This window comes from Hyperoodon ampullatus, assembly GCF_949752795.1.
Source record: "Hyperoodon ampullatus genome assembly, chromosome: 2".
In the NCBI taxonomy this organism is placed as follows: Eukaryota; Metazoa; Chordata; class Mammalia; order Artiodactyla; family Ziphiidae; genus Hyperoodon; species Hyperoodon ampullatus.
Genome location: NC_136915.1, coordinates 84,697,275 through 84,769,363, shown reverse-complemented (window position 1 = coordinate 84,769,363; position 72,089 = coordinate 84,697,275). Strand labels below are relative to the sequence as shown.

The following is a 72,089-nucleotide window of genomic DNA, read 5'->3' as shown; positions in this document are numbered from 1 at the left end:
GGCAGGTAACTACTCTCAAGCCCTTAGCCTGAGACTGGGGGAGAAGTGGTTCTCCAAGAAAAACTGAGTTCCCTTCATCTAAGAAAAGGGATGAGTACTGAGCAGCAAAAAAGTCACATTTCCACACTTTCTGACTTGAAATGTGTGACTGGGTGTAAGTCAAAGCCAGAATTTCAATGAAGAACCGGTTACCTAAAGTCTTCATGCAGCTGCAGTGTTCCTAGAAAGTGAAGGGGTTTCCCTGACCTGCTCTAGAATGTTTCTTAAGAAATAAAGTATGCTCAAGCACTTAGCACTGCAAAATAATCACGTGACTAACAAACAAATGGACTGGAAACTGGGGGAAGGGTAAGCAGGAACCTAAGAGAGAAGGCTCATATCCTTTCAACAAATAGACAGCATTACTTAGAATAAAGGAGGAAATGAGGCAAGAATTGAAATAATGAAGTGGTTGTTTTTTTTGGCAAAAAAAATGGTGCAACGTCTGTGTTAATATTTAGCCTAAAGAAAACCCCAGTAATTTCCGTTATTGTGATGTTATTAGATGACAGCGACATTTTTTATTTCTTCCTTATCATTTTCTAAGTTATGAGTTAATCTAATCTGTCTCTCAGGTCCTTCTCCATCAGGTAAAGTCCCTCTCATTCTTCAGTGGTCCCTCTTCGAAGGTTCCATTCGTGTACCTTCTTTCCAAATTCACGTAGGGGGAGATCCTTTTTCTCTCTTTCTTGTCAGCTTTTCTGCTTTTGTACATACCACTAAGATAGCACTTGTCATGTTGCACTGTGGTTTTTCATTTGTTCAAAAAGTTCTTTCAGGCAAGACAGACTTGGGGTACATCATTTGACTCCTCTGAAAGTCAAAGGGGAATAACAGTTCCTTCCACAGAGAGGTGCTGTGAGAATTCAATTAAAGAAGCTGATGCATGAAAAGCATGTAGCATGATATCTGGCACATGGTGAGAGCTCAGTAAATATTAGTGCCTTTTAGTATTTATTCTCATTGAAATAATAGTAATTATTATTGATATGTATTTTACCAGATGGTGAGTTCCTAGAGGACAACAGCTGTTCTGAGGTCATAGTAGATACTCTATATATGTGGAAAGAAAAAAAGACAGGGAAAGGAGGGGAGGATAGGGGAAGAGAGGGAGAGATGGAGGGGAAAGAGGGAGGAAATAATAATGGGAACAACTAAGAAGGGAGCACTGCCAGGTTTGTCCAGAAGTAATAGCCAGTGTAGCTAGAACTAGCCTATCCAGCAAAGAAGGATCTTGAGAACGTTTGTTTTATAGATGAGGAAATGTAGGGGCCAAGAAAAGTTAAGGAGCAGGTCTAAGACCACGAAGTGGGGCTGGAATACAGGCTGTCTCCCGGGGTTACTCATATGAGGAACGATGGTGAAAATCTTTATCTCTGATCAATAGCAGTTGCTTTACCAGTTGACATAGAAATAGGTTTCCATTGATGAAAGCAGTGGCTTTTTAATTGGCATAATGGATGCTACCAGTGGGGTTTCAATAGTGAGACTGCTAGTTGTAAAGATATGTGGGTTGTCGAAAAGATTTTAGAATAGCCCTTGCTTGAAAAGAGTATAAAAAACCAGACGGTTCGGTAGCTCTTGGTGAGCTTCCTGTGTCCAAATTTGAATTTAGAAGATTCTGGTTGCTTGATAATTATTGTAAGATTAATTGAATTCTGCTCCTAGAATATTGTCACATTTTCTGACATGATGATGTGATGTCAGGAGCTATAGCAGCTTTGCCTTAACTATGAAGGATGAAAGCCAACATGTTGAATGTTATTAGTTATGTAATGCTCCCTAACAAATTACCCTGAAATTTAGTGGCTTAAAACAACAACAATCATTTATTACTTTCCAGTGGATTCTGTCAGCCAGGAATTTGGGAGAGGTCCTGGCTTTGGTGTTTCTCATGAGGATGCAATTAATGTTGGCTAGAGCTGTAATTATCCAAAGACTTGCCTGGGGCTGGAGGACCCACTTCCAAGATGCCTCACTCATATGGCTGGGATAGTGCTGTCTGCTGGTGGGGAGGCTTAGTTCCTCCCCATGTCAGCTTCTCCGTGTGGCCTAGCTTCCTCACAACATGATTCCCAGACAAGCATCCTGAAAGAGAGAGCGCCAAGGGGAAGTTGGATCCTTTCTGCGACCTAGCCCCATATAGCATCACTTCTGCCTTACTCTGTGGATTGGGATGGTCACAATCCCCTGCCTAGATCTGGAGAAATATATAGGTGTGGTCATCTTTGTGAAATACAATCTGCTGCACTGTCCTAGTTTACTTTGGCTGCCATAACAAATACCATAGGCTGGGTGACTTAAACGACAAATATTTATTTCTTCCAGTTCTGGAGGCTGGAAGTCCAAGATCAGGGTGCTACCATGGTCACGTCCTTAATGAGGGCCCTATTCCTGGTTATGCCCTCAAATGGTCTTTCCTTGGTAGGTGCACAAAGAGAGAAAGATCCCATGTCTCCCCCTCTTTTTATAAGGGCATTAATCCCATCACGAGAGCCCCACATTGGGGGTTATGGTTTCAACTTATGAATTTTAGGGGAACACAAACAGTCAGTCCATAACATACATTAAAGATAATGTAAAGAGGAAAGATAGAAAAAACCTAGGTCCTTGATACCATAATTGTGCTGCTGAAATAATAAACCTTAGAAACATTTCTGAATGTCTTGTTTCATAAGATAGTACATTTTCTTTATTGATTTATTCTATTATTGTAGCTGAAACTATATTACTTGGTATAAAAGCCAGAGCAAAAGAATTGGGTTCAGATTCTCCCAAAGCTGCTTAGATGATATGACTTCAACCAAAGCATTTAATCCAATTCATTTATTCAACAGATGTTTATCAATTGCCTTCAATGTGCCAACCAGGTACCAGGTACTGTTTAAGACACTAGGGATGCAATACAGTAAGTAAATAGAAATCCCTGTCACCGTGGAGCTAACAGTCTCCTCTGTGTTCTGTGGGTCTCTGTGTGTGAGGATGGTGGTGGAATGTGGTGGCAAGTGACAAACCAGATGAATAATTAAACTGATGTGAGTGGCGAGGAGTACGATGGAGAAAAATAAAGCAGGGAAGGAGGAGAGAGTGGCGGGGGAAGTCCTCCCCCAAAAAGTGACATTTGAGTAAAGACTTGAAGGAGGTGAGGAAGTGAAGCATGTGCAAAGGCCCATGTGGGAACAGACGTGTGCTTGTGAGGAGCATGAAGGAGCCAGTGGGACCCAGGGACTGAGGACCGTAGCAAATGAGGACGGAAAGGTTATGGAGGGGGCAGCAGATTGTATAGTGATATGGGAAGCTATCTGAGCTTTTGATTAGAGAGTTAATATGATCTGACACACTTTAACAGGATCACTTTAGCTGCTGTGTCAAGGATTAGATTGAAGAGGGGCAAACGTGGAAGCAGGGTGACTAGTTGGGAAGCTATTGAAGTAACTCATATGAGGAACGATGGTGAAAATTTGAGAGCAATGGAGGTGGTAAGAAGAGGTCAGATTCTGGACATGTTTTGTTAGAATTTTTTTGACAGATTGGAAGTGGGCTACAAGAGACAGAGAGGGGGCAAGGGTGACTCCAAGGTTTCAGGACTGGACAGCACGAAGAACAGTGTTTTAGGTTTCTATTGCTGCATAACAAGCCAATCTTAGTGGAATAAACAATAGCGACATTAATTTTGCCCCCAAATCTGCAATTTGAGCTGGGCTCTGAGGCAACAGTTTGTCTCTGCTCACTTGAGTCAGCTGAGGCAGCTTGAAGTTGGGGGCTGAAATCATCTGAAAGTTTGCTTGCTCACATGTGCAGTGATTGATGCTGATTGTGAGTCGAGGTTGGGTCACCCCTGTGTGGCCTTTCCATGTGGCTGCTTGGCTTCCTCACAACATAGTGGCTGGGTTGCAAAGGTCCAAGGGAGAGTGGCCCCCAAAAGAGAGCAAGCCAGGTACAAGCTGTATCAACTTTTATGACCTCGCCATGGAAGTCTGTGTCACTTCTGCCACATTTATTGCATCAAGGAGGTTACAAAGTCCTGCCAAGAGTCAGACAGAGGGAAATAGACTCCCACTCTTGACGGGGGAGTAGCAAGAGCACGCAGGAGTAGATATATTGACGCAGGATTTGGTTTTGGGAAATAAATTTCGCCACGGATGGAGTGGCCATTTATTTGACATAAAGAAAACTATAGAAGGAGCAGGTTGGGGTGCTTTGAGATCAGGAGCTGATATCAGGAGTCTGAGATAATTTTGTTTGACATGCCCCTTGGACTTTCAAATGGAGAAGTCAGGCAGGTAGGTGGATATGTGAATTTAGAGGTCAGGGGTTGTCACCAATGTATAGTTAATATTTAAAATCAGAAAGCCAGAGAATATGACCAAAGAAGTGAGTGTAGACAGAAAAGAATGTGATCCGAGAATCGAGTTCTAGGACACCCGACATTTAGCAGTGAAGGAAAAGGGGGGCAAATGAGACTGATGGGGATAGACCAGGGGTGTAGTGTGGCGTCCTGGAAGCCAGGTGAGAAAAGCTCTGAAGGAGGGGGCAATGAACCAGATTTTTCAGTTTTGAAGATTGTGATTTCGTGATGGGAAACGCCCGAAAAGGTGTTTGTATTCCTAACTCAGGCTGTTAGGCTGCATCAATCCAAATTCTTCTCTCTTCTGCTGGATCAGAAGCTTCTGGAGGGCAGAGATGTTAGCTTTGGTCATCTCTGGACCCTCTAAGGTCCTATCATGATGTTTTCCGCACAATAGATACCTAATAAGTGAGGGTGAAGAGACATTAGCAACAAAGGGATACTATATAAGTTAAATTCCCTTAAAAGGGCACTTATAAGCTTGAGGAATTAGTCGATTCTCATTATTCGTGGCAGTTATGTTCTATAAAGTTATTGTGAACATCGAATTAGTGAATACTGAACCATCACTCCTGGTAGAAATACAGGGTTAGATACCTGCGAGCCTCTGATCACAAGTTTCGTCATCCAAGCAATATATAACCATCTATTATGTGTTTCTGTTTAAAGACACCTTATTTATGATATACTGCAATTCATTAATATTAAGCTCATGGTCAACAACAGCACTATACCTCATGCCTGAACGAAGCTTATCTAACACATATTTTCTCCATCACAGCCTGTCTTCTGATTAGGAACACTAGACGGCACTTCAGCACGTGCTTGGGAGTTACCTTAAACAATGGAATCACCAAAAAAAGGCACGAAAACGTGAAAAACGTGACACTAAATAGACTGTGAAAAGAAGGCTTGTTTACAGTAAGAGAGTGTAGAGCAGCCCCCTGTTCTGTACCCCTCTCCTTGCTCAGACCTTAGCTAGAGATACATGCATTGGGTGACTCAGCTTTTCTTCTCCTCTGCGTGTCTGCTAATGACCGCGGAAGGACAGAGCGTATTCATTTTGCGATTACAAATAAATTTTAGCGAGTACGCAAATCTGAGAATACGGAATCTGAATGATGAGCATAACTGTATCTAACTTGCCTTAAACTGAATGTAAAGGCCAGAGAAGAAGGGTTTTATAGCTTTTTCTCTGTACATCCATTTGGAAGGGGCCATAACGTCAGTATTTTTTTTAAATTTCAAGATGTCATCAATACTTTGGGGCTTAACACCTTGCACAAATAACTGAAATTATAGCTTACTCTGATCTCATTAGTTTGAAATCAGATTTTATTACTTTGAAAACGCCTTACCATTTCTGAGCCTATCCTCTTCGGTTAGCATGTTCTTCCTATAGTCCCATAAGTCAGATGGTCTGAGCAGGTTTTTCTATTTGGACACCAAGGTCATTGAAAAGAACGTAAGTTGGGGTACCCCTTTAACACTCTTGGGGAAGATAGACTTCTGCAGTGTGTTTCAGGGTCTAATTTTGCTCTGAGCCATAGCTGAGTCCACCTAGAATCCCGCCACAGTACAAAGGTGTTTGTATAGGCTCTCAACATTGTGTCAGTGGCAATTTACAGAAATTTCCTGGAAGATTTAAAAGCCCATAAGTGGGCCAGGTAGGTGGAAGTTGGGAAAAGCACAAACTAAATAATAGTATTTATGGAGGTTGAGCCAAAGCATCACTAGATCACTGAGGAGAGGTGACCACATCCTTCCTGAAGATGCTATGAAAGAAAACTTCCCATGAAGGAAAACAGACCACATTTGGGTGTAAGGGAGAAAAACATCTTGATCTTTTGGTTTTAATAAGCAATTTCCTAAATAGCTAAATTAAGTTAAATTTAAGAAGAAAATGAAAAATAAAATGAACAGAAACGTGAACCCTAATGTCCTTTAAAAATACCTTTATAATTTTCCAAGGAACAGTTTTGTGTTCCGTTAAGGAAAAGCAAATTTGTCATCTTTTCTGGCAGCCTCAAACTATTTGGTTTCTAATTCCTAAAGGAGTCATTTAGCTCACTGAAGAGTAAACCCAGCTCCCCCAACAAACGCCCACTGCCTGCTTGGAGCTTGGGAATCCCTCTGGGGAGGCTCAAGGGCACCCCCAAGGGCATGGCTCTGTGTCCAGTCCCTGCTGGACACTGCTGCATAGCAAGTCCAAGACAAGCCAAGGGGCTCCAGGAGAGAGGGCGGCACCAATCTTGCCATTAGGGTGGTCAGCTTTCCTCTGCTTCTTCTCTTTCCCTAAAAGATTAAGTCTTCCTGCCAAGATAATGTCCTGACTTGTGCAGATGCAATAAACAGGGCAGAAAGCTACTCCACTTTGTTTTGCCTGGAAGTTAACCTTGGACTCTCAAAGGAGCACTTAGAATTCTGTGGAAGCAACACCCTCCAAATATAGCAACCCCACCATTCTGGAGGCCAGATTGCTGTTGAACTCAGCTTTTCCAGCCACAAAATATTGGGAAAGGGTCTTTGAGGAAAAGGTGGTCACAAAGCCTATCCACTTTTCTCAGGCTGGTGGACCAGGCAGATTAAGGAGGAGGCCCCAGGAGCAGTATGGACATTGCCTAGGATACTGGTTTTGAAGGGGTACTAAAACCCAAGTGGAATAAACTAGAAATGTGATGTCAGTTAACTCGGGCTTTCCCTTACAGCTTTTCAGTGGAAGTGCGAGGTTCCTTGTTGCAAGGAAGGGTCCTCTCAATGAAGCATTCAGTTTTGTGATGCCTCCATGCAGGCAGCGGGGCACAACTGCAGGCCGGCCTCAGCCTCCGCCTGCTTGTGTCCACAGGTCAAGACTGGAGTCACATTTCCGTCAGCTGACCTGTGAAGCTAAATAATGCATGGCTCCTAAGATGCTGTTTCCTGGAAATGAGGGTTTTAAAAAATCTTTTATTGCCTAAACGATAAGCTCTTTAACATACCTCATAAACAGTCTAGCTTAGAAAATTGCCCACAATAAGTGTAAGTAGCCATTCTCTTGTTTTGAATGTGAAGAAAGAAGTATATGATTTTTATTCATAGAATTTTCTAACCTTCACTGTGTTGAACAAAATCTGCTTTCAAGGAGAGTGACATTATTACTGTCTTGGGAGCCCCTGTGTCTGTCTGGCCCCACTGGTTTGACTTGCTTGGTTAATGGTTCTTTCCCTGTCCTCAGCGGCTAGGGATGGACCACTGGCAGCAGAACATCCGGTCTCCAAGAGCCAAGTGTTATGGTGAGTGTTTTCTTGCTCTCAAGTGAGGGTGACCAACTATTGTGGTTTTTCCCGGATGGAGGGTTTTCAGTGCTAAAACCAGGATAGCCCCAGACAAGTCAGTCACGTTATTTCTGGCCAACTTATGTCGAGGGAAGCAGCAGAGTAAGGGTTTGCCACATGCAGGCTCTGGAGCCGACCACCTGGATTAGGGCCTGTCTCCATCATTTCACTTGCCATGTAACCGTGGGTAAGTGACTTAACCTCCCTGCTCTTCAGTTTTTCACACCTAAAAATAACATCTACCTCTTAGGGCTGTTGTGAAGCCAAAGTAAGATAATGTATGTAGAGTGCCTCTCAGTGTGCTGTGCACGTAGGAAGTGCTCATAATGGTAGCTGCTGCTGATGTTGTATGTATTATTATCTGATGGTATAATGGCAGTAGTTGGTTGGGCAATCCTGTGGGAAAAATAGCAACTGATAGATCTGATGTCAACCCAGAAGTGATCAAATAACATTCATGAAAGCTTAAGAAGGGGGGAAAGTGGGATTATGTTCTTCCTTTTGGAAACTGTTTATCAAAATGAATTTTATTTATTTTTTTAATTTTTTATTTTTTTTTAATTTAATTTTTATTGGGATATAGTTAATTTACAATGTTGTATTAGTTTCAGTTGTATAGCAAAGTGTAATGGCCTATATGGGGAAAGAATCTAAAGAAGTGTGGATATATGTATATGTATAACAGATTCACCTTGTTGGGCTCATGGATTCTTATTTTATTCAGTGGGATATAATCCATTATTATTATTATTATTATTATTTTTATTAGTTTCTGCTTTATAACAAAGTGAATCAGTCATACATATACATCTGTTCCCACATCCCTTCCCTCATGCATCTCCCTCCCTCCCACCCTCCCCATCCCACCCCTCCAGGCGGTCACAAAGCACCGAGCTGATCTCCCTGTGCTCTGCGGCTGCTTCCCACTATCTATCTACCTTACGTTTGGTAGTGTATATATGTACATGCCTCTCTTTCGCTTTGTCACAGCTTACCCTTCCCCCTCCCCATATCCTCAAGTCCATTCTCAAGTAGGTCTGTGTCTTTATTCCCGTTTTACCCCTAGGTTCTTCATGACATTTTTTTTTTTAATTCCATATATATGTGTTAGCATATGGTATTTGTCTTTCTCTTTCTGACTTACTTCACTCTGTATGACAGACTCTAGGTCTATCCACCTCATTACAAATAGCTCAGTTTCGTTTCTTTTTATGGCTGAGTAATATTCCATTGTATATATGTGCCACATCTTCTTTATCCATTCATCCGATGATGGACACTTAGGTTGTTTCCAGCTCCGGGCTATTGTGAATAGAGCTGCAATGAACATTTTGGTACATGTCTCTTTTTGAATTGGTTTTCTCAGGGTATATGCCTAGTAGTGGGATTGCTGGGTCATATGGTAGTTCTATTTTTAGTTTTTTAAGGAACCTCCATACTGTTCTCCATAGTGGCTGTACCAATTCACATTCCCACCAGCAGTGCAAGAGTGTTCCCTTTTCTCCACACCCTCTCCAGCATTTATTGTTTCTAGATTTCTTGATGATGGCCATTCTGACTGGTGTGAGATGATATCTCATTGTAGTTTTGATTTGCATTTCTCTAATGATTAATGATGTTGAGCATTCTTTCATGTGTTTGTTGGCAGTCTGTATATCTTCTTTGGAGAAATGCCTATTTAAGTCTTCTGCCCATTTTTGGATTGGGTTGTTTGTTTTTTTGCTATTGAGCTGCATGAGCTGTTTATAAATTTTGGAGATTAATCCTTTGTCAGTTGCTTCATTTGCAAATATTTTCTCCCATTCTGAGGGTTGTCTTTTGGTCTTGTTTATGGTTTCCTTTGCTGTGCAAAAGCTTTGAAGTTTCATTAGGTCCCATTTGTTTATCTTTGTTTTTATTTCCATTTCTCTAGGAGGTGGGTCCAAAAGGATCTTGCTGTGATTTATGTCATAGAGTGTTCTACCTATGTTTTCCTCTAAGAGTTTGATAGTTTCTGGCCTTACATTTAGGTCTTTAATCCATTTTGAGCTTATTTTTGTGTATGGTGTTAGGGAATGATCTAATCTCATACTTTTACATGTCCCTGTCCAGTTTTCCCAGCACCACTTATTGAAGAGGCTGTCCTTTCTCCACTGTACATTCCTGCCTCCTTTATCAAAGATAAGTTGGCCATATGTGCGTGGGTTTATCTCTGGGCTTTCTATCCTGATCCACTGATCTATCTTTCTGTTTTTATGCCAGTACCACACTGTCTTAATTACTGTAGCTTTGTAGTATAGTCTGAAGTCAGGCAGCCTGATTCCTCCAGCTCCGTTTTTCGTTCTCAAGATTGCTTTGGCTATTCGGGGTCTTTTGTTTTTCCAAACAAATTTTGAAATTTTTTGTTCTAGTTCTGTGAAAAATGCCAGTGGTAGTTTGATAGGGATTGCATTGAATCTGTAGATTGCTTTGGGTAGTAGAGTCATTTTCACAATGTTGATTCTTCCAATCCAGGAGCATGGTATATCTCTCCATCTATTTGTATCATCTTTAATTTCTTTCATCAGTGTCTTATAATTTTCTGCATACAGGTCTTTTGTCTCCTTAGGTAGGTTTATTCCTAGATATTTTATTCTTTTTGTTGCAATGGTAAATGGGAGTGTTTTCTTGATTTCATTTTCAGATTTTTCATCATTAGTGTACAGGAATGCCAGAGATTTCTGTAAGCCTGCTACTTTACCAAATTCATTGATTAGCTCTAGTAGTTTTTCGGTAGCATCTTTAGGATTCTCTATGTATAGTATCATGTCATCTGCAAACAGCGAAAGCTTTACTTCTTCTCTTCCAATTTGGATTCCTTTTATTTCCTTTTCTTCTCTGATTGCTGTGGCTTAAACTTCCAAAACTATGTTGAATAAGAGTGGTGAGAGTGGGCAGCCTTGTCTTGTTCCTGATCTTAGTGGAAATGGTTTCAGTTTTTCACCATTGAGGACAATGTTGGCTGTGGGTTTGTCATATATGGCCTTTATTATGTTGAGGAAAGTTCCCTCTATGCCTACTTTCTGCAGGGTTTTTATCATAAATGGGTGTTGAATTTTGTCAAAAGCTTTCTCTGCATCTATTGAGATGATCATATGGTTTTTCTCCTTCAACTTGTTAATATGGTGTATCACATTGATTGATTTGCGAATATTGAAGAATCCTTGCATTCCTGGAATAAACCCCACTTGATCATGGTGTATGATCCTTTTAATGTGCTGTTGGATTCTGTTTGCTAGTATTTTGTTGAGGATTTTTGCATCTATGTTCATCAATGATATTGGCCTGTAGTTTTCTTTCTTTGTGACATCCTTGCCTGGTTTTGGTATCAAGGTGATGGTGGCCTCGTAGAATGAGTTTGGGAGTGTTCCTTCCTCTGATATTGTTTGGAAGAGTTTGAGAAGGATGGGTGTTAGCTCTTCTCTAAATGCTTGATAGAATTCGCCTGTGAAGCCATCTGGTCCTGGGCTTTTGTTTGATGGAAGATTTTTAATCACAGTTTCAATTTCAGTGCTTGTGATTGGTCTATTCATATTTTCTGTTTCTTCCTGAGTCAGTCTTGGCAGGTTGTGCACAAAATGAATTTTAATTTGAAAAGTTTGGGTGTCTATAGGGACAAATTTCCATGATCTGGAAAATCCAGGCAGATGGATTTTTTGGATAAGGGAGGCACAACTCTGTGTGCAGGCTCAAAGCTCTGCAGGCCTCTTCAGTGCCCTCAGTGAGGAAGGGAGGGAGCCTGTTGTTCATCAGCCCCTCTGGGGCACAGTATCAGGCTGCAGACCCTTGGCATGTGTTATGGAAAACCTGAGCTGTGACTCCAGACACATGTGTTTTAGATCAGTATTAATAGAGTCTGCTTGAAACTCTTATTTCCTGTCAGTAAATTTTTGCTGAGTCATTTGAGCTCAAGCATCTTCTGAGACAGTGGTCACATGACCAGACGAAACTTGTGGGCCCACTGCTTGCCTGCAGGCACAGATTTTTGCAAACTTGATCGACTTACATTCCTTCACAGATCACATACTGCATGCCCTGCATTGACTTAGGGGCCTGGAGCTTACTGGAAGGGGTAGGGTCCAGCTTTGTCCACAAAGAGATTGCTTTCTAGCAGGGAGGACAGGTCCATATTCAAGAACTACTAGTTGAATCTTAAAGAGTTTTCTAAACTATAAACAGAAGTATAAACCGTGTGACCGTTAAGCACAGAGCAATACCTTCTCACTGGGGAGAATCGCAAAGGAAGGCACATTGAGTTAGGCTTTGGAAGAAAAATAGAATAAGTAGGACTTTGAAAAGCTGAGAAAGGGAAAGAAAGTTTGGGCAGGGGGCGTGAGGAAGCTGTAAAATGTATACAGGTTCAGGGCATCATGTCAGGCAATCGGCATGCTTTATTGGACCATAGGAAGCCCAAAGGCAGTTTCATGGGAGATCAGTTGGGACAGCTAGTGGAAGATGTGGACTGGATGTGAGACTACAGAGTTTATGCTTTCTTTCATATGCAAGGAGGAAGGGAAGGCAGTCAAGAAAAAGAGCTGTATGATCATGGCTAGGTCTTAGAAAAAGGAATTGGTCAAGGAGGGAGTCTGTCAGCAGTTCTATGCAGGATGCAGGAAGACAGGAGAGAGCAGAGGTATTAGCTACAAAATGCAGGTCAGAGTTGTTGAGGCCCTGAACTTTGGAAGTGCCAGAGAGAATGGAAGGGAGGGAAGAAAAGAGACTAAGGAAGCACTTGGGAGGTGGAAAGAGAAGATCTGTCTACATTTATCTACATCCAACTCCAGTGTGGGAATTGGGCAGGGTGGGAACAACTGGGAATGGAAGAGGGAATAGGATAACAATCTGGATGACAGGTGGTGAAGATGAGGGAAATGGGGTTGTTTAGCTCAGAAAGAAGGTTGACCAGCACCTTAATGAGAGTGTGAAAGAGACCAATGACAACTGTTCCATGATCTCTTCAGAAAATGGGTCAAGTTAAGGTCTGAAGGATATGGAGGAGAGGTAAGAAAGAATTTTCAAGTGGGGACCCAACAGCAGGAGACGTTTCACAATCTTGCATCACTGCCTGGAGATGGGGAGATGCGCCTCCTTTCATCCCCCTTACTAAAAACCCAGCTCAGTCCCTCCTTGGTCAGTTGTTTCCTCCTAATCCAGAAAAGTCAGCATCACTGTTGCACAAAGCAATGGACATGGATTCACCACTGGAAATAGCTGTGCTAAATTCCTTTGTTAATTTAAAATAAGCATACTGAATGTAGCAGGAATAGTGGATTTGGGTTGTAGAACTATCAAGGACAAACCTCTAGAGGTGGCTGGTAACAGAATGCCACTTGAAACAGCTTTGCCAGAAAAAAGGGTGTATTGGTAGGTTATGGGGGCATCTCGGGTCACCCAAGACAGAAAGTGACTGAAACTTACTGAGTCCTGAGAGCCCTGCTTTGTTCCCTGCTTCTGCCTCTCTCTCAGTCAGCTGCCTTTTCTCTCTGCAGGCTGACCTTGACTGTTTCAGCCACCCCACAGCACCCGAATGGTCCGTGCTCAGTGCAGGGGGCCAGAGACAGCCAGATCTTATCTTTCTATCCCAGTTCCAACTGCCTGTGGTCTCTGTCCCAGCCTGATGAGCAAGGTCCTACAGCACAAGCATAGCTGCTGAAAAGTGTGCATTGCTGTGGACAGGGTGGCAGTTCTCAGGGAAGGGGTCATGGGCTAGACAGTCACCTCCTAACATCTCTTTAAAAATCATGACAGGATAAAACCTCAAATCTTCTCTGTGTATGTGGCAGAATATTTGAAATGTAGAGACCAGGAATATATTAACCAACATAAAGAACATCTAACATAAAATTATTTAGAAAAGTCACCATTCAGAGTTATATAATCATATGATGCAAATAAGTTATCTATTAAGGTGGCAAAGAAAACATTGACCAGCCAGCCTTTGGCATTCTTGAAACTCACAAGGGGTCAAGCAGTCATCACTGTTCTGTGAACACGCAGGAACCACCACTTCCGAACCTTCTTCAAGCTTCAAGTTTATGGCAGCTTTGTTTTGATTATGTCACTTCCCTTCTCAGAAATCATACGTATTTGTGTTGCAAGTCACCATCAGATTTTTAGCAAGAATTCCAAGGCCCGTACCATCACATCTCATTACGCTCTAGTCCCTCCTATTTGCTTCGATTCTGTTTGCTTACCTCCTATTGTATCCAATCTCAGTGGTTTCAAATCCATGTCGTATATTAGATTCCTGTGTCTCACCCCTGAAGATTCTGATTCTGGGTCTTGGGAGTGTGTATATTTTTAAAAATATATATAATTAGCATACAATAAACTCTATATATTTACAGTATACAATTTGACAAGTTTTCACATATGTAAATGCCTGTGAAACTACCACCAAAATCAAGACAATGAACGTATCCATCGTGCCCCAAACTTTCTTCATGCCCCTTTGTCACCTCTCCCTCCTGCCCTGCCCTTGCTGCTGCTCTGTCCCCAGGAAACGACCAATCTGCTCTCCGTTACTATAGATTAGTTGTATTTCCAAGAATTTAATACAAATTCCAGCTCTTTCTCGTCTAGCTTCCTTTACTTTCTTTTTATAATGATTTTGAGATTCATCATGCTGTTGCATTTATCAATAGTTCATTCCTTTTTATTGCTGAGTAGTATTTAGTTGTGTGGATATATCACAATATATTTATGCATTCACCTGCTGATGGACTTGGATTGTTCCCAGGTTTTGGCTATTACAAATAAAACTGCTGTGTATGTTTGTGCACAAGTCTCTTATGAGCATATACTTTCATTTATCTTGGGTAAACATCTCGGAAGAGAATGACTGGAGAATATGGTAGTTATACATTTAACTTTATAAGAAACTTCCAAACTATTTTCCGAAATGGTTGTACCATTTTACATTTCGCCAGCAGTATATGAGAGTTCTAGCTCTTCTACATTCTTGCCAACATTTGATCAGTCCTTTTAACCATAAACATGCTAGTAGGTTTATAGTGGTATCTCATTGTGGTTTTACTTTGCATTTCCCTAATGACTAATTATGTTGAATGTCTTTTCATATGTTTGTCACCTGTGTTGTTGTTGTTGTTGTTGTTTTGGTAAAGTTCCTGTTAAAATCTTTTGTTTTAAAAATTGTGTTGTCTTCCTTTAATTGAGTTTTGAGAATTCCTTATATAGTGTAGATACAAGTCCTTTATCAGATATGTGATTGGCAAATATTTTCTGCCAGCCTGTGGCTTATCTTTTTATTTTCTTAACAGTGTCTTTTGAAGAGCTCCTAATTTTGTCTTTTAAGAGTTCTAAGTTTTAAGTTTCGATTATTTGTTTTTTCTTTCATGGATCATGCTTTTGATGTTATAAGAAACTTCTGCCCAACCAAAGATCACAAAGGTTTTCTCCCCTAATTTTTTTTCTAGAAGTTTTACAGTTTCAGGTTTTATATTTAGGCTTCTGATCCACTTTAAGTTAATTTTGGTTAGTTGTAAAAGTTATGTATTGAAGTTCAGGTTTTGTGTGTGTATGTATAACCAATTTGTTCTGCCACCATTTGTAGAAAAGACTCTCTTTTCTCCATGAATTGTCTTTATGCTACACTTTTGTTGAAAATCAACTGACCATTACATGTGAGTCCATTTCTGAACTTTCTGTACTGCTGCATTGATCGAGTTGTCTATCTTTACACCAATACCACACTGTCTTGGATACTGCAGCTTTGTAATGTCTTAAAGTCAGGTAGTGTAAGTTCTCCAACTTTGATTTTCTTCTTCAGAGTTGAGCTGTTTTAGTTTATTTAGGTCTGTCATGGGCTGAGTGTTTAGAGGATTATGTCCCCAACAAAATTCATATGTTGAAATCCTAACCCCAAGTATCTCAGATATGAGTATATTTGGAAGTAGGGCCTTTAAAGAAGTGATTAAGGTAAAATGAGGTCATATGGGTTGGCCCTAATCCACTATGACTGATGTCCTTATAAGAGAAGAACACAGGTATAAATAGAGGGAAGACCCTGTGAACACATAGGGAGAACATGGCCATCTTCTACAAGCCAAGGAGAGAGACCCTAGAAGAAACAACCCTGCCTCCAGAACTGTGAAAAAATAACTTTCTCTTATTTAGGCCACCTAGTCTGTGGTATTTATTATGACAGCCCTAGCAAACTAATATAAGGGCTTTCACATTTCCACATGGATTTTTAAATCAGTCTGTGATTTTCTAAAAAGTACCTGCTGAGATTTGGATTAGGATTGCATTGAATCTATAGATAAATTTGAGAAAGTTTAATGAATTAACCACATTGAGTCTTCCAATCTATGAACACAGTTTATCTCTGTCTTTATTTAGATCTTCTTTAATTTTTATAAGCAGTGTTTTATAGCTTTCTTTGTGTGCCTTACCCAGCTTTTGTCAGATCTATCTCAAAGTGTTTAACATTTTTAATGTTATTATAAATAATATTGATTTTAACTTTAATACCTAATTCTTCATTGTGCATAAACAGATTTTTAAATGTTTTGTTTCTTTTTTTTTTTTTTTTTTTTTTTTAGAGTAGACAGTTTAAATTTATTTTATTTATTTATTTGGCTGCGTTGGGTCTTCGCTTCTGTGCGAGGACTTTCTCTAGTTGCGGTGAGCGGGGGCCACTCTTCATCGCACTGCGCAGGCCCCTCACTGTCGCGGCCTCTCCTGTTGCGGAGCACGGGCTCCAGATGCGCAGGCTCAGTAGTTGTGGCTCACGGGCCCAGTCGCTCTGCGGCATGTGGGATCTTCCCAGACCAGGGCTCGAACCCGTGTCCCCTGCATCGGCAGGCAGACTCTCAACCACTGCACCACCAGGGAAGCCCCAAATGTTTTGTTTCTTAATCAAACTTTTCATTTTGAGATAGTTGTAGGTTCACCTGCAGTTGTAAGAAATAATACAGAGAAACCCAGTGTATCCTTTATCCAGTTTCTCCCAATGGTAACATCTGTAGTACAATATCACAGTCAGGATATTGACCTCAATACAGTCAAGATATAAAACCATTCCGTCACCATTCCATCACCGTAAGGATCTCTCTGTTGCCCTTTTATAGCCACACCTACCTCCTGCCTCACAACTCATCTCTGATCCCTGGCAACCACTAATTTGTTCTTCATTTCTATAGTTTTCTCATTTCAAGAATGTCATATGTATGGAATCACAAGTATATAATCTTTGAGACTGGCTTTTTTACACAGCATAATTTCTTGGAGATTTATAGAAGCTGAATATATCAGTAGTTCATTCTGTTTTATTACTAAGTAGTATTCTACCCTATGGATACACCATAGTTTGTTTAACCATTCACTCTGTTGTTTCTTTTTATCCTTTTTGTTTCAGTTTTATTGAGGTAAAGTTGACAAATAAAATTGTAAGCTATTTAAAGTGTACATTGTAATGATTTGCTATATGTATACATTGTGAAAGGATTCCTGCATTAAGCTAATTAACACATCCATCACCTTACATATTTATCTTTTTATAATTTATCTTTTTGTTGTTGTTGGCGTTGGTGAGAACATTTAAGTTCTAAGCAAATTTCAATTATACAATACAGTGTTATCAACTATAGTCACCATGTTACACATTAGATCCTCAGACATTGTTTATCTTATTACTGAGAAGTTATTGAGTTGATCATAATTTTTCTTTTGGAGTCTGTTAATATGAAGAATTACACTAATTAGTATTCAAATAGTAAACCATCCTGCATTCCTGAAGTAAACTCCATTTGGTCATAGTAGATTTTTTTCCAATATATTTTAGGTTTTGACTTGTTAAATACTTGGTACTAATTTTTGCATCTATGACTATGAGGGTTATTGATCTGTAGTTTTCTTTTAAAATCTGTTTAGTTTTTATATCAAAGTAGTGGTGGCCTAATAGAATGAGTCGGGAAGATTTCCCTTTTTTTTTAGTTTAGTTTTGTTTTTTATGGCAAGGTTTTTGAGTATAAATTTTATTTCTTTAATAGATATAGCAGTTATCTATATTTTCTTGAGTGAGATTTAGTAGTGTGTGTCTTTCAAAGTATTTGTCTATTTCATATAAGTTGTGGAATTTATTGGCATAATGTTCATGTGCCCTTATTTTTTTAAATATCTATAGAGTCTGTAGTTATACTGCTCTCTCATTTGTGACATTGACAATTTGTGTCTTCTTTTATCCTTATCAGTCTGGCTAGAGTTTTTTCAATTTTATTGATCTTCTCAGTGAACCAGCTTTGGGTTTCAGTGGTTTTTTTCCCATTGTTTTTCTTTTTGTTCCATTAATTTAAAAATATTATTAACTAAAGTCTATACTTTATTGAAATTTCTTTATTTTTTACCAGTCTGATCTGCATGATAGCAGACCCAGGTGTTCAGACAGTCAAACATCTGCCACTTGGAACAGGTAGCAACATATTCTGTGTGACTGCAGAGGATCACCTCACACCCATTAGCTAAAGTTAGGGAGGCGCTTAGACTCAGTGTTAGCAAAACTGCCACTCCAGCCTGAACTGTCCAAAGATAAAGTGGCCTTCCTTGAAAGATGAGTGTCCTACCATGGGGGCTAGTCAAGCTCTGGCTTAAGGCGCACTTGATGGGAATGTTTTGGAGGAAATTCAGATGCCGACTGGTGGGAGTGGGATGTTCCATTCCAGCTGGAGAGCATGTGATTTCTTGAACTCCGCTGCCCCTGATTCCCAGTGCACTGGCATTTCCTGTCTGCAGCTGGGAGGCTGGCTGAGCTGCCCGGCCACCTGCTACCCAGGGCTCCTCGTAGGAGGTATGGCAAAGGGTCTGGCAGCTGATTGCTACCCAGACAGGCAGCAGGCCCTGGGGCCTGCTGTAGGATCTTAAACCCTGGACATAAGCCGCTGCTCCAAGTCAAGTACTGACACCACTCCTCCCTAAATCCCCACCCTGCGGGCTTCTTCTTTCTATGACCCTGGAGTCACTGTGGCTGGAGTCTTGCAAGGCTGGAACAGGACCGCAGGACAGGCTGTTTGTTTTGTAAGTGGTTCTTAGTCTGTCCAAGTTTGTACTTCTTTAAAAGACCTTTCAGTCATGTTTTTCCTCCCCTTTTCATTGACTTGAAAATAGCAAATTATATTTTGCTGAGAGTGGGGAAAAAAAAAATCCCTCACCTGGAGGACTTCTTTTCAACTCACCTCTTTGTAAACACTGCTCTGAGTGGGTTTCTAGGCTGGCCCAGCGCTGGATCTACCAATGAGAGCACTCACAGCACTTCAGAAAGAAGATTTGGAACTTGTGGCCTTGATTTGAAATCTACCCTATCTCTGCTTCTGTTGTTTTTCAGACCATAGGTGAGAGATGCTTGTGGTGTGGGGTGTGTGTGTGTGTACAGTCGAGGGCAAGGGCACATCTATTATTTTGCCCAGTGGTGAAATGGAATGTCAACTGTAATGATAAAAAGGGGCTTGTAGACTAGCAGACTCCTGCTTTGCCATGTTGAATGAACTCAAATCCAAATACCTTAATGTGCTATGAATTATACCCATGGTGATCTAGCTCCCAACTTTCTCCCTGCTGCCTCTCCTGCTCACACTCCTGTCCCTTCCTCAATAATCTGCCAAGTTGCTTGAAATTCTTACCTTTAATAATGCTACTTACATGTCTCCGGAAATTCTGGTTAAGAGGAGCGAGTACCATGGGATGGATATCTCACTAACCTATTAGTACCCGTCTGAGCAGGAATGGCTTGATCACATAAGTTAGCTGAGAACCTAGACTCTAGGGTGGAGATAGAATGGGATCTAAGACAAGCAAATTTTGATGGAGAAGGAAGGAGAAGCAAAGGACCTGATGGGGCAGAGTCTAGGGAAGGAGACAGGGCAGAGAGGGGCCCTATAGGGCAGATGTAAGAATCAAATGGGAGTGTGAACATGATGACTAATGTGTGCATTTTCTGCCTTACCATATACAAGAGTATTAATGGGACGAGGACTTGGACTAGCTTCCCAATCTCCTGAGAGCAACATCGCGAAGATTTCTCCCACCTGGGGCTGCTGCTTAGGGCTGCTTCCTACTGATAAAGCAGGAAAACCACAGAAGTAAAACCTGCTGGCCCCAGGTGCAGCCAGTGCTTATTTCCAGGCCTCCCTCAGAGGCTTGGGAGTGGCAGGAAGTGCGCTGGGCTTGGAGTCCAAAGACTTGGCTGCAGGCCCAGCAATACCATGTACCCACTGAGAGATCTTGGGCCACCCTCAGTTTCCTCATTTGTCAGACTGTTACCAAATTAAGTCTTATGGACCCTACTCAGGCCCTAGCCTGGCCAAGGATCTCTGCCTCGGTGGGGGAGTCTTCTTTTTCCTTTTGGGTTCGAGCAGCCGAATAACGACCTAAGCTGAGATCAACACAGCACAAACTTCATTCAGTGGCCAAAGAACGGAGAAGCGGGACCTAAGTACACAGATCAACTTCTCACCCGTGTGGTGAGAGGGATTTAATTTTACAGAGAGGAGGAGTGAGGCTAATGATGGGGAGGCATATGCATTAGTATACCGGGGAAGGGACAGGTCTTTTTCCCAGGAAGCAGGGTACCACCCCTTTTTATTCTTTTCTTAATGTCTGGTCTTGGCCACCGGTAGGTGTGTCATTTAATATGCCAACGTAGTAAATCAGTGTGCAATAAGACTCAAGGTCTGTTGGAGGTCAGATTTGTCGCCATCTTGGTCCCAGCTGGTGCCATCTGTTTTCTTTTTGTTTGTTTGTTTTGTAGCTTCCTTTTTTTTAAATCTCTGGACCCTTTAACTTAAAGACTTATGTTAACTCCTGCTGAAGGTGGGGCTTGGTGGGTTTTGAGCAAAACCTGGAGCAGCTCTGGCAAATAAATGACATCAGGCTTCTGAATCCACCCCCTGGGTGACCTCACATACTCCTGTTACCGCAGCTACTGCTAATATGCCAATATCTCCCAAATCCAGATCTCCAAGCCAGACCCCTCCTCTGAATTCATGAGGCCTGAATCCAAACTTCCCTGAACGTCTCTATTTGGGATTCACAGGCCCCTGGAGTTTAGCATCAATCTATCTGCTCACCTTTCGTTCCACACCTGCTCCCCGCCCCAGTCACACTTAGGTGAAGGGCAGTGTTTCCCACCGATAGGCCCCCAGAGAAGGCTGGATGTTTGCCTTAGCTTCTCCCAGACCTTCCACATTCATCCAGTCACAAGTCCTGTGTAGTCCTCTTAAATCTTTCTTTTTTTTTAACATCTTTATTGGAGTATAATTGCTTTACAATGTTTTGTTAGTTTCTGCTGTATAACAAAGTGAATCAGCTGTATGTATATATCCCCATATCCCCTCCCTCTTGCGTCTCCCTCCCACCCTCCCTATCCCATACCCTTAAATATCTCTTGAATCCATCCCTCCTCCCCAGCCCCACTGCCACTGCTCCGAATTGAAATCTCAGCGTCTATCTCTCCCAGACCATGTCAGTATCCTCCTGCCTCACCCTCAGTCTGGCCACTGCCCAATTACTTTTTCTAAACTGCAAATCTCACCATGTGCCTCTTTTACTTCACACCCTTAGTGATTACCTGTTTATTCCCCTTAGGGTAAAAATCCAAACTCCTTAACATGTCCTGAAATATAGTCCCCTGTGATCTGGCCCCTGAGTTCCTCTCTTGATTCCTTCCCTGCCCACCTTTGCCACCCCATTTTACATTCTATCTCAAACTACATTCAACTACTCAGAGTGCCACAAGTGGGCCAGACTTGCTCTTCTATAACTTGAATGTCCTGCTCCCTTGCCTGGCATTCCTTTGGCCCCCTTCTTTTCCTGCCCAACCCCTATCTGCTCCCCCCCAGTCAGGAGTGAGATCCATATTCTCCCTCAGGAAGCCTCCCTGGTCTACCTGAGTTAGAATGCACTGTCTTGAGGCACCTCCTCCCAGACAGCTAGCATACTGAGTGGTGCTGCCTATTTCCCCCAGGGGTCTGTGAGCTCCCCTTGTGTGGGCAGTATGCCTCAGCCACCCCAGTCTCCCCAGTGCCTGGCATGGTGCTGAAACCTCCGTCAGTGCTTGTTGAATGAATGAGTGACTGAGTCTCCATCACCTCACAGAGTATCTGTGAGAATTAAATGATGACACGTGAAAAGACTTTGCAAACTGTAAATGTGTTTGTTAGGGATATTCTGGAGAGTCAAAAGATTTAGGGAGGAAATGAACAAGCTATATAGGTCCCCTGGACAGTGAACAAAGAAAGATGTTGAGCTGCGATGTCCTAGGGAGTCAGGAGAATGCGAGGACAGCCCTGAATACAACACATGACTTGGGACTACTCGAGAAGGGAAATGACATCTCGAGGAATCACTCTAGGTCACGTATGCTCAGGGGGATCATTCTTGTACAGCTCTGGTCTGTTCATGTAGCACAGTCATTCCGTTACATGCTCGGGTGGTGAGCAAATATATTTATAGCTTGAAACCAGAGCTTCCTTGTGTTTATATGATGGAACACGCAGACTTTTAGAACAACAAACTCACAGTCCTTATTAAAGATGTAGATTAGATTTTGATGACATTTTGGCAGAGGTCCTGGGAATGTCCATATTCTCCTTGTCAGTGATGCCTTTCTTGGTGTGTGTGTGTGTGTGTGTGATAGAGGGGTGGGGGGGATGATAGCAAATGGGAAAGAAAGTACTGCTATTTTTTGTGGGCGCTGCACAAGTCTCACTCTACTCTCTCCCACCCGCACTCCCCTCCCCTCAGAGCAGAGGTCTAAAGCTAGACTGAAGTGGGGTCTCCTATTTCCCCCTAATAGTGAATACAGGTCTCAGGCTCTCACACTCCATGGGCTACAGAGAGAGTGTCAGAGGGACAGAAATAGAGAGGAGGGGCCAGGAGAACCCGGTGTGCAGGCAGGGTGGGGATGGAGGTGTCTGGTCGTGGACATGTGGGTGTTTGTTGATTAATGGATGAACGAGGCCCTGTCACCTCATAGGGACATTGTAAAAACTACACCCTTGATGACCTGGGTAGTGCCAGCATATTGGCAATGGCATTTGCCTTGAGGAAGACTAAGAAGGATGTGGGTAAAAGGAGGGACTCCACATATCTGAGAAGGCAGGCAGCTAGATCATTAGTTAATTAATTAACCATAGGTGTTTATTCAATACGGTTGTGGATTAAATTGTGGTCCTTGCGCAAATTTGTATGTTAAATAACCCCCAATGTGACTGTATTTGGAGATAGGAGCGTATAAGGAAATAATTAAGGTTAAAAGAGGTCATAAAAGTGGGACCATAATCAGATAGGACTGGTATTATTTTTTTAAAAATAAATTTATTTATTTGTTTATTTATTTTTGGTTGTGTTGGGTCTTCGTTGCTGCGTGCGGGCTTTCTCTGGTTGTGGTCAGCGGTGGGGGGGCTACTCTTCATTGCAGTGCGCGGGCTTCTCATTGCGGTGGCTTCTCTTGTTGCGGAGCACGGGCTGTAGAGCACAGGCTCAGTAGTTGTGGTGCACGGGCTTTGTTGCTCCGCGGCATGTGGGATCTTCCCGGACCAGGTCTCGAACCTGTGTCTCCTGCATTGGCAGGCGGATTCTTAGCCACTGCGCCACCAGGGAAGCCCAGGACTGGTATTCTTATAAGAAAAGGAAGAGACACGAGAGATTTCTTTTTCTCCACATATACACACAGAGAAAAGGTCATATGAAGACACACGAAGAAGTTCTGCAAGCCAGGAAGAGAGCCCTCACCAAAAACAAATCGTGCTAGCACCTTCATTTTGGATTTTGAACCTCCAGAACTGGGACAAATAAATGTCTGCTGTTAAGCCACCCAGCCTGTGTGTTCTGTTATGTCAGCCCCAGCAGACAAACAAATATCCGTTGTGTGCAGAGTCCTTTGCCTTTGGGGCTTGCAAAAGAGGATCCCTTTCAGGGACCCATGGTTTCATAGGGATTGTCCTGTTTGAGTCCCATTCTTTGAGTCTCGTTAGGTAGCATTTCTTTCTGTGACACTATGGTTTAAGATACAATTGTGGCTCTCTAGAAGTTCTGAGAGAAGGCACCCTTTATCCTTCATTAAAAGCCACTCCCTCCTGTTGCTCTTTCTCCCTCCTAGATTCAGAAGTTCGTGTACCTCTGCAGTAAATGGGAGAAGAGTCATTCTCAAACTCTTGCTGCACAGGCTTTCTGCCATAAATAGACTCACATCCCCAGTGACCCCTGCCAGGCTGGGAGTGGGGGAACATGAGCTCTGAATTCCCCAGATCTTCCCAGTTTGCTGCATGAATGTACTAAAACTCCTTGTCTTACTTAAAATAAAACTCCTAAGAGGCACATATATGACTTCAAGTTTTCTCAGCATCATTGTGACTTTTCAAGGATTAATTTTCAGGAAGGGTTTGATGCATGCCCCCAAGTGAAATATTTTGTTCAAAGAGTGCTCAAGTTATTGAAGTAAGCTGCCATGAGTATGGTTCCGAGCTGCAGGGGATGGAGAGAGTTCAGCTTATAGAAGCCAAGGTGAGAGCCCCTGGACTGCTGACAGAGTGGACACTGGTACCTGCCAGTGTGTCCACCAGCTGCCACTCACAGAACCTTCCATCTCACATTTATGTCCTGCTGGGAAGTGGAATATCGGGCAGGGCTGCCAGCCTGCCATGTTCCAGAGGATTGTTCTGGGCAAACAGAGGTGGCTCCAACCACAGGTCTCATGTGGGTCAACTCTGAGAGCAGAGAAATTGTGAGGGTCACAATTCAAGTAGGTGGCAGGATGGAATCTGACTCAAGGAGAGAATACACAGTGTGGTGCAGCCTTTCCTCTTCGCCCTGAATTTATCAATGAAGTGAGGAAGGAGGAGCAGGAGGGAAAGTTGGAGAAAGAAGACTACCAAGATTTTTAAACTGACAGTTCTATTGTTGTGGATTAATAATTCATAAAGAGTTATGAGTGGGACTTCCCTGGCAGTCCAGTGGTTAAGACTTTGCCTTCCAATGCACGGGGTGTGGGTTCAATCCCTGGATGGGGAGCTAAGATCCCATATGCCTTGAGGCCAAAAAACCAAAACATAAAATAAAAAGAAGCGGGCTTCCCTGGTGGCGCAGTGGTTGAGAGTCTGCCTGCCATTGCAGGGGACACGGGTTCGTGCCCCGGTCCGGGAGGATCCCACATGCCGCAGAGCGGCTGGGTCCGTGAGCCATGGCCACTGAACCTGCGCGTCTGGAGCCTGTGCTCTGCAACGGGCGAGGCCACGGCAGTGAGAAGCCCGCGTACTGCAAAAAAAATAAAAAATAATAAAATAAAATAAAATAAAAAGAAGCAATATTGTAACAAATTCAATGAAGACTTTAAAAATTGTCCGCATCAAAAAAATTTTTTTTTAAGAATTATGAGTTAGTACTCACAGCATTGAGAGTTCACAAGTGGCATGTCTTTGCAACCTAAAATGGTCTGTGCATGGAGCTGAAGTAAAACTTCTGCTGGACTTGAATGATGTCGAGAGCCATTCATCGTAAACACAGGCTGTCCATAGGAGAAGTTTAAATGGCCAATCAAATACGAGAGATACTTAACCTCACTAAAAGTTACAGAAGGACAGGTTAAAGATGATATATGCTTTTTTGCCTCCAAGACAAAATTTTAAATGTTTAACAGTACCGCTTTGGGTTCCCAGTTCAGAGGGTGAAGTGGGCCCACACGTTTCCTTCCCTCCTGTACAGAGGCCTATTGAAATGGCAGTAGAGATGTGTAAAAGGGAATACATCCATAGCGGTGCAGAATACAATAGGTGGGGACATCAGCAGAGTTTTTGATAATTTTCTGGGAGATAGAAAGCAAATGAGATTGAATCGTCAAATAACCCAGAAACGGGGGAAGCAGTATCTGAGGTGTGGGAGAATGCTGCAATGGAGAGAGAGCTGATTTCTGGGAAGGGGAGCCATCTTCCTGGGGGCTCTGGAAGATGTGCAAAGCTCTGAGTTGACAGAAAGGGAAAGTAGAGGTGGAGAGCAGGCTGGCAATCAGGTTGACTATTTGCACGATGATCTGTGGAGCAGCTGAGCCAGTTGCCCACCCTCACTCCCACCAGCTCCCCACCACAGATGCAGAGCAGCTGCAACATGTATTGGTTGCCTTCAGAGATGAGTCTGCTCTTCATGGAAATTCAACAGTTTGTCTGGGGAGGTCTAGGGCTCCTTGAGTGAGGGTTGGCCCTCCAGAGTGAGGTTTTCCTTGTTTTGGCCCCAAGAAGGGGGCATACAAGGTGTGGGGAGCATCTCATCAGCCTGATTTCTACCCCGTTACCTAAAGTGAGCAGTGAAAGTCCATGTGCTCCACTTATTGACATATACTCGTGAATGTGAATGGATAAGCAAGGACAGCCAGAGTTCTTGAAAATTAATCATTTCAACAGAAGGGCTGGAAGAAAAGTTGAGGAAATATTCCAGAATGTAGACCAGAAGGAGAGAGATGGAAAATATGAGGGAAAAGTTAAAAGACATGGAGGATCAATTCAGGAAGTCCAACATCTTTCTGGCAGGAATTCCAGAAAGAACAGAGAACACAAGGGAGAAAAATAACCAAAGGAAAGGAAAGAGTTTTCAAATTAGAAGGAGCCACTGGAGGTTGAGAAAAAAAAAAAAAAATTTTTTTTTAAGAACCCATATACATTGTGTTAAAACTTAGGGCATGCAATATAAAGAGAAGATTCTTAGTGATTCCAAGGAGTAAAGATGGGTAACATAAAAGAATAAGAACTAACATGGCCTTGGCCTTCTTGTCAGTAATTTTGGGTGCCAGAAGAGTAATCCAGTAGAGCAATGCCTTCATAGTGTAAAGGGAATGTGATTTTCTGTCTAGAGTTATCAACCTAACCAAACTCTTCACCAAGCATTGGGACAAACAAAGAGCTTTTTAAGAGCCACACTACTCAAATCTTCAGTTAATAATATTTATACAATTATAATAATACAAAAACTGATCATTGATTTTCAATTTTCAGAATTAATTTTGTTTATAGACAAAACAAAAACAAACGTTTATCTGCTGTCTTAGTCCATTCAGGATGCTATAACAAAATACCAGAGGCTGGGTACCTTATAAACAACAGAAATTCATTTCTCACAGTTCTGGAGGCTGGAAGTCCAAGATCACGGTGCCAGCACGGTTGGGTGCTCTTGAAGGCCCTTTTCTGGGTTGCAGACTGCTGACTTCCTCACATGGTAGAAGGGGCAAGCAAGCTCGCAGGAGCCTCTTTTATAAGGGCACTATTCTCTTCATGAGGGCTCCACCTCCTAAAGGCCCCACCTCCAAATACCATCACATTGGGAATTAGGATTTCAGCATATGAACTTGGGCAGACACAAACATTCAGACCACAGCATTGAAAGATTACTTGTGTGTACACTCCAATAAGATGAAAGAGAAATACAACAAAGAGGAAGTCATGGGATTAAAACATATTAGAAATAAATGTGTAATTAAAATCAAAAAAACATGACAGCAACTGTGGTGCATACCTGGAAGACAATGAGGCAACATTAAACCATTCAAAAATGATATGTTTTAAGAAATTGGATGATCATCATATGGTAATGAGCATATATATTTCTACTGTCAATTAGTTAAAAAAGAAAAGCAAATAGAAACCCCAGGAAAAACAAAAATCAGAGGGAAACTCTTAATCCAAATAAGAAGCAACCTAAATTAAGGCCTAGTTGTGAGAAACTAATTAGGTTAAGGAAAGAGGATTCATTTGATTGTGACTTTTGAACATTCTCTTCAGTGGTTCAGGATTATTTTCTTCCTTACTTGATTCTTCAGTAAATAATTTTTATATATTTACAGAATTATAAAAGCTGCCTATTATCTTCAATTTTTAGAATAAATTTTTAGACGAAATATGAAAGGCTTAATTTTGGTTTCAGAATAGAATATAACTATTGCAAACCCAATAAATGTAAAAAGGAACAGGACAGTGATTGCAGAAGACAGAAGGTGAAGGATGTGGGGAGAAAGGGTGGGGGAAAGAGTAGAGGGACTGTTTCTTCAGTTGCATAGTGACAAATCAAGGGGAACACTGTCTAAAATCATGAAGGTGAGAAGAGACAGTGAGAGGATAAGTTAGCACAAATCTCTGTTCAGGAGTCAGTAGATACTGTAGAGAGTTGATAAATCAAGAAACTGAGGCATAAGCATATTATTTAGTATTTTGTGGCGACCACCAGAATAACTAAAATCGGAATTGGCTAAAGTTGGTTAGCACAGGGAGTGGAACAGTGTAAGGAGGGTGAGAAGGAGATTTTTCACAGTGTTATATACTATTTAAATGTAATTTTCATCATGTGTCAGCATTACTTTAAAAGTGGAAATAATAATACTATTACCAAGTGTTGAAATTGGTGAAGAAAATAGACCCTCTTATACTCTGCAAGAGTGAAAATGAATTGGTCCAAACTTTTGAAAGGGCAATTTTGTAATATTAAAAAGAAGCAGACTGTCCCTGAAGTAATAATATTGTGTAAGTCTCCAATCCACAGGGATACTGTTGAGTGGCAGCTGGCAAACCAAGAGGAGGCAGAAGGATACACAGAGGTTCTCCTTCATTGAACACGAGTGTGAACAGGTACACACACATGCTCACGTCCTGCCACGTCTCACATATTGACTCACTAAGATGGAAACATCAGCCGCCCAGGTTCTTAGAGTTCTCCCGTCTCCAGCCTTAATTCTTTACAGTGATCCTCACATGGAAAGCTGTCTCTAGAGGTTTCTCCATCCTCACGACTCATCTTGGTTTACTGTTGTGGAAGCGACTAACTTGGGAGCTGGGACTTGTCCCTTTTGACAGAGTCTGAGGCTAACCACAGTGTTCTAAAGCCCGTGGACACTGGCCAGCCACTTGGAGGCATGCCCTTGAGTCTGCTTGGCTTCTCCTTGTGGTTGCTCAGAAGAGGCTCTGTTTGTGTTCCAAATGTGGTCAGCCTATTAGAGAGGCAGTCCCCGTGGCCTGACATGCTCACTCTCCCTGTGTCATCACTGATGTTATGGGAAAGAGAACACCATCACCTTCGGACAGCCTTGGCAATGGCCGTCTAACTTGAGTAGGGAAGCCAGGTTCTTCCCGTGATTTGGTGATGAGGCTCCTGGGAAATACCTATGGTCAAACTACATTTTTGTAGAGCATAAGATTTAACACATAATTACTCACAGAAACCCTTAATCTCTGTTTTTGATGAGGAAACTGATGCTCAGCAATGATAAGGCAGTTATCCATGATGATTCCACTAGAAAGTAGTAAAGTATGGATTAAGATCCAGATCTGATTCCTAATCTTTATTTTTTCATACTACTCTGTGAGATGTTTTTAGGACTTCTTAGTGTGATACTTGTTGGGATTAGACAAGAAGCTCTTTACTCTACTTCAGAGTTTTGTAGAAATCCCTATACTGAATAGTGATATTCAACATCTCACTTTGTTGGGCTTTGGATTGGATCCTAAGTTCGCTACTTAATGACTGTGTGCCTTTGGTCATGTTCACACGACATCTCTTTTAGTTTCTAATCTGTGAGATGGGGATAGTTGTCTCCAAGAAAACCTCACCAGGTTGTTGTGAGGTTTAAATGACATAACGTACATCAGGCACTAAGTAGGAGCTCAAAGCAGTGGTGTTGATGGTGGTTTTCAATGTGTAGAGAATTATTTTGAGACATATTGGATACAATAAACAGCCTTTCAAAATTTCCTCTTCAGATGAGTTCCTAATTAGCTACTCTCCTGTCTTCTAAGATGTCAACTCATCTTCACAAATTAACTTTAAAACAAGCTGGTTATACTACTTTGTAAAGATAATTTTGAGTTAGCAAGCTCTCTTGCCAAAAACAACTAAAAAAGTGTCGTTATGTGCCAGATACTGAGCATCCAAGGCAGGCATAATGCAATCAGATGACCGAATCTCATTCTTTTTTGTCCACAAGAACGTGGTTTCTCAAGCAGGAATGAAAACTGTGTGCATGGTACGCAGGGTCATTTTCAATTCATGACACAGCATCCTTTCTGTGTGGGAGAGAGGCGTTTGTTAAGTAAGTGCCAGCATCACAGGTGATCAGAGCATTTGTACTTGGTAAATTCATGCTTATCAGGTTCATAGGCAAACAAGTGGAGACTATTAATAACAGCTTTTGCACTTTGGAGAAAATGAATGTCAGATAAAACCATAGGCTGTGCTCTTCAAAGGAGGGTAGACAGGAGATGGGGAGGAAAGCAAGCATCTTGTCTGCAATGCGAGGACTGTGACACTGGCCCCAGCCATCAGGGGGATGGAAAAGTTACATCATTGCCTGTGAATTGGGGTAAGTCCACAAAGACACCAAATGCAGAGGAAGGGAGGGAGGTGAGGAGCAAAGGTACATGTGTAAAAAGGAAGATAGGTGTAGATCACTTAGGAGAGACTTGTTCTTGGTGGTAATATAAAGCGTCCACACCTAAATGTATACACGCTATAGACCTAGGGTCCCTGTAGTGCAGTGAGGCTCACAGAGGGGCCTTGATTATGTGTCTGCTTGGGGGAAGTCTGAGAAGTCAGGCCATCACAGGCCCTAGGGGTAAGAAGCCTACTTGCTTCTTAGAAGAAATGGTGATGGAATTGTAGGATTGGTCTTCAAAGTCTTGGTGTAAGGGATAGATATTAAGGCTGTACCAACCCCGAGTATGGAAGAAGAATAAGGGAGAAAGAGGGAATTTCTCTGGCAAGCTAGGAAATTCTCTCTGACTAATCGAATGTGTTGAAGGACATGAGTACCTTCAAATCCAAGTCAGTGAAAAATGCTTTGAGTAGGACTCAGACAGGTCTTATTTTGCAGCACTTAAGAGACCTGAGTTCATACATTTCAAATATTGAGAAAGTTAATACTTAAAGATGCAAGAGAAAAAAAGCATGAGTCAAAACTTCAGAGCAATAGAAAGGATGGGGGCAATTTTGCCCCCTCTCTCTTTCCAGGGGACATTTGACTTTTTTGGGTGTTACCTTGGTCGGGGGGAGGGTGATACTGGCATCTGGTGGGTTGAGGGGAGCTGCAGTGCTCCTAAATATCCTACAATGCACAGGACAGCTCCCAACCCCCAACAAAGAATTATTTGGCCCAAAATGTCAATAGTGCAGAGGTTGAGAAACCCTGGGTTAGATTCATCATCCTTTATACCAAATGTATCAACCATTAAACCATGTAACTCACTGAATAAAAACAAAGCAAAACAAAACAAAAAACACCACACGTGAGAACAGAGGCTTATGCTAGAGACAGAATAAGTCATGTGATGAATAAAGTCACTGTAAATGAGAAATCTTAGCTTTTCCTCATCAATCCTTTACCCTAAGCTTTTCAAATATGAAGTAAGGGGCTTCCCTGGTGGCGCAGTGGTTGAGAGTCCGCCTGCCGATGCAGGGGACACGGGTTCGTGCCCCGGTCTGGGAAGATCCCACATGCCGCAGAGCAGCTAGGCCCGTGAGCCATGGCCACTGAGCCTGTGCTCCGGAGCCTGTGCTCCGCAAGGGGAGAGGCCACAACAGTGAGAGGCCCGCCTACCGCAAAAAAAAAAAAAAAAAATATATATATATATATATATATATATATGAAGTAAGACTAATTTAATAGAACCATATTTTTAAAGTTGTACAAATTTTATAATGGCATTGTTGTAACTTTTAGACATATGTATTATTATTCTTTATAGTTTATAAATCACATGAATTGCCTTATTTAATGTTTATAATTTGGTATAATTATCCCAATTTTATAGATTTCTAGAGGTTACATTTTAGTTTTTTGGACATCCGCTATGTGTCAGGCACTGTACTAGGTATTGTGGTTGTTACCCAGACAGATAAAAGCTTAGTCTTGAGAAGTTCAGAATCTCCTAGGGAGCACAGAGACGTGATACATATAATAATAGAAGTATAAACATAGCCATGGGAGAATGGGGGAGGGAACTGAAGTCATCTGCCAGAGGTTACAAAACTAGTAATTGTCAGATCTGGGGCTTGTCTTAAGGCCTCCTGAGTCTCAAGCAAGTCCTCTGTCTTGGCATAAAAATATAACCCCCTTAGCTTTTCCAGAGATGTAAAATGAAACCTGAAGAAAATCACTCAAACAGATCCATAAATTACGGAGTTGGCAGAAGTATAGAAACTCGGTTGAAAAGTCAAGAGTACGATATTAAAAGGCAAGATAAGACCTTACAGGACAGAAAAACAGAGGCTACTGGCTTCAAACCCACCCGTGCGTGGGCTGGTCTTGAGGTTTGTAATTATTTTAGGACCCACGGCCCTGGGGAGGAGTGTGACTGAGTTGGAGGAGCAGGAAACAGAAATCACTTGCGGTTGGGCTAAAAAGTCCCCTCACACGCCACCAAGTGCCGCTTTGGGAAGCGGGGGTGAGGAGTTCTCCATCCAGGGAGAAGGCTTAGGGGGGTGGGAGGAGCGCCCTGACGACGCAGGTAAATAGCGGGGAAGGCGCAGTCAGCTGCCGGCTCGAGAGGCTTGCCTCCCACTGGTCAGCTCTTTCCCCACTCGGAGGGAAATACGAAGCCACAGTCTACCCACAGTTATTCATCCTAATGACAAGCAAGAAGCTGATTGCAATGAAGCATCATTTCACAGCTGTTTGCTTCCGTTTCTACTTCCGGGGAGACGTACTTTGTGCCACCGGGGCCTTGCTCAGCCGGCCCTGAGCCCCGCACAGTCAGGCTGCGCTGCTCCCGTGGAGGAGGGCGGCCCGGCAGCCCCAGCGGCGGAAGCCGAGGGACTAAGTCACTCCCTTTGTCCTTTCAGGCAGAGACGGCGTAATGGCACCCGTGCCAGTGACACAAAGTACTCTGTCCACTCAGGCAAAGGCTTTTTCCCCCGGGGAAGGAGCAAGAGGTAAACGTGAAATCTGATTTGCCTGTGTCGTGTGGAACCACAAAATCTTGAAGCCATGGGCTCTTCTGTCTCCCCCTCCACTTCCTTGTCCCTGAGGCTGACTTAACCGTCCTGGTTATTCTGACTGGCGCTCCACCATGAACACAGTTGATTGGATCAGAGCAAACACCTGACCTGGCTGGGCCAATCACAACCTTTCCTGGGAATTTGGAAATGGGCCTCAGAGACACGGAACAAGTCCCACTACTATAGGTTATTCACCTTTGCTCTGTGTTGTGCCCAGGGAATTCTGAAAGCACACACACACATGCACACACACACACACACCTGATCTGTCTGTAGTACAGTGTGCTCTGCAGACCCTCCTAGTGCAGCTAGGCACAAGTGCACGGAGAAGCAGACACAAAGGATGATGAGGTGGACCTTCAGAGAGAAACTGGAATGAGAAACCCTCGCTCTAGAAAGAGTAGACAGTGATCTTGACCCATGATAGTTTTCTATTTCTGGATTCCAAGCCCCCTCAGGCCTGGTTGTAGCTCTTGCCCTTGAATCCTCCTTTTAAAATGTTTCTTCTGAAGCTAGTTCTAGTAACTTCTATTATGTATAACGAAATGAAACTTCACCAAGATTTTCTCACAACCCAGCCAACAATGGTCACTGCAATCTGCATATTTTACCTCAGAAACCTCTCTTACATCTCATCCTTGTGGCCTTTTCAGTGGGGTTCTCATCCTTACCCTTCCTGAGTGGGCTTCCTGGCCTCTTCTCTCTCATCCAGCCTCCACATAAAACAGATCTGACCCACTCACCCCCAAACTTAGAGTCCTTCACTGATTCCTCATTGCCTATTAAAAATAACAAAATAGTTCTGTATAAATTGATCTGTAAACATATCTCCTATGTTACTAACTGGGGGAAAAATGCAGGTCAATACATATAAAGGATCTTTTAAAATGTGATTTAAATTTGTATACATAAAAATACCTGCATACATTTAGGAAAAAGGGAGGACATTTATTAAACTATTAGCAGAGGTTTCCTTGGAATGGTGATTTTGGATGGGCAAAGAGGAAATTTCCATTGTGTCGTACTTTCTATAACATTAATAAAGGATGGGGAATATAGGTAATTTTTAATTTTTTCTGTTTTCCTCCAATATTTTTTTTAAAACTTTCCAAGGTCCTTCACATTCTGCTCCCACCTACTTCCCAGTATCCCTCCCACTACTCTGTGTCCAGCTATTCTAAGCTTTTCATTCTTGCCCAAACTTAGGATCCCCTTTCATGTAACTGTGGCATTGCCTGTTCTGTGCCTTCTTCCTGAAATGCTTGTACTTCATTCTTCATCTGAAGTGCCTCTACTTTTTCTTTTGACCCAGCTCAAATATCACCTCCTCTGAGAAGGCTTCTTAGACGGATCCATCTCTATCCCACATCAGAGTTAGTTCTGTCCCAGTGACCCTTTGGTCCCTGCTTCTCTGTCTGCTATTACACCACCAAACTGTGTTATGATTGATGAGGTCGCATGATTATCTCCCCAGTTTGAGGTGTGCTCCTTGAAGGTGAAGGTTGAGACTTACTCATCTCTCTCTTCTGTATGTAGCACAGAGCTGGACTAGTAATGGCTGCACAGAAAAATCTTGGTTGGTTGAATAAATCAATGAGTGAATGAATGAATGGGTGAACAGGCTCTGCCACACAAGGTAGAGCCATGATGCAGTTGCAGCCTTCTCTACCTCTACCAGATAAAACTGACCAACTAGAACTCATCAGAGTCCTGTTCCTGAGCCAGTCTCAAGCACAGAGCTGTTGCTTTTCACCAGCCAGCCGGCTCAGTTACCAAGCTGGGATAGTAATCGTTAACATGACACTTTAAACATCATAAGACCAGTAGGAAGCGTGTTTCTAGTGGTTAGTGACTAAGAATAAAATCATGAGGCTATGCCTATTCTGAAAACTAAGTCATGGACCAGAGCTGATTTCTGTGTAAGTACTCACTACTCCCTCTCTCCCAACATGTAAAAAGAATTCTTTAACTGTACACTCCTGACTTCTCCCCCACTTCCAAAGAGGAAGGATCCTTGTTGCTGGGAGAGAAGCTAAGTCAAGCTATATAACCCAGTCCTGGGGGAGGAGGAGAATGGAGGTGGAGGCAGAGGGTAGAGGAGTTTTCTTCAGGGATAGGAGGAGAGCCTCTCAGAGCAACTCGGAGCAAAGGAGATGGAAACGAAAATGTAGTAAATGTTTATGAGGTCCTATCTTTGTCTAGCTTCCATAATGACTTGCATGAGGGATGAGCAAAGAAATTCCTTTTAATCTATTTTGGCTATTGTCCTGTGCTTCTGAAATGTGACGCTGTCCCAAGGCCCACACACAAGAGTTCAAGTTTTGTAAAACGTATACCTATAAGTGGAGGAGAAGGGACTGCAGAAAGATCAAGCGTGTCTTTCACTCAGGGCTTTGCTAGCTCCACAGCTGGCTCTGCCAGAGAGAACACGGCCAGGGCAAGCAGAGGCAACAGAAGTCCCAGAGCTGGTAGTTTGGGCTGTGGGCGAGGAGACATCCTGGACAGTGAGGCACTGCATCGTGGGGGAGGAGGGGAGGGCGACCCAAACGAGACACTGTCCTCACCATTCCCTGGGGCCCTTAATCCAGGGATGTCCAGGAGTCCATGGGGATGACTGGAGGGAAAAACTGAAGGGAAACTCAGTCTGGAGCCAGGTTACAGCTTGATGTGGGTACCCTGGGGCAGCCTGAAACTAAACAGGCTTCCACCCCGACCAGGGATGCCCCAGGAGCTGCCAGACTACCACTGGGTCGTGGAGCTCACTACTGGCAGGTGGTGGCTCTGGGGCAGCCAGGGTTTCTAATACAGTAAGCACCCCACATACGAATGAGTTCCATGCCGAGAATGTGTTCCTAAGTCCAATTTGTTCGTAAGTCCAGCAAAGTTAGCCTAGGTGCCCAGCTGACACAATCGGCTACGTAGTACTGTACTACAACAAGTTTATAATACTTTTTTTTTTTTTTTTTTTTGCGGTACGCAGGCCTCTCACTGTTGCGGCCTCTCCCACTGTGGAGCACAGGCTCCAGACGTGCAGGCTCAGCAGCCATGGCTCACGGGCCTAGCTGTTCCATGGCATGTGGGATCTTCCCGGACCGGGGCACGAACCCGTGTCCCCTGCATCAGCAGGTGGACTCTCAACCACTGCGCCACCAGGGAAGCCCAGGTTTATAATACTTTCCACACAAATAATACATAGAAAACAAACACACACAAAAAATAAAGAAAACATTTTTAATCTTTCAGTACAGTACCTTGAAAAGTACAGTAGTACAGTACAACAGCTGGCATACAGGGGCTGGCATCAAGTGAACAGGCAAGAAGAGTTACTGACTGGAGGAGGGAGAGGAGGTGGAAGATGGTAGAACTGAAGGATCGTCAGCAATAGGAGACGGAGGGCAAGCTGTATTTCACTCACGCCTGACATTGATGGCACAGATTGTGGTTCCTTGCTGGATCAACTCTATTTACCCTCTTGAAAAAACGATCCAGTGATGTCTAAGTAGTAGCTCTTTTTTTCTTGTCATAGATGACAGTAAAGTGCACAAAAGCACAACCCCTTGTGGAGGATGCACGCATGTGACAATGTATGCCAGACACGTGAACTAGCTCACCTGATTGGACATGCAAATGCATGTTTACATCTTTGAAAGTTCGCAACTTGAATGTTCGCATGTGGGGGACTTACTGTATCTCAACAATAGTTTACTCAAAGAGAAACCACTGGAGACTGCCCTCAGCCCACACGCCAGCCGGCTCCGTTATGGCGACCACAGCCCCAGCATCGTGATTAGTGGTGATGAACCAGGTTATGACCTAGATTTATTTTGTATACCTAATCATTATGCTGAGGATTTGGAAAAGGTATTTATTCCTCTAATTATAGACAGGACCGAACGGCTAGCTGGAGATGTGATGAAGTAGATGGGAGGCCGTCACATCGTGGCCCTTTGTGTGCTCAAGGAGGGCTATAAATTCTTTGCTGACCTGCTGGATTACATCAAAGCACTGAACAGAAATAGTGATAGATCTATATCTATGACTGTAGATTTTATCAGACTGAAAAGCTACTGTAATGACCAGTCAACAGGTGACATAAAAGTAATTGGTGGAGATGATCTCTCAACTTTAACTGGAAAGAATGTCTTGATTGTTGAAGATATAATTGACACTGGCAAAACAATGCAAACCTTGCTTTCCTTGGCCAAGCAGCATAATCCAAAGATGGTCAAGGTTGCAAACTTGCTGGTGAAAAGGACCCCTCAAAGTGTTGGATATAGACCAGATTTTGTTGGATTTGAAATTCCAGACAAGTTTGTTGTAGGATATGCCCTTGACTATAATAAATACTTCAGGGATTTGAATCATGTTTGTGTCATTATCAAAACTGGAAAAGCAAAATACAAAGCCTAAGATAAGAGTTCAAGTTGAATTTGGAAACATCTGGAGTCCCATTGAAATCACCAGGAAAATTATCAAATGTTCTAGTTCTGTGACCAGCTACTTAGTAGAGCTTATTGCATGTACCTTCTAAGAATTTTATCTGTTTTGTATTTTAGAAATGTCAGCTGCTGCATTCCCGAACTCTTTATTTGTACTATGAGCCTATAGACAATCAGTTCCCTTTGGGTGGATTGTTGTTTGACTTGTGAATGAAAAATCTCTTAAACCACACCACTATTGAATGAAAATATTGAAATTGTATCTATAAGAAACATTTTTAAAAAAGAATATATTAGTTTTTTAATTGGTATTTTAATTTTTATATATTCAGGAGAGAACAGAAGTGATTGAATATTGTTAATTATACCACTGTGTGTTTAGAAAAGTAAGAAGCAGTCAGTTTCATATCAGTGACAGTATTTAGAGGTAACGTTATGTCAGATAAACCATATATCCTGGAATCATTTTAGTAGGTTTCAGCAGTATTAACTATTTTCCCGCTTGTTCAGATTATTTCTGGTGAATCTTTGTCAACAGTTCCTTTTAAATACAGGTCAGTAAGTTCCAAAAACCTACCACTTTTTGAAGTCTTCAGTGTAAAAATCCTTAAAATAAAGGCTGTCTCTTTAAAAGAAAAAAAAAAAAAGAGAGAAACCTCTGGGATATACTCAGAATCTCCCCCAAAGTGGCTGCAGATCCTAAGATCAGAAGGGGAAGATTCTGGGTCAAGGCAAACATTAAAGAGACAGTAACACATATGGGTTAATTAGCTGTGGGGAGAGGAGCTCTTGATCATGGCAGCCCCTGTGGTCCAGGCTTATTACTGAAAAGCTGAGCTTGGGCTAGGGAATAGCAAAGGTAAAGCAAAGTGGCTTGTTTGAAGGGAGGCATCTTGGATGGGAAGCAGTGGGGGGCATTTGACTACAAAAGTCAGAAGGTCTGTGGTTGAGGCCTTGCCCACTGCTGACATAAATAACATTGGCCTCTCAGTTTTCACATGTGAAAAATAATGTCTCCAATATTTTGTACATGAGAGTGTTTGGCACATAGTGTGCATTCATTCATTTATTCATTCTATAAAAACATTAGGCACTTGCTATGTGCCAGGCAGCAGGCTAGGCACTGGGGACACCGGTAAGCAGGTAGACGTGGCCCCTGTCTTCATGGGGCTTACATTCTATTGGAGGAATCAGAATGTTGGTTGAGTCTGGATCCCTCACTGCTTGCCCCTTCCTGGGGCCTCTTTCCTGTGGAATGGGCTTCAGCCAGTACTTTTATTTTATTTTATTTTTTAACATCTTTATTGGAGTATAATTGCTTTACAATGGTGTGTTCGTTGCTACTGTATAACAAAGTGAATCAGCCATACATATACATACATCTCCATATCCCCTCCCTCTTGCATCTCCCTCCCACCCTCCCTATCCCACCCCTCTAGGTGTTCACAAAGCACCCAGCTGATCTCCCTGTGCTATGCAGCTGCTTCCCACTAGCTATCTATTTTACATTTGGTAGTGTATATATGTCCCTGCCACTCTCTCACTTCGTCCCAGCTTACCCTTCCCCCTCCCCGTGTCCTCAAGTCCATTCTCTACGTCTGCATCTTTATTCCTGTCCTGCCCCTAGGTTCTTCATAACCTTTTTTTTTTTTTTAGATTCCATATATATGTGTTAGCATACGGTATTTGTTTTTCTCTTTCTGACTTAGTTCACTCTGTATGACAGACTCTAGGTCCATCCACCTCACTACAAATAACTCAATGTCATTTCTTTTCATGTCAGCCAGTACTTTTAGAAAGTGTTAGCTGGGAAGGGAAGACTCAGAACACCAAATTTCAGGACAGATAGGGAAGTAGAATTGGTCTGGCCATAACTATTTTCTCCAGAATAAGGGACTTGTGGAGAAGCTGAATAGGCCCCACAATAAAGCCAGGAGATGATTACAGCCTCCCTCCAGGCCTTTCCAGGAAAATCATCCAGGCCTACAACAACAGCAAAGATAATCACAACCGGCATTTTAACAGTTCTTCTGACATCAGCAGGATACTCAACACGTCATTTCTACAGACCCACTAGAAAGTCAGAAAAGAGGACCATAGGGGAAAAATGAAAAGAACTATGATGATCAATTGTAAAGGTAAAAACACTATAGTGGTGATTTAATTAAGGCTATCTATTTATCCATCTGCATACCAGTTCTTTCCCCTCTCTACAGAGAACTGTTTAAAATACAATATATTTCTGTTGTGGTGGGAATATTTTAAGTTAAGACATAGGTATGGACTTCCTGACTCTAAGAATTGTTAGGTGCCAACCAAGTAGAGGATTACAGAATGAAATCAGCTTTCTTACATTTGAGAGAACAAACTTGTAGATAAAGTAACCAAAATTGGCCCATATGAATGCTTGTTATCTGATTCTATCCTTCAAGGCCCAGTCTCAATGATTATTATCTATGGTATGTAAGCAAGACTTGACACCTGCAGGCTGAAGGAGGCTCAATCCCACTTGAAAGCTCTGCTCTCGAGTCTCCCTTTGGGCCTCCAGCCCATCTTCCATCTTTCCCATCAGCTCACTGCCCAAGAGGCTGACCTTCAGGAGCTGTGTGAGTGCCACTTGCCCTGGGCTTGACTTGGGTTCAGCCAGTGGGAAGCACCGGCAGGGCATCCTCCAAATAAGCTGGAGAAAATCGAGGTGGAGTATCTCTTCAACCCCCATCCTGATGGTTTGACACCTGCTAGGTTCCTTCATTGAGGCTATAGCTCCCGTTGGGTGGCCTTTCCTCCAGCTACAGTTCTCACCGGGTTCAGGGACATGCTCCCCCATCACACCTTCATGCCTACATGTGGTAACAGACTGTTGCCAACCCTGGACTTCCCTCAACCCTGCTCAGACCTTTGTAAAGAGTCCTTTAACAAACCCTCCCTTAGTCAGCCCTTTGAGTGTATGTGCCGTCTGTCTCCAGCTGGAATTCTGACTCATACACTCTCTGAATTGGACTTGAGGAATTTCTGAAATTTCATTCAACATTTATTTTAACAAAAGTGTTTTGAGCAACTACTTTATTCAAATGATAAATACTGGAAGACTTAATAATATCTAAACATTTTTGAGTGTCTGGTATGTGCCAGCTAATGGACTAAGCAATTTATATAATTTAATCATCACAATAATCTTGTGATGATGTGTTTTTAAACCTCTTTTCAGGTATGGAAACCAGTGTTTGTTATAAATAAGTACCTTGACTGAGGCTACATCACCAGTAAGTAGAGGAGGCAGGATTCCTACCCAGATGGGTTTCATTTTAAAATTTATACTTTAAACTTCTTCTTTTTATGGTCTCTTATATACAGTGATAATTATGATAGGGTATTCAGGGAAAAAACAGAGGAGGAGGGAGGACCTCATGTACTAATTGCATACAGAAAACTAGGCTCTTTTTTCAAACTTGAAGACTAGTAGGAGGGCAAACCTACACAGACAGGATGAATGAAATGATGAAACGTTTGGATGAAATGTTTATCAGATGAACTAGGGGTGGGAGAAGAGGATTATGGAGGGGTGAGTATTATGTGCAGTGACAGGCAGTGATATGTTTAGCAGGTGGTCTCCATCCTCCCCAAAAGCCTGGTTTAGAGTGTTTGCCAGTCTCTGTGGCATAAATACTCCCATGATGGCCAATGTCAAGCTACCAATATGGCATCACTGAATGGCACGTGGGGAAGAGATGTGCAAAATTGGCTCTTGAGAGTGGGTACAGGCCTGCTGCTGTGCACCACTGTATTTATGTGCAAGGGCAGGGAGTCAGGAAACAGCACGTGTGTTTGGGGTACTCTAGGTTGGTAAGATCTGCTAGAACACAAGGAACAAGTGGCAGGGGAAGGTGGAATGGGAACAGGGATGAGACAGGAGAAGTGGTAGAAAAGACCATGAGAGAGGGCTTTGTCTGGAGCTGCACTGTCCAGTGTGGTACCCACATGTTGCTACTGAGTGCTTGAAATGTGTCTGGTCCAAATTGGGATGTGCTGTAAGTGTAAATTATACACTGGATTTCAAAGACTTAGTAAATATATATATATTATATAATTAATAGATATATGAATGTATATAATTAATATATTTGTGTTGATTACATATTAAAATGATAATATTTGGATATATTGGGTTAATCACATATTTACAATTAATTTCCTCTGTTTTCCATTTACTTTTAAAAATGCAGCTACTAGAGAAAGCCAAACTACATGTGTAACTCGCAATATATTTCTTTTAGACAGCTTTGAGCCAGAGAATTTGGACTTTATTCAACAGGCAACAGAGAGTCTTAGAAGAGTTTTAAACAGATATGGTCTGCTTCCCATAATGATCCACCTGGTGCCATGTAGAGTTTGCTGAGCCCAGGCTGGAGGAGGGAAACTTGAGAGAGACCAGGCCAGAGGGATGAGGCACTGAATGAGGCAGAGGACGTGGGGATGAAGGAGGAGAGAGCACACTGGATGGGACAGGGTGGCAAATTGCATGTGAGAGGTGGGCAGAGGGAGGAATCGAGGGTGATGCCCAGGTTTCTGGCTGGACCACTGTCCAGCTGGAGTGGTATTACCAGAGATGGAAGTGTAGGAGGAATGAAGATATCTTGGGGGAAGATAATGTGTTCAATTTCAGACCTGATGAGTCTGAGGTGCTAGGGAGCTTTCAGTTGTCCAGCAGGCAAGTGGGTACAGGGGTCTGGAACCCTGTTGGCACCGTCTACAAAATGTATCCCGAATCAACCATCTCCTGCCACCTCTGCTGCCTCCTCCTAATCTAACCACTATAATATCCGGTCTGGATTATCGCTGCAGCCTTCTAGCTAGTTTTTTTGCTGATGCATTTGCCTTGCTTTTTCTCAAGTCTCAATCAACAGTCAGAATAACCTCGTTAAAAGCACATCAGAACATGGCATGCCTCCCCTCACAGTCTTCCAGTGAATTCCACGGCACTCACTCCACTCTGTACAGTGGCCTAAGGTTCTATGCGACCTGGCCCTGCTACTCTGAGCTCCACTGCCCTCTCCCTCAGTGACTCTGCTTTAACCACACTGAGCTCCTTTCTGTTCCTGGGACTCACCAGGAATCCTCCTTTGCCTCAGGGCCTTTGCACCTGGTACTCTTCCCTTGGATTTCTGAGGAGCTATCTCCCTCACCTCCTTCAGGTCTGTACTCAACTACCCCTTCTCTGTGAAGACTTCCTGCTCACTCCATCTAAAATGACACCCCATTCTTTCCTTGCCTTCTTTATTTTTTTCACCAGCTCTTACCACTATTAGTCATACTATAAATGATACTTATTTATCATATTTAATGTCTGTGTCCCTCATTTGAATGTAAACTCTGTGAGGCAGAAATTTTCTCTGTTTTATTTTCTGCTGCATCCCTGAACCTGGACTGGTTCCTGGTGCATAGTAAAAACTGAAATATTTGTTAAATGAAAGAATAAACTGCAGAAGATCAACGGGCTGAGTATATAATGCCTAGGAATAAACAAGCCCTTGGAATCCCAGCTCTGACACTAGTCATTGTGACCTTGGACTGGTTATTTACCATCTCTAAGCCTTAATTTTCTCATCTATGAAACGGAGAGATTAATAGTACCTCTCACAAAAGATTTTTGTGAGGATGCATCCAGTCAAGAAATATTTATGGGGCTTCCCTGGTGGCGCAGTGGTTGGGAGTCCGCCTGCCGATGCAGGGGATACGGGTTCGTGCCCCGGTCTGGGAAGATCCCACATGCCGTGGAGCGGCTGGGCCCGTGAGCCATGGCCGCTGAGCCTGCGCGTCCGGAGCCTGTGCTCTGCAGCGGGAGTGGCCACAACAGTGAGAGGCCCGCATACCGCAAAAAAAAAAAAAGAAATATTTATGGACCCCCTCCCATGTGCCAGGAGCTGTGTTTAAATGGGGGTTAGATGAGAGAATTTATAGAAGAGTTTGACATTGTGTCTGCCATATTGCAAACTGGCCGTAAAGCCTTTACTGAGTATTAGCAGAGGAAAGAGCGTTAAGCAGTCAGGAGACAGGGCTGTGTGAGAGCCGCTGAGCTGGCAGTGAGCGTACTGACCCAGAGGGAGAGCAGAGTGCGGGGTGAGGGGAGGGGACTCTGCTGACCTTGCCGATTTCTCAGGGATGAACCCCATGAGGGGGAGCCAGGAAGCAAGTTGGACTTTGAAGGATGATTAGGGAGTAGAAGGGGAATTCTGGTGTCATCATCAGCATACCAGTGCCAGAATGCAGAAGAATTGCAGACACAGACTCTCTCCAAAGGCACAAGTCATTGCTCCTGGGAGGAATGACACCGTGGGCGCCCCCCTGCGAGGATCGAGGGGCCATGAGAAGAACACTGTAACTTGGCAGGGTCCCACATACTTCAGACCGGATGAGGGTTGGACTCCTGAGTCCCGTGCCTCACTACTTGAAAATCCCATGAAAGAGCTGGAGCCTCGTTCTGGGCAGCAGTGGACAATGGCTCTTTGTCACCAGCCAGTGAGGAGTAAGTGAGGAGAGTGATGGAAGCAGAGGTCTGAGGGGTTCTGTGCCCTGGGGGTCTCAGATGGTGTGGAGAAGAGGGTCAAGGCCTGGGAGGTCACAGTCAGGCAGGATGAGCGTGTGGAGGACTGAGGGCCCTGCCCTTACCCTCTGGACCCACCATGGCTCTGGCCTTTTCTGCCTTGGGCTGTGCCTTGCTCTGGCCTTCCTGGTGGATTATTCTGGAAGACTTCCCAGGAAGTTTGGAGGTCCCTCAGGTCCAGGCCCCAGGGATGAAGGAGCCCAGGATAGCGGTTATTCCAATGATGTGAGCCCCTCAGGCATTGTGGCTTCTTTGGTGCCCAGGAGGCCTTGTGGTGCCACAGAGCCGACAACATGAAGGTGGGGACCCCACTGCACTGTGGGGAGGAACAGGCTGAGAAGTCAAACCCTGAGGTGTAGCCTCTCGCTTTCCACCCACGTTAAGCAGAAACCACAACTTCAAGGCTTAGTGCCCTCCAGCCCTCAGTAGTATATGTTGTGTAAGAGACACCTGCAGCTCAACAAGTAATTACAAAGTGAATCCTATGTAACCACCACCTAAGACATGAGGGGACCACTGCCATCTCCCCTTCATCCCTTTCTGATTTCTATCCCTTGCCTCCCCCTGAAGGTAATTACCATGCTGACTTCTGGAACAATCATTCCCATGTTTTTTGTGTGTTTGTTTGTTTTTTTTTACAAGGCAGCATAGTACAGTGGTAAGAACATGCATTCTGGAGACAGAAGGTGTTCATTCACTTCTTGGTTTCATTCACTTCTTGGTTCCTCTACTCACTTGCTGCGTATCCTTGGGCCGAATACTTTATCTCTCTGTGCTCACTTTCTTTATCTGTGACGTAAGGATCATGAGAGAATGCAAGCTGATGAGGTTGTTTAAAAGATTAAATATGAGGGGCTTCCGTGGTGGCGCAGTGGTTGAGAGTCCGCCTGCCGATGCAGGGGACGCGGGTTCGTGCCCCGGTCTGGGAAAATCCCACATGCCGCGGAGCGGCTGGGCCCGTGAGCCATGGCCGCTGAGCCTGCGTGTCCGGAGCCTGTGCTCCGCAACGGGAGAGGCCACAGCAGTGAGAGGCCTGCGTACCGAAAAAAAAAAAAGATTAAATATGAGTTAATATATGTGTAGTGCTTAGAACAGTGCCTTGGGTAGTATGGGTGCTTTTTGTAGTACGGTCACCTAAATATACATGCCTTAGCAGATATGGTCTAGTTTGCTAGTTTTTGAACTGTATGCTAACGAATCATACTCTAAAACCAACCAACAAATAAACAACCAAACAGATAGGTACAAAGCCTATATGAATACGGCAGCAATGATGATTGAAGGGGAAAAGGATGTGCCAGTGGCTGAAGTTCTGGAAATACGAGCAGCCTGTTGTGATGGGCTGGGGCGTGAGGACAAGAACACACAGGGGTGGCATAAACAGATTATGGGGATTAACACTCAGCAGAGAGGTGTAACTGAGAGTGTTACTGAGTCTAAGCTCATACTGCTCGTTGCAAGAGAGGCCAGTAAATCAAGTTGTTGGGACAAGGAATAGTGACTTTATTTGGAAAGCCAGCAGACCAAGAAGATGGTGGACTAGCGTCCCAAAGAACCATCTTGGTGGAGTTAGAATTCAGACTTCTTTTATACTAAAAGGGGAGGGGGTGTGGTTGGTTGCTGCAAACTTCTTGATGTGGAAATCCTTTGTTCTTGCAGCTGCCCAGGTAGGTCATGTCACAGTGTTCCTGTAAACCTCCAACAAGACAAATGTTATTCTCTGTTCTGCAACTTTTTATCTCTATATGAATGGAAAAGTGTTATACCTTTAAAGGTCAGAGCCTTGAGAATGGGCCATCCTGTATATTTCAGGCTGTAGGTAGCATGCTTTACTTGTAGCTAAAGCAATAGAATACAGAGGTTAAAGTAAAAGAAACAGATCAATATGGAGTCAGATCTGTTCTTCCCTATTACAAGAGAACACAGCATGGATCCAAGGAGTAGGAGGGGCTCTGGGGAGTGAGGCAACCTGTCCCTCCTCTCCCACCACCCGGCACCCAGCATGGTTCTTGTGGAACTCATGCTGCTTCCTTCACGGTGCAGTGCAGACTCCATCTCCATTCTGCCTCTGGTTGCGTGACTTCACACTTCCACTCCCGGCTGTGGGGCCTGGCTGTAGGTCACTGCCCTGACAATAGATGCTTCAGTTCCAGTGCAGCCTGGACAGTGCCCAGAGCCTCGTGGGCCTCTGTCTCCAGAGGAAACAGCCCCGTGCTTGGGGAAAAGAAGCCCTAGCTCCCAACTGCACTGTGGGCAGAGTTAGATTGAAAATGTCGTTATTCAGCAAACTTGTACTAAATACTTAGAAGTCCCAAATACTTCACTGAAGGGAGATGGTTTTCTTTGCTTTCCCTGGATCTGCCCACTCAGTCTTCATACCAGCCCTGAGCTCTCCTGCTGTCTCTGTTTTATAGAAGAGGAGACAGAGGCGGGTGACTCGCTCCTGCTCACATGGCTAATAAGTGCAGGAGGCCTGGCCAGGGCCGTGCTCTTGACCAGTCACTGCCCTGCTTCACCTCACTTCCTTGCTCAGTAGTCCTGGTTCTGCTCTGCTGGCTATGTGGGCACACTGCTGAACCTCTGTGCGTTTCAGTTTCCCTGCTTATGAGGAGCAGGCCTATGGGCCCCAGTGTTCACATTCCCTGATTCACTGCCCTTCGTGGAGGCCTCCCACAGATGCCGGCCAGCCCTGGGCACCTGGGGTCTCCACGAGAAGTAATATCATGGCCTCTGGCCTCCTCAGGGAACTTATATTTGGGGACACAACTGATGATACAAGATGGTAAATAACTAACTTTCCAAAGTGTGATTCAGACCAGAGTGTAAGTAAGGGCTCTGGGAGGGCAGCTGAACAAGTCTTGCCTAGTGGAAAAATGGATCATCTTAAAGGAAGAGCAAATCCTCCTTAACCACTGCTAAAAATTACTTCTCTGTTAGGCAGAAACACTTGCCTGGCAGACAAGTCATTACCATCTGGCTCCCAGTCGGCCCTACCTGCCCCACCCACAGCCGGGAGCCCTGTGCAGCTGGTGGACGTGCCTCATTTCAGCAAAAGCATCAACACTTAGAGGGTGGGTGTTTTCTTCCTCCACATAACATGCTTCCTTATGTTGAAATATTTCTCCACAGGGCTATGCATGGGATGAAGAGGATGTATGGTAAGCAGGCAGAGCCCCAGAAATAGAAGGCTAGTTGGGATTGTGCAAAAGTCAGTGAATGAACCTGGTGACAGAGACACCACACACCCTGAGGCTGGTTACTTCAACCATAAAGAACTAGTTGTGAGAAACACAGTTTGACTGGGTTGGGGCCATGACACCGGGGAATGGAAACACTGGAGACAGTATTTTAAAATGTTGAGCTTGGGCTGAAGAACGAATCTTAGGTTTGTGTTGACTCATACTGTGACATCTCAGAGCCTGTGGAGAGGTGGCATCTATCCCAGGATTCTTGGTCTCCCACTGTGTCTCTTCCTCTGTTGGTTTTCTTCCCTACGGTTCTGTGCCAGCTCTGCTGCTCATTCTACTACTGCAAGGGATAATACCTTTCCAAGATTTCAGTGTTTAGCAGCAGGCAGATGGCTCACAACTTTACTTTTTAATTTAAAAATTTTATATTTTTATTGAAGTATAGTTGATTTATAATGTTGTATTTCAGGTGTATAGCACAGTATGTATATATGTATTATATATTCTTTTTCAGATTCTTTTCCCTTATAGGTTATTATAAAATATTGAGTAAAGTTCCCTGTGCTATACAGTAGGTCCTTGTTAGTTATCTATTTTATATACGGTAGTGTGTATCTGTTAATCCCAGCCTTAGAGTTCCAACTGGGAGCTGGACGTAGGCTCTGGACTCACGAATGTGGCTGCCTCCTGGGTGTCATCATTCTGAGTCCCACAGGTACCTCTTCTCAACTAAACTCCTCCCAAACTTGCTTCTCCCCATCCACCTTCTAACTCAGTGAATGGCACCATCACTCACCCTCACCATCCTCCATGTGCAAAGAGTCACCAGTTCCCTCCATGTCTTTCCACTCTATGTGTGAACCTCAGTTCAGGCCCTGCATCTCTGTCCTATAGCAGCTCTCTCAGGGGTCTGCCTGCCTTCCAGTTTGCTCCCCTTGAACCCACCCTTCACACAACAGCTAAAGTGCTTCCACAGCACAAATAGGAGGTGTAACTCCCCTCCTTAAAGCTCCTCGAAGCCTGCCAGTTGCTTTGGGGATTCAGCCTAAACTTGTTCAGTGTAAAGCACCATTCTTGAGTTGGGCCTGGTGTATCACTCCAGTGATCTGAGGCTTGGCTCTCACGGGAACCTCCCTTCAGGCCTGTGCATTCTCTGACAGGAACAGGAGATGGACGAGGTGAAGTTGTTAAATGGAAATTACCATCTCTCCCAACACCCGCACTCTACCATATTTCTGAATTCAGAACATCCCAGCAGAGTCCAAGATGCTGTTTCTAAAGATAGTACATCAGAGTAACCTGCTTACAAATCAGTAAGAAAATAACCTATAGGGGAAAAGAATCTGAAAAAGAATATATACATATATATATATAACTGAATCACTTTGCTGTATACCTGAAACTAACACAACATTGTAAATCAACTATACTTCCATTAAAAAGATGCTTTGCTGAAACCAAGAAAAAAAAAAAAAGAAAAGAAAAATACAAATAGCCTAAGACAATGACAGAAGCTAACCAGGATAACCGGGGAAGAAAGCTAGAGCCTTTACTGCTCTTCCAGACCAGAGCCTGTTGGGCCCTCAGTGAACCTTGCCTGTAACTCTCTTATGACATTTCATACTCTGTGGCATCTATTTATTTATTTAGCACTTGGTTTAGCTCTTACTTCAAAACATCAGCAACCCGAGTTCGGGGAAGATGCATCTGTCTGCATCTTCTATGTGCCTTCTGTGCAGTGCATATCTTCTATGCATAGGGCAGAGGAGGATCTCGGTATATGAATGGCCAATTATTAAATCACAATATTATGTCTTTCCCCATTAGCCAGGAATATTTATTTCATTAAAATAGCTTTCTACAAATATCTCTCCATATTACAAAGGATTATGTTCCTAATGAGTATTTTGCACTTATGAATCAATAATAAAAAGAGAAATTCCCTGAGAGAAAAGTTGACCAAAGATGATAGACAATTTACAAAAGAATTTACAAAATAAACAATACCAATGGCCATGAAACATATGGCAGAGGCTTAATCTCCATGTACAATGAAAACTACTGTTTGCAGGAGGTGGGGAAAACAGGGACTTGCATTGTTGGCAGGAGTGTAAATTTGTAGAACACTTCCTGTGGGCAATTAAGCAATAATAATTTAAACTTTAGAATTTACATGATCTTTGACCCAACAATCCCAGGACTCTGTCCTCTAGGAATAATCAGATAAGGGTACCAAGTTTATGTGAAAGAATAGTAATTGCAACATTAATAATAGAATAGTTAAAAATGCAAATAAGTCAAGCTTTTATCATGGTGATATGGTTAAATAAATCATGGTACAGCCATATAATGGAATATTATGCACTTGTTAGAAGAGAATCAAATCTCTAGATATGTGTTTCTACAAGGAAAAATGCGCGCAATATATCAAGTGAAAGAGACAGGTTATAAAGCATTTTATCCATCTACCCATCCACCCTTCCTTTCATTCTTTCATTCAGCAAGAAAATAGTAAAAGAGTATTAGTAAGCCATTAACAGTAATTATCACTGGATCAAGTTAGACTTTTTAGTGACTTCCACACTCTATTTCATATTCTGAAGATTTTACAATGAGCAGTGTGGTATATTATTCTTGAAACAGCAAAAATCATAGGTAATGCCAGTTAGGGGGAAAGTTTTTCTTCTTGTTGATTGAAAGAGCAATATGAGAGATTTATCTCTGCTGGCATTTGGGGAACACGTTGCCATATGGGATAATTTTTCATCATGAGGCATCTTGGCTTGGTGGATTAGCCCCTGGTGGCAGAGCCTTGCATCATGTGGAATTTGTCCTGCGGTTGTTTTCTTTTTTATTTGTTTGTTTTTGCGGTCCGCGGGCCTCTCACTGTTGTGGCCTCTCCCGTTGCGGAGCACAGGCTCCGGACGCTCAGGCTCAGCGGCCATGGCTCACGGGCCCAGCCGCTCTGCGGCATGTGGGATCCTCCCGGACCGGGGCACGAACCCGTGTCCCCTGCATCGGCAGGCGGACTCTCAACCACTGCGCCACCAGGGAAGCCCTGTCCTGCGTTTTCGACCCCAGCTTTCACTAACTCCTAAGAAACACAAGATAACATTTTCACAGTCCATTCCTGCGCCAGTAAAGGGGAACAAATTACATTTAATTTCCAACTATCAGTGGTTAAGAATTGTGTGGGTATATGAAATCAGCAAATAATAAACATTTTATCCATTTGTTTTCTCTCTTCTACCTATACTCTCAATCATCATTTTATTTTATTTACTCATTACCAAGACAAAGTGAACTGATTTCTGGATTTTATTTTGCTCTTCCCCATGTGCTCTTGGCCTGACTTGGTCTTAGAGAACACTGGCCGGTTCCTATTGGTCACTAATTTCTTTTCTACCTAATCACAAAAGGTTAACTAATACAAGTTTACACTTTTCCTTGGTGTTGATGACATGCTCATCTAACAATGGCTCCTGGAACTTCATCCTTTTTCCTTCTTAGGAAACTCTAAGTGCTTTGCCCTTTGGTCCACCATGTTGATGTCTTTATGTTGATTGGACTTGGCAAACTGAAAGTGGCATCTCTGGATGCCCTGGGAGGATACATGTGTTCTAGAATGTTGGAAATAAACCCTACAGAGATTCCATGGGCCAGCCATATTGGTAAAGTTTTTAGGCTCCAGTGTTCTGGACTATGCTGAACAACATTCTCTCCAAGGTAAAGGACCAGTGAATGCATCTGCACCTCTTACAACCATGAAAGAAGCACAGCTCTTTGGAAGTCCTTCAGGTGCTGGAGGTAATATGTATTGCACTTGGGACAACTGCTCCATCCCATTTATCAGAGGACTCATGTTGCTGGCAATTTTGATTGGGTCTCAGAGCAAGAGGGGGCTCTGCAGCAGGTCCAGGCTGTAGTATAAGCTGTCCTGCCACTTGGGCCATGTGAACTGGAAAATCCCATAGTGATGGAGGTATCTTGTGATAAATGAGAGCACTATGTGGTGTCTCTGACAAGTTGTATTGGGGGAGTTGCAGTGCAGATCTCTAGGCTCTGGAGCAAGGACATGCTATCTGTTGCAAGAAATTATGCACTTTTTGAATGGAAGCTCTTGCCTGGCTACTGAACCTGGGAAGAGACTGAGCATCTTGCCAGAAGTCGTCAAATACATGTGCATCCAGAGCTACCTATCATGGACTGAGGGCTGTCATTCCCACCAAGTCATAAGGCTGGAGAAGCCCAGCATAATTCATCTTAAAGTGATCATGGTGCAGCTAAGAGTGGGCCTGGGCAAGTCCAGAGGGCATGAGAACGCTAACTGACCAAGTTGAACAGTCTCACGTATCACCTGCTTATGTTGCATTGATGCCTCTCTCTAAGCTCATGCCGATGGCCAGGGGTTTCCTATGACCAGTTGGCAAAGGAAGAGAAGAAAATCCAGGCCTAACTCATGGAGGGGTTGACTGGGTCTGTTGGTGTGAGCTGAAAACAGACTGTTCTGCATTACAGCTCCACTCAGGGGACTCTGAAAAGAATAGGAGGGCAGGAGAAAATCCTCCCCCATGGGCAGAGCTGCAGGCACTGTATTAGTCTTCCAGTTTGTGAAGAGAGAGAAATGGCTTTAGCTAAGACTATGCTGTGAGTCCTGAGCTGTGGCAAGTGGTTCGGCTGGTGGGTCAGGGGTTTGGATGGAGCAATATTGGAAGATTGGAGATAAGGTGATATGGGAGAAGAGCATACAGAGGGGGCCCAAAGTGTAGGGGTTGTTACATCATCTATGAATGCTCACCAGAGAGAATCTACTACAGAATCAGGGACTCAACAATCAGCTGGACAGGATGATGTGACCTGTTCTCAGCCTTCCCAGTGCCAGCACAATGGGCCGATGAAATGGAATCACCATGGTTACAGAAATGAGAAAAACGCATATACCCATCATGGCAGAGCAGATGACCCTGATCATCATGAGGAGGTAGGGTTGCTGCTGCATCATGGGGACAGGAAGGAATAGGTTTGGAAATTAGAGGATTTATTGGGACCATATCTTGGTGCCCAGTTTTAGCTGTAGGTGGGCAATTATTGCAGCTACAAACTGATAAGAGCATGGTAACCAAGGGTTCAGACTCTTCAGGGATAAAAGTCTGTCCACTTCAGCAAACAAGCCACCTAAACCAGTAGAAGTGCTGGTGGAGAGTGGGGGAAATCTAGAAAGAATGGTGGAGGAAGGAGATGATGAATATCAGTTCCAACCTAGGGACCAACTGCAGTGGTGAGTGGGTGGCTGCTTTTCTTCTAATGGCCCCACACCAGCCACTCTCTTTGGAAGACTGCCACCTGGTAACTACACTGCTTTGCCTACAGGTGCAGAGCCCAGAGGTGCCTGGGAGTTTCCATTTCCTCAGGGCTCCCCTTAGCCAGGGGCTGACAGAGTTTGTGAGCATGAAGTCCAGCTCCTTGCCTCGATGGGGACAAACTCACAAGTCTCTCCCTTGTGAGACTCCGCCTGAAATCTCACAACCTTGGGTCCTTCCCTTTCCATGGCCTTCTTCCCTCACTCTCCTATCAGTTTCTTCCAGGGCCAGTCTTACTAAACCACCTGCCCTTAGAGTCTTCCTCTCAGAGTCTGCTCTGGGTAATCTCCCACTACTTAACGGGGAGATTAACGGGGGTGGTGGTGGTGGTAATAATAGGTCACATTCACTGGGCATCTACCATGCGCAGGGCACCGTGGTGAGAGCTCTTACATTACCAGGTCCACTGAATCCTCCAGAACTCCCCGCTCCCTGACCCCAGGTGCTGAATAAACTCTCAGCAGCAGAGCTTAGGGCTTTAGGGCACAGGCCCAGGAGCCCAACTATCTGGGGTCAAATTTTGGTTCTGCCAGTGACTGGCTGTGTGACCTTGGGCAGGTTACTTGCCTCATCTGTAAAATGGGGATAATAATAGGGTCTACTTCACAGGCTGTTTATGAAAATTCGATGAGTTAATGTAAAGCATTGGAATGCTTTGTAGATGTTTGTGAAATGAACAGATACTTCACAAGGGGCAAGTAAGACTTAGAAAGATTAATTAACTTGCTCAAGTTCGCCCAGCTAAAGTGGTGAAGTCAAGATCTGTATGATTTCAAACTCCAATCTCTTAACTACGACTGTATGCCACCTCTGGTCAGGCCTACCTTCGTTCCCCTTAGTATATTTCAAAAGGCCCACTTTTCTCCGAGACCACCCATCGCTGGCTGGTCTTTGCTGGGAGACAACAGGAGGAGCCTGGGTCTCCCTGTGGCCGCCCTTGTGGTGAGGCTCTCTATCACTGTGGACATTGTCTTGTCTTGGAGGTGCTGCTGTGTGTTAATTCTCAAGGGGATCTCTCCACAGACCTTCATTTTCTTTATTTCATTGCCAACCCCCTGTTCCCCATGCCTCCCAAAAAAGTAGAGAGAGACTTTCCTTCACTACTGAAGTGATAGCTTATGGGAACCCTTTTTTTTTTAAACTCAGAAATCATTTTCTCAATTGCCAAGGTAAATGAGATAATAATTTAAAACATATGAAACATGTAAGGGGGGAGGGAAGTGAGAAAACTCTCACTTGCCACCCATGTGGGGCTGTCACTGGCCTCCTCTTGGACTTCGGGCTGACACACCTGGCAGGCTTGGTGAATGTCCTTATAAGGCAACTGCAGTGCCGCCCCTGTGGCTTCCCTGGCCTGCTTTTCACTAGGGCAATGAAGCAATGTCCCTGAACTGGGAAGGGTGGGGACAGCTTGCTCTTAATTCTCTAATAGCCCCACTCAGGCGGCTCTACTTCCTCTTCTGATGATTTGAATGTGAGAAATCCAACTACAGGAGAACCTTAACAAGGAGGCCGTTTATTTCCATGCTCTTCACTGAGCAAAATGTATTAGGCAGCTGCTATATGCCATGCTCTTTAATCTCATGGGGTCACATGAGGATTATTTACAGGAAAGGGAAGAGATCCAGATGTGGTGCTGAGCTTCAAGGCTGCCCGGGATCCAACATTAGTTTCATTGTTTTTTATTTTTGTGAGGCCCTCAAGGTCCACGCAGGTCCCAGGACTTGGGAAGGGAGGTAACTCCTTTTGTTAGAAAGGAGAAGGGACATCGAATATTTAATGTCATAGGTACCAAGCCCAGTGCTTTACATCCATCACCTCATTTAATTCTCAAGGTGATCTGTGAAGTAGGTATTTGGGTTTACAGTGGAATTTCCCTGAAATGTCTACTCTGATCTATCTGGCTGCTCTCTACATCCCAGAGTCAGCCAGGATGAGGCCCCTTGGGTTATTTACATTTTAACCTCAAAGGGGGTTTTCTGTTTTTCAGCCTTAATACTTACTGCTCAGATCAGTCCCAAAGGTTTCCTCCCAGCTCAGAGAACCAAATCAGCTGCTCCGCCAATGGCAAGTGCTTGACTCCCGGCTACCCACAGCCACCAGGGGCCCAGGAGGCCTGGCTGACCTGCAATTCCACCTCCCCACCCATCGTGAGGGGAGTGGGGGAGGCCCCAGACCTTCTACGACTTCATCTCTGGGCTTCCGGTTCACACCCCATGCCGTCCCCTTCAGTTAGTCTGCTCGGGATCCAGCTTCTGTGCTGGGTAAAAGACCAACATCACGTTGATGCTGGGGGTTTCCCAGGGTTTCACCTTCTTTGGAGAACAGGTGCTGCAGACATAAACGTCTTTATGACCCAGGCTAGATTAATTCCCCCTGCGATGCGTTCTCTCCCATCTCCTCTTTCACAGCTCTTAGCACACGTTTTTCTCTTGAACTGCCGGGAGAAAATTGCACTGGAAAATCTGGAAGCATACCTAGATGGCTTCTCTGGGCATGAAATATCAACCACCCTCCCCTCTGCCAGTTTCCCCCTCCGTCACCTTCCTCCATCCTCGCCTTGCTGCCTCCACTCTGGCCACACTGGTCTCTTGCTGCTCTGTAAACATCCAAGGCTAGGGTCACCAGATAAAATACAGGTTTCCCAGTAACATTTCAGTCTCAGATAAACAACAAATGATTTTTTTGTATAAGTATGTCCCAAGTTAAATTACTTCTTGTTTATCTGAAATTTATATTTAACAGAATGTCCAACCTTTGCTTTCTTTCTCGTTTCTTTTTTTGCTAAATCTGGTGACAATGCCAAGCTCATTCCCGTCACTGGGGATGTTTGTCAGTCACATGACTCCCCCCTCACTGGGCTCTGGCCTTGGCCCAGATGCCTTGTCTTCAGGGAGGCCTCCCCTCATCCCCGCATCTCAAAGCATGGCCCCATCCCAACCTTCCACCTCCCCTTGCCTTATTTCCCCCTCAGCAGCACCTGCCTGACTTGCCCTCGCATATGTGTTTTCTGTCCATCTCTCCACAAGCACGATCACGTCATTAAGTCAGGGATTCACATCAGTTTTGTTCATTGCCATGTTTCCAGTGTCTAGAACAGGGACTGGCACAAAACAGTCACCCCAAGCCATCTGTTGAATGAATGGATTATTCTGCATGATCAGGAGAGAGAATTTTGATTTTTCGCAGTCAGCCCAAGAAAGAGAAGGTAAGAGCAGAAGGCCCTGAGATAAGAGGGGGAAGAGTGGAGAGTGAGGAGGGGAGGAGAAAGACAGAGACAGTCAGAGACAGAGTGAGACCGAGAGACAGAGACAGACAGACAGAATGAATTGAGAGAAGAGATAGGATGCAGTCTGAGACCACTGTCATCTGTGGGTGACTTCAGAAGTGTGGGAGCCCACACAGCTGCTAGAAGACATTTGCATGGAGGGGCCATACAATGCATACGATATAGACTTTGAGAACACAGTCTTTGCCACAGACTCAAAATTTGAGTCTGGGCTGCACCACTTAACACTTGTAAGGCTTTAAGCACGGAATGCATCTCTAGGCCTCAGTTTCCCTATCTGTTAAATGGTAATAACAATATTACCCAGTCTTGGAGCAGTTGGGAGGCGTAAATGAGATACATGTGTCAAGCATGCAGCGCCAGGTCTGACCCCTGGCAAGTGCGGAAGAGAAGACAGCTGCCAGTGCTCCTGCCATCACAGCCATGCTCCTCCTGATCATGAAATTACCCCCCACCCCATGATTGCCTCTTCAATTTTTACTGACTCTCAGTTGATGACCATTTTCCAAAAAGAAACAGTGGTTTTGTTTTTGTTCCTTTTTGGTAATCACTGTGGCCCATTAGAGATTAGAGAATAGCTGGTGGGTGTGCTCTGGGTGCTGAGAGGCCAGTATCACTCTTCTGCCTGTGGAGTGACTCACCCCTCATGTAGCCCCAGGGATAAGTCTCTGCACTCAGGTGGCTTGGAAGTTTTGGGAAATAGTTGTCACCAGTGTTAAACCCGGAGTGTCAGAGGCCCCTGTCGCTGAGCACACAGGACAGGGTGCAGCCTGTCTGGTCTTGACGTGTGTTGGCTCTGTGACCCCCGCACCCCTTAACTACTCAGCCTCACGTTCTTCCTGTGGAAAACAGGATGGTGTTTCCTGGTCTGTCTGTCTTCCAGGTTTGGCTGATCACGAAATGAAAGAGGCTATGACAAAAGCTTTGGCAACCCTAAACTGCTATATAAAGCCCAGATCGTGTCATCAGCATTGTCTGCAGGGGGAGGGGGTCCTGACTAGCTGACTGGGGATCATGGGCTCCGTGGACATCTTGGTGTCACCCACTCCGTGTACCTCATAGACGCACGCCCTTTTCCTGGCGCCAGGATCAAATACCACTCAGAGATGTGTCCTCGGGGCGGGGGTTAAAATGACACAAGGCCCTCATTCCTGGGAGCTCCACCACTGCACCCCCCGCAGTCAGGCCAGCAGGTGTCTGCCAGATGTGCGAAGGCAGGAAATTAGCGCCAGCTCTGAATAAACATCTTTGCACTTTGCTATATTGGTAACTGGCTGTACTTTTGTAGGAGTGGACACACTCCTGGAAGTCCCCTGGTTCCCAGCCCCAGTGAGACACACACGCTCCAGCCCCTCCCCATCCTAGCCTCACCGTTTCTGGGGAACACTCATTCTTAGGTGGCAGCACCGTCCAGGGCCAGACAATGCCTCCTGCAGCAGACAGGCAGGCTCAGGATGTACTGGTGCCCATGGCCTCAGCTTGTGGGCCCGGGCCCTGGCCCAGCTCATAAAGCCAAGTCACCTCTGAGAAGCAACCTTCTCTCATTTGGCCAGAGCCAGCCCCCAACTACAGCAGGCAGGGTCCTTGACTCAGGCTCTGCAACTTAATGCATTTATAAGACAAATATTAACCAAGTGACTACTCTACACTATGTACTAGGTGCTAGGAACTCACCAATGAACAAAACCAATACTGAATTTCCCTTCCTTCATGGAACTTCCATTCTAGTGTGGGGAGGGACAGAAAAGGTAAATAACTAGATTCTGAAGTGTGTAAACAGATGACAAATGATGTGGAAAATTGGCAGGGTAAAGAGGGTAAGGGTGAGTGCAGGGGGAAGGGAGCAGCAGGTTCCACCGTGGGGTCCACAGAGAATGTACCACCTGAGTCAACACCAAGAAGGTGAGCACCTGGGAGGGGAGCTGGGAAACATTCCACGAAGGGGGAACAGCCAGTGCTAAGGCCCTGAGGCCTTGGCCACCGCCTGGTGTGTTCAAGGAATCAGGAGACCAGTGAGTGGGGGAAGTAGTGATTTGGGAAACTAGCAGTGGCCAGGTGTGGAGAGCAACCCTGGCAGGTGGCAGCAGGAGAAAAGTGGTTCAGGATCAGCTGGTGGCAAGGGCTGGCTCTGGTTTGGGAGTCCTTGAAGTCTTCATAATGTGGGAATGCCTTCTTTAAGGAAAAATATGAAATTACAAGTATGAAATTAAGCACAGGGTTTTGGAAATGCAAGCGAGGGCCCCTGAAGCTTAGGTTCTTTAACTTCCCAATGGTGGAGCTGTGGACCCAAGGCCTGTGCTTGGGATGGCTCCGGAGGGCCCCACTCACCCCAAGGCAGCACCCTCCTCCCTCTCTCCCTCCCCTACAGCATTGCCCTTCTGTGACTTCTTTCCTGGTCCAAGCTTCCTGTGACATCCATCTCAACCAGTGTTTGCACAGATAGCAATGGGGACAGAGAGAGGACCTGAGGGACCTCCGTGTCCCCAACCTGGCCACATGGGTCAGAGTCCAGCCAGCAGGGATGACAGTGACAGTGAGGGTGGCAGGGAAGTCACCTTAGGAGGGGAAGGACAGGAATCACGTCTCCGCAGAGGACATTTCTCTGATTTTGTGGTTCTGTCCCCATCCAGGAAAAGAAACCAGGAGGGCAAGTGCACACTCAACATGAAAGGAGGCTGGGGTCCTCCTCCAGGCCCCCCACTGTGACCCTTCAGGGAGTAGCTGCATGGGGCTGGGTCCTGGAAGATAAGCTGGGGGACTCTCTTAAGCTGGCTGGTGAGCGCCACCCAGGGAGGCCCAGGTTCTGCTTTGGAAACCAGGAAGGGGTTGGGGACAGGAGTGGAGCAGGCGGGAGAGAGAAGAAAGGAATTATTCAGAGTCCAGTTATGAACTATTAGCAGTGGGGAAAGAAACCAAGATGTGTGGGGGAGTAGTCATTATGTTCCTCTATGTGATGTGGCTTCTGTGGGGCCTGGTTAAATACGAACTATGCCCTCCTCCCTCCCTCCCTCCCTCCCTCCCTCCCTTCCTCCTCCCTCCCTCCCTTCCTCCCTCCCTCCCTCCCTTCCTCTCTCCCTCCCTCCCTTCCTCCCTCCCTCCCTCCCTTCCTCCCTCCCTCCCTCCCTTCCTCTCTCCCTCCCTCCCTTCCTCTCTCCCTCCCTCCCTCCCTTCCTCTCTCCCTCCCTCCCTTCCTCCTCCCTCCCTCCCTTCCTCCTCCCTCCCTCCCTTCCTCTCTCCCTCCCTCCCTTCCTCTCTCCCTCCCTCCCTCCCTCCCTTCCTCTCTTCCTCCCTCGCTTCCTCCTCCCTCCCTCCCTTCCTCTCTCCCTCCCTCCCTTCCTCCCTCCCTCCCTCCCCTCCTTCCTTCCTTCCTCCCTTCCTTCCTTCCCTCCTTCCTTCCCTCCTTCCTTCCTTCCTTCCTTCCTCCCTTCCTTCCTTCCCTCCTTCCTTCCTTCCTTCCTCCCTCCCTTCCTCCCTCCCTCTCTCCCTCTATTCTTTCTCTCTCTTTCATTCATTGATGAGAAAAGATCCCGTTTAAAAGTAGCTGGTGTATGTAGACCCTTCCCAATTAAAAAAAATCATAATAATTTTTCTTTAAAGTGCCAATTGCTATCTTTGTCTAGGTAGAGACATTTAAGCAAGTTTGGATATGATATGGAAATTTTGATTAATTTGTTTGAATGGAGCTCTTATTGTAATACAGTCCTTTGTCTTTTGGAATAAATCAACCAAGAAGCATTTATAACACAGCTGCTATATACGCAGTTTTATTTTAGGGCCTCCTTATTCAAGGAGGTTGAATCCAAAATCCTACTCCTGGAGATGATTTTGGTCTGGCTGTGAAGTCAGTGCTTATGCCTGTGGGGAGATGGGATGATGGTGCCATGGCATTGCTTCTCAGGCCTTACACTTGACTATTTCTCTTCTTATTCAATGTGTTTTCCCTGGACTGTTGCACCCACACCCGAGACATCACCACTCTCTGTCAAGCTTTCAGTGCCAAATCAGTCTCCAGCCTGACTTCACGCTACCTCCCAGGTGCTTTTCCAGGATGCGGAGGACTGCAGGCTCACTCCCTGAAACCCCCTCTTCCTCCGGCCCTTGGGGTGGGCTGCCTGAAACACACGCATCTGACCACAGCTCTGGTCTAGCCAGGAGCCTCCACTGGTCACTGTTATCCACATCAGAGGTCCAAACATCCGGAAATGTAACTTGTTTTTCAAGTAAAATATTGCATTGAACACCAGTAGAAGAAAGATGGGAAGTTACTTTATTGGTAGACATGTACTTTACAGGCATCTGTTTATAACATTTGCTTGCTCTAAAGCCAGCCACTCTGAATAATGAGGCTATTTTCAAAAGCATAAACATTTGACATTTATGGTCATGGATGCACTTGCAGTTTTTATTTTTTAATTCATTAATTATTTTAGTATAGATGATTTACAATGTTAGTTTAGTTTCAAGTGTACAGCAAAGTGATTCATATATATATTATATATAATATATATATATAATATATATATATGGTCTTTTTCAGATTCTTTTCCATTACAGGTTATTACAAGGTATTGAATATAGTTCCCTGTGCTATACAGTAGGTCCTTGTTTTATCTATAGTCGTGTGTATCTGTTAATCCCAAACTCCTAATTTATCCCTCCCCCACCCTTTTCCCCTTTGGTAACCATAAGTTTGTTTTCTGTGTCTGTGAGTCTATTTCTGTTTTGTAAATAAGTTCATTTGTATCATTTTTTTAGATTCCATCTATAAGCGATATCATATACTTTGTCTTTCTCTGTCTGACTTACTTCATTTAGTATGATAATCTCCAGGTCCATCCATGTGGCTGCAAGTGGCATTATTTCATTCGTTTTTATGGCTGAGTAATATTTTATTGTGTACATGTACCACATCTTCTTTATCCATTCATCTGTCAGTGGACATTTAGGTTGCTTCCATGTCTTGGCTATTATAAATAGTGCTGCAATGAACATTGAGGTGCATGTATCTTTTCAAGTTAGAGTTTTCATCTTTTCTGGATATATGCCCAGGAGTAGGATTGCTGGATCATATGGCAACTCTATTTCTAGTTTTTTAAGGAACCTCCATACTGGTCTCCATAGTGGCTGCACCACTTTACATTCCCACCAACAGTGTAGGAGGGTTCCCTTCTCTCCACACCCTCTCCAACATTTATTATTTGTAGACTTTTTGATTATGGTGCACTTGCAGTTTTAGATCAGCCTCAGCATCCAATTTATTCCTGTATTTGTTTCTGTTGCCCAGTGTTGAGAAAGTTTGGCTCAAGATATAAGTAATAAAACTAGCAACATCTTTATGTTTTATTTTTACACATCTTGCCTTGCCATCTCAGGATGCTCTAAATTAAACAAATCCAAGTTCTTGAATGCAGAGTAGGAGAAAATATTGAGTCTAATATTGAATCATTAACAATATCTAACTGCTTTCATTGCTTATGTTAAATGTAAAATTCACATCAGAAGTAGCTCAAATTTAAGATAGGTGCTCATGCAGTATTATCCTGACTGCACAGCTAACCATTATGCAGTAGGGAGTGAATGTGACCACCTAGGTTTTGTCAGCCTGCATTTGGTTATTCAGTTTACCATGGTCATGTATCTGTACAAATTGATGCAAGAGGGCATACATAGACCTGGATTTTAAGAAATCACCCGTACAGAGCTACAATCTTTCTAATCAGTGACACCTTTATTAAATATTGAAAATCATGAACCAAATCAGAAGAAAAGATCAATTCTCACTGTATCAAAGAGCATTTGCCCAGCGACATGAATTAGTGCATTTGTGGTCTCTGATATGTTAGCATTTGATATAAAGCACATGTGACTATGTTGATATAAAATTACAGTTGATTTTTTAATGATTTAAAGTACATATTTTGGGTAGCTTTTTTTTTAAAAAAAGAAAAATCCATGGACAGAGTCCAAAAGCCAAAAGGTAAAAGAAGGATATTTAGTGACAAATAAATCTCCCTCCACCTCATCCTCAACCAGTATTGTTCTCCCCAGTATTTTTCTTCACTGTTATCAGTTTCTTTGAATCCTACCAGAGACATTCAGTGTGTGTGTGGGAGTGTGTCTTAATTTGGGCTACCGTAGAAACAGACCTTGACACAAGGATTTAAATGAAGCTATTTATCTGGGAAGAGCTCCCAGGAGACTCCTGCAGGGGCTGGGGGCATGAGAATGGGGATGGAAGGCAGCCAATAAAGGGAAGATCATCGAGTAAGTTCCACCATGAACAAACAGAGCGTAATGCCACCGGGGAACTCTGGGAGCCAGCATAGGACACGTGGCCCAGTATTATTTCTCCTGTGGGGAAATGAAGCTGGCAATTTATAACCAACTGCATTGTTTGAGGGCTGTGCGGTGTGGGCAACCAGCCATGCGGCCAGGCACAGGGGACCCTGGTGGTCAGAGAAAACTCTCAGTCAAAGAAATGCAAGAGCTGGCCCTTTAGAGTGTGCAGGTGTGCCCTGAAATGTTAAGAAGCAGGAGGTATAGGCAGGGCACCAACAGCATCTGCTACATTCTCCTAAATACATTTTGAATGAAATTTGAACCAAACATTTGCAGCAACCGTGGCCTAGCCACGCAATTGCCAGGCTTCCACAGAGCCCAGTCTCAAGGCCATTGGCATTCGTGGGAGCAGCAAATGAAGCTTTCCATGGTCTGGCTCCTGTCAACTACTTCTGGTTCCTTTCCCTCCTTAATCACAGTCAAGTTGTCACCCAGTGATACAAGTGATTTGTGCTGGCGGGCCCCACCGGATGGTGGAGCACACCTCCCTGCCTTTTCTCATGATGCTGTCTTGGCCTGGGAGCACACTTTCCCTTCCTCTTAGCTGCCTAATGCTACTTGTTCTCCAGATTCAGGTGAGTAGAAAGAATAAACTTTCCTTTTGGTGTAGTAGAGGGCTCACTGAGGTGTTTAGCCCAGAGCCTGACAGAGACTATGCTCTCAGGGGTGATTATCTGCCCATATCCCCATCTGTCTTATGCCTTGGGGAACCTTCCCTGTCACCCCTGGGCTAGATTGGGATTCCACTCTGCTCACTGTCCTAGCACCCTGGGCTCACCTATTGGAATGATCTGTTTGCCTGTCTGTCTCCCCCAACTGTACCAGGAACTTCTTCAGGGCAGGAAGCAGGCTTTGCTCACCTCTGAATCCCCATTGCAGGCAGTGTGGCTCAGTAAATGCTTTTGAACAGAATTCATCAGAGGGCACTGCACAGTGCCCCTTCTTTGCAGTATTTGTAGGAATCCTGAGGGAGCAATTGCTGCAGACAAGGTGGCCCTTGAATGTGTGTTAGGTGGCCTTGAATAAGACACATGCCTGTAAAGGAGGTTGCTGCCTCCTTCCTGGGGAGAGACTTGTAGACCTGCTCCTTAATTTGGCATGCAAGATCGTTTCTGCTCTTTTCATTTTTATATTTGTTTAATGGATAGCCAGTCCCTCAGTCCATAAATATTTTCTGAGTCCCTACTATTCTGGGCACCATTCTAGGGGATGGAGATATAGGGGTGCACATGACAGAAGGAGGTCCCACCTCAAAGAACTTCCCTCCCTTGGAAGGCAAAGAATAGTACAGAATGGAATTTTCATTCGGACTAGCCTGCTGTCACTGGCGGGGTCTGAAGAATCTGGAACAAGTGGGGCTCATCAGGGCCTGGCTGATGGAAACCTCAGGCAGTTGTAAGTAAAGGCACGGGGGCAGACATCCCAGTAGGAGGAGGGAACCAAAGGAGGTCAAGGACAGCCGTCATTTAGAAACATATTGAACGCATCTGTGGTCAGCATATTGCAAGTCACAAAGAGGTAGAAGCCTCAGTCCGTCCCTGTGAAGATCCGCTGTCTACAGTGGGAGAGGAAAGTCACAGTTATCCTGAGGATTATCAACCAGTGAGGACCATCCAGGCAACCATTTTTAAAGACTTTTTATTTGAAAATAATTATAGACTTTAAGAAAGTTGCAAAAAATAGTACAGAGAGGTTGTGTGTACCGTCACCCAATTTCCCCCAGTGGTAATACTTACATAACTACAGGACAATACCACAGCCAGGAAACTCACATTAGTAAAAGGCACAGATCTTGTTCAGATTTCCTTTGTTTTACATATGAGTCTACAGAATTGTTTCACATGTGTAAATTCACATAACAACCATCACAGTCAAGATACAGAACAGTTCTGTCACCACAAAGATATCCCTGGTGCTACACCTTTATAGTTACCACCCCCCACCCCCCCCAACCCCTGGCTAGTGTTGAGTTTTGAAAGTTCTTGGTGTTCTAGACATGAGCCCTTTGCAAATATTTTCTACTTGTCTATAGAATGTCTTTTCATCCTCTTTACAGGGTCTTTCGCAGAAAAAAAGATTTTAATTTTGATGAAGTACAACTTAATTTTTTCTTTTATGGACTGTGCTTGTAGTGTCATGTTTAAGAACTCTTCATTTTTCCCTAGGTTTGAAGGTTTTCTGTGTTTTCTTCTAAAAGTTTATAATTTTACATTTAAATCTATGGTCATTTTTCAGTTAATTTTGTAAAAGGTGTGAGGTTTGGTTCGAAGTTCTTTTTTTTTTTTTGCCTATAAATATTGAATTGTTCCAGTGTTTTCTGTTCTAAAAAAACTATCCTTTCTCCATTGAGTATCTTTTGCTCCTTTGTCAAAAATCAGTTGGCTGACCTGGGCCTGCCTGATGGTGTCCCCATGCCTGACAAGCACTGGCAACCAGTTGCTGTAGAACTCAAATCTCTGCTAGTCAAGGATGTTTTGTTCTTGAAGGACTGCGTGAGCCCAGAACTGGAGAAAGCTTGTGCTGACACAGCTGCTGGGTCTGTCATCCTGCTGGAGAACCTTTGCTTTCATGTGGAGGAAGAAGGGAAGGGAAAAGATGCTTCTGGGAACAAGGTTAAAGCTGAGCCAGCCAAAATAGAAGCCTTCCAAGCTTCGCTTTCCAAGCTAGGGGATGTCTATGTCAATGATGCTTTTGGCACTGCTCACCGAGCCCACAGCTCCATGGTGGGAGTAAATCTGCCAGAGAAGGCTGGAGGTTTTTTGATGAAGAAGGAGCTGAACTACTTTGCCTGGGCCTTGGAGAGCCCAGAGCAACCCTTCCTGGCCATCTAAAGTTGGGCGGAGCTAAAGTTGCAGACAAGATCCAGCTGATCAATAATATGCTGGACAAAGTCAGTGAGATGATTATTGGTGGTGGAATGGCCTTTACCTTCCTTAATGTGCTCAACAACATGGAGATTGGCACTTCTCTGTTTGAAGAGGGATCCAAGATCATCAAAGACCTGATATCCAAAGCTGAGAAGAATGGTGTGAAGATTACCTAGCCTATTGACTTTGTCACTGCTGATAAGTTTTATGAGAATGCCAAGACTGGCCAAGCCACTGTGCCCTCTGGCATACCTGCTGGCTGGATGGGCTTGGACCGCAGTCCTGAGAGTAGCAAAAAGTATGCTGAGGCTGTTGCTCGGGCTAAGCAAATCATGTGGAATGGACCTGTGGGTGTATTTGAATGGGAAGCTTTTGCCCGAGGAACCAAAGCCCTCATGGATGAGGTGGTGAAAGCCACTTCCAGGGGCTGCATCACCATCATAGGTGGGGGAGACACTGCTACTTGCTGTGCCAAATGGAACACGGAGGATAAAGTCAGCCATGTGAGCACTGGAGGTGGTGCCAGCTTAGAGCTCCTGGAAGGTAAAGTCCTTCCTGGGGTGGTGGATGCTCTCAGCAATGTTTAGTACTTTCCTGCCTTTTGGTTCCTGTGCATAACCCCTAAGTCAACTTAGTGCTTCCTGCTTCTCCACTTGGCATTAGCTAATATCTTCCCCCAGGTCAAGATTTCGCTAGTGGCCAAGAGATATAGCGCCAGGAACCCTTAAACAGTTGTACGGCATCTCAGCTCACCTTTACTGCACCCTGCATTTGCCTACATTCTTCAAGTTTCCATTTGAATTTCTTAGAGGCTAAACCATTGTGCATTCTAGAGTGCGTATATTTATATTATGCCTGTTAAAAGAAAGTGAGCTGTGTTAGCTTAGTTAGCTTATTCTGATTAGCTTTGTCATTGTTTCACCACTCAGCATGGAAACAAAATGAAATGCCAGTTGTTGGTGGGGAGGGAGATGAAGTTGGTGATCTATTAAATAAATAATAAAAATATCCATTGGAAAAAAAAATCAGTTGGCTGTACTGGTGTGGATTTATCTCTAGCTTATCTATTTTGTTTTATTGGTCTGGGTATTTATTCCTCCATAATACACATTGTCTTGATTACTGTAGTTATATAGTAAATCTTAAAATTGGGTAGAGTGATTCCTTCCTCTTTATTCTTCTTTTCTAAAATTGTTTCAGCTATTCTAATTCCTTTGCCTTTCCACATATATTTATAATAATCTTGTCAAAACCTACACAAATTTTGCTGGGGTTTTGATAGAAATTGTGTTAAACCTATAGGTCAGTTTGGGGAGAATTGACATCTTTACCGGGTTGGGTCTTCGAAGCTGTGAACACGGTATGTTTTTCCCTTTATTTACATCTTCCTTAATTTCTTTCATCAGCTTTTTGTAGTCTTCAGTAAACAAGTCCTGTACATCTTTTGTTATAATTATGCCTATATATTTTATTTACAGGGATAGTATAAACAGTATTATGTTTTTAATTTTGGCTTCCACATGGTCGTTGACAGTATATAGAAATACGATTGATTTTTGAATGTTGACCTTGTATCCTGCGACCTAGCTAAGCTATTAGTGCTAGATGGGTTTTGTTTGTTTGCTTGCTTCATTTTTGTTTTGGGCTTTTTAAAAAAGATTCTTTGGGATTTTCTGCGTAGGCCATATGTCGTCTGAAAATAAGGATAGTTTTATTTGTTCCTCTCCAATATATATGCCATCATGGTGGATTATCAACTGTGAGAATCATCCAGGTAAAAAAATGTATTTAATTCCAACTATTCTGTTTTCTTACTCTTTTCTAGATTATTTCCCCTTGTCTACTGTGTGTTCAGGGAACACAGACTCACTCTTACATTAGATCAAGCAACTATTATTAGGAAAAATATCTGGAAATAATAAGATTAACACATCGTAGAGCCGAAAAGGAAGGATTGGGGGACTTTTCACATCCTGCCTCCTCCCTGAGCAAAGGTCATTGAAAGATGACTCTGGGTACTGTGTGTTCCCTTGGGTCAGGGCCATCTGGGCCTCAGCTAGCCTTCTCGATGCTCCCCCAGGGAAAAGCAACCCTTCTTCCAGGACTGGCCCAGGTTGGGACCCCCTGGAGGCAGACTGGGATCAGGGACTGACCACGGGGTTGGAGGGGAGGTGGAGGGAGTCCTTGGGAAGGTTGAGGAGGGCCTCCCCTCACCTTGATCCAGATGGGTTTTCAGCAAGTGTGTGGGAGGCATCACTGTCCTTTGCTTTGAGCTGAGACACAGCTTCTACAGGTCCCGTGGGATGTGGATCTAGGTGTTATTGAAGAGAAGAAAAACAAGACAGTGTTCTTCTTCCCACTGGTGATGAACCTGGGCCATGCAAGGGGGACTGTGTCCTTGACACCAGGAAACTGAAGCCAGGGCTCAATGTGTGGACCCCAGAATCGTACATGATGTATAAGCAATGCTGTGTGAGCAAAACGATCCTGTACAATGAAAGTACTGCTTACCCAGATGGCTTAAAGTTTTTTAATCCCAGTGCTATTTACTTTCCTGATAAAGTGTTGGGCAATTCATAACTAAAATATACTGAAACATTATACCATGTGCAATGCTTAATCCACACATTTGTTAAAGGTGGGTATGTTTAAAGAGGCTGAAACAAAGGGAATGCAGTTCCCAGATAACATGCTTAGCTGTGGAGAGATCTATTTAATCTAGAATAGTAAGATATTTTTATCCACTTTCTGGAAACAAAGAGTTTTTTTTTTAATACGTTTATTTTATTTATTTATTTTTGGCTGTGTTGGGTCTTTGCTGCTGCGCGCGGGCTTTCTCTAGTTGCAGCGAGCAGAGGCTACTCTTCGTTGCGGTGCATGGCCTTCTCATTGCGGTGGCTTCTCGTTGTGGGAGCATGGGCTCTAGGCGTGCGGGCTTCAGTAGTTGTGGCTCATGGGCTCTAGAGTGCAGGCTCAGTAGTTGTGGTACATGGGCTTAGTTGCTCTGTGGCATGTGGGATCTTCCCGGACCAGGGCTAGAACAATCCCCTGCATTGGCAGGTGGATTCTCAACCACTGCGCCACCAGGAAAGCCCAACAGATGAGTTTTTTAAAAGCTAAGGCTATCTTGAAAATGGTAAACTGGAAAAAAATTTAAAGGCAAATTTAGTTAATGGGGGTAGTAACTTCTTATTGTTTCCGTGTTTTATACCACGCCATACATGAATTAATAAGCTCTTACAGCCTTGCAATTATGAGGCTGGCAAGTCCCTCGATCTGCTGGATGAGTCTGCAAGCTGGAAGCCTGGGAGAGCTGGGGGTTTAGTTTCACTCCAAGTCCAAAAGCCTGAGAACCAGGAGAGCTGATGGTGTAGTTTGTGTCCAAAGGCTGGCAGGCTCAAGACCCCACAAGAGCTGATGTTTCAGTTCAAGTCTGAAGGCAGGAAAAAAACTGGTGTCCTATTCTGAAAGCATTCAGGCAGGAGAGGTTTCTCTCCTACTCAGAGGAGGATCGGCCTTCTTGTTCTATTCAGAGCTTCAACTGATAGGATGGGCCCACAAGCATGAAAGAGGGCAATCTGCTTTACTTGGTTTATACCCTCACAGAAACACCGAAAATAATGTCTGACCAAATATCTGGGCACCGTGTGGCCCAATCAAGCTGACATAAAATTAATCATCATGGAAACATAGGCACGGACCAGTGAAAGACTATTCAAGAGTGTGAAGTTCTGGAGCGGACTTCTGATTACCTTCTCAAAGAGGACCAGGTTTTCTTATCTGCCTGTTGAGAAAATGTTCCTTAACCCCTTGTAAAATCTGAATGCCTTCTTAAAATTACAATAATGAATATCATTCACTGTGTACCTACTCTGTGCTGTTTGCTTAGCAAACATCTCACTTAATCCTCTCACTAACCCTGCTCTCTACTAAGCTTATTCTCAAAGAAGGGGATGTAGTGGCATCTACATATGAGAAAACCAAGGCTCAAAGAACTGTATACTCATCAGTGTTTACAGTACCTGGAACACAGTAGGTGTTCAATAAATATGTGTTGAATGATGCTAATTAAGCCTCTTGTTAAGGGCCATACAGCTAGAAATGGTAAAGTTAAAATTCAAAACCAGATCGTTTGACCCCAAAGTCAACGCACTTCAGGGAAAACTAGTGAACACAGGCAGGGTAGAAAATATGTTACTTGGAGTTTAGGCTGTCGGACCACTGGCATTTCATCTGACTCCTACATGAAGTAGGCCAACACGACAGAGCCCGAAAAAATTCCAGTAATTCCAACAAAGCTCATCAGCCTCTGGTACAGGTCCTTGAAAGTGACCTTGAGCAATTAAACCACACACATGGGCAGACATTAGCTCTAGTTCTGATTGACTCAGAAACTCAACAGCCCTATTCCTGGCATGATTTTGAGCATAATTTTCTCCCTGTTATTAATGCATCCTTAGAATGCTTTGGTCATAGCTAGAAAGACAGGGTCAATATGTTTCAAAACTGTCTGGTCTCTCTTTGATGAACAGTGTTCAGTTGGTGGGGGGTGAAGTTGAGGGAGGAGGGCTGGTTATTAATTTCACAGCAGTTATGTTGTTCAGCCTCAGTGAGATATTTATCAAGGGGCTAAGATTCTTCCCAGTAACTTATTAGCTATATTTGGAAGCATGTTAAGTCTTGGAGGCCACAGGGCGCTGTTTGATGTTTTTCGGCAGTGATTCATGACACAGAAGGTATCTTAATCACTCCCCCGAGGCTCTTCTCAACTTTCAACCCAAGGGCAACTTTACTCCAGGACCATTGGCCTTGAGCATTTCTTACTGTCTCCCTGTGCTGCTCCCTTCCAAGGCTACGGGAAATCTGTTTTTCATCTTCAAAGAAAATGTGTAGATTAATTTTAAAGGAGAATTTTGCTATTTCATCTGAACTTGCCAAAGACTTGATAGGAGCTCAGAAAGGACCATGTGGTTCTTTCAATTATTTCGGACAATTGGTGGTGAACAGTCAGAAGGGAGGAAAGTTGGGAGTTGTTTAAAAAAGAAGATTCATCCAGGCAGAGACCCGTGAAAACGCCCTATTGTCTAAAACCAAAATGAGTTATGTTGTGAAAGAACAGTTAGTGGTTGTTCCTGGGAGGGACATGTTGGCCTCCAACCTAAACCTGGAACTGGAGCCAGAGCCTTCGGTTTGGGCTGTATCTCTCTAGGATATCATGTCTGCTGCAGTGTTCCAACTTCAAATCACATCTGGAATGTGGTCTTGCCTCTTCTCACCATGGCTGTTACTACCACCCTCATCTGCACTCCCATCATCTCCCCTGGTGTTGCCACAAAAGCCCGCTTCCTGGCCTTCCTGCAGGCCATTTTCCATGCAGCAGCCTGGATCATCTGTTAGAACCCAAGTCACATATGCCTCTACTCTGCTCAAAAGCTTCCCGTGTCTCCCCACGTTACTAAGAGTAGAAGCCACAGTCCTTCCATGCCCTCCGTGGTCCGGCCATGCGATCTGGCTCCTCCCTTCCCTTGCTGACCTCCTCTCCTACCTAAAGATAGGACCCAAAGCAAGGGCTCAGACTTCACTTTCTGGTCTTAGGTTGGGGGTCAAGGCTTCACCTCAACACGTCCCTTCCAGAAACAACCTCTGCATTTCTTGCACCTCCCTTGTCCTCCGATCTCGTCATGTTTTCGGCATGGGCCCGTTTCCCATGGACAGCCCTGCTGTCCCCATTTCTCGCTCTGCTCCAGCCACATTGGTGTCATTGCTCTTTCTCAAACACACCAGGCCCTCTCTGCCTCAGGGCATTTACACTTGCTGTTCTCTCTGCCTGGAATGCTTTTCCCCCAAATAATTACATGACATGCCTCCTCATTTCCTTTAGGACTCTGTTCCCATGTTTCTTTCTTCTCTGACGGTGTTACTTACAATTGCAACTCCTTCTGCCTACCACCCCTCCACCCGGGTGCTCCCTCTCTTCTTTTATCTTTCTCATTAGCACTTGTCATGACCTAACATACTATATATTTTATTTATTATATTTTGCCAATCCATGGGGCAGGGACTTTTTGGTCTATTTTGTTTATTGTTGTATCCTCAGTGCTCAGAAGCATGCCTAGCACATCATAAATACACATTACATATTTGTTGAGTGTAGAAACGAATAAATGAAGCATTAAATGAAAAACTAAACTCTGCCCAGTCTTGAGCTACATAAGCACGGTGTGGAGAACAAGCTGCTTACTCTAAAGAAACGCATGATCCATTTGGGAAGACAGTGCTGGGAGCACTGGCCCTTCAAGGTAGTTTGGCCTTGAGACACAGAGACTCGCTCAAAAAAACCTCTCAGGGGACTTCCCTGGTGGCGCAGCGGTTAAGAATCCTCCTGCCAATGCAGGGGACACGGGTTCAAGCCCTGGTCTGGGAAGGTCCCACATGCCATGGAGTAACAAAGCCCGTGCGCCGCAACTACTGAGCCCACGCACCTAGAGTCCGCGCTCCACAACAAGAGAAGCCACCGCTATGAGAAGCCCGAGCACTGCAACTAGGAGTAGCCTCCGCTCGCCACTACTAGAGAAAGGCTGCATGCAGCAACGAAGACCCAACACAGCCAAAAAATAAATAAATAAAATTAATAATTTAAAGAACATACTCTCAGAAATTGGGGTTGATTTTAAGGACACCTGTGGACTAAAATAGGTCCAAGGAGCAGAAAGCCATCAGGAGCCAAGGGCAGCATTGGGAACCCCCTCCTTTCCTTTTCTCCCATGGTTTCCCCCTCCTACAGAGCCTCTGGCCCATCTTGGAGGCCCTGGTTTGTTCTCCTCACCTGCCAGGCTTCCCACCCCATTCCCCACTCTCTTGTCCAGATCCCACAAGGGCTGCTCTGCCTGATGTTCACTGTCCCCTTGTTGGGCAGAGGCCCTCACACCTCGTGGGTCACTGGAGCTGCCCAAGGGTGAGCTGCCCTTGACCAGGGACCTACTCTTACAGCCTCACTCTACTTTGCTGAGCAGGGACCCTGGTTCAGGTCAGTCAGCCAAGCTCAGGACAGGAATAATACAAGACGGTTTGGAATTCTTTGAATTTTCTATGCATTACTTGTAATTATAGAAAAACTGAAAGTGTAGATAAGAAAAAATAGATTAAAATCCTAACTACTATTAACATCTTGGTATACCCTTTTCCTGGCATACATAATATGCTCATTGTTTTTATAAACACTTTAATACACTGTATCTACTATGTATCTACTATGCCTATTATTTTATATTTTTGTTTTTATCACATATTAATCATATTTCATGAACAT

General features: G+C 44.0%; 2 pseudogenes across 2 annotated transcripts; both read left to right on the top strand.

Annotated features, from left to right (window-relative positions):
- The first annotated feature begins 36,367 nt into the window (after positions 1-36,367).
- Positions 36,368-37,107, top strand: LOC307064710 (hypoxanthine-guanine phosphoribosyltransferase-like; annotated as a pseudogene). Its single transcript has one exon. The product of its transcript is annotated as a hypoxanthine-guanine phosphoribosyltransferase-like (transcript).
- Positions 37,108-50,689: 13,582 nt separating this feature from the next.
- LOC307064708 (phosphoglycerate kinase 1-like) lies at positions 50,690-65,367 on the top strand (annotated as a pseudogene). The gene is made up of 4 exons: positions 50,690-50,732; positions 52,089-52,203; positions 54,276-54,549; positions 64,292-65,367. The product of its transcript is annotated as a phosphoglycerate kinase 1-like (transcript).
- Positions 65,368-72,089: the final 6,722 nt, after the last annotated feature.